The sequence below is a fragment of the Labrus bergylta genome, chromosome 22 (genome assembly GCF_963930695.1).
Source record: "Labrus bergylta chromosome 22, fLabBer1.1, whole genome shotgun sequence".
Lineage (NCBI taxonomy): Eukaryota > Metazoa > Chordata > Actinopteri > Labriformes > Labridae > Labrus > Labrus bergylta.
The window spans coordinates 13,910,810-13,982,898 of NC_089216.1; positions in this window are offsets into that span (position 1 = coordinate 13,910,810).

Genomic DNA, 72,089 nt, shown 5'->3' on the forward strand with positions numbered 1-72,089 from the left:
GTCGGAGGCAGTTTCAACCACCTCTCTAACCCCCCTCATATTGCTCGCTTGCTTTTTCTTCCTCACATCCCACCAGTTTTGAAAGGGAGCAAAATAATGCACTCTATAAATCCCTTCGAGACATCCGCATGGAATAACAAACACCCCAAACAGTCCTCGGCAGCCTCACATTCATCATTTGCATGAAAGTAAAACTGTTAAAAGGCACTAACGCCGAAATCTCACTTAATTCCTTTGTTTTTCTTGTTTCTGACGATTCAGAATTAATACCTCTATTCACACAAGATGTTTCTGGGAAATCCCTTGTAATGCTACTTAAACAAAGCAAACAATTGGAAAGCTCATGCTCTGCACTAAGTAGGCATTAACAAATTGCACAGGAACTGCGACTGTGTTAAGGAAGAACACCAGAGTAAAAAATAGTATAGAAAGTAAAAATGTTAATACTCTAAAGAGCCCATTAAGCCAGGGGATACATGGGAATTAGGGCCAAGATTAGTATCACAAGTAGAGCAGTGGGTCTGCATCAGAACTCAAAGTAATGACCGGCGATTGAGGATCAGATCCATTGCACCAGATGTTGCTCATCTCTCATAACATGTTTGTGTCACTCTCTGCCTAATGCCTTCATTTGATACCCATATATCCGCTGTTCTTCCTTTTTAAAGGCCCTCTGGTGTCTTCCAGATTTAGACCAGCTCTATCACGAAGATCATCTGGACCCTGTGATGGATATCTGTCTACTTTGGTCCTATGTTGACATCTGAGAGGCTGAAATGATGATGTTGAACATGACATTCTTCTTTTGTGAATTGTAATCAATTGAAATCAATAAGAAAAAGAAAGTGTGAGCATTTTAAATGTATTGCCACACTGTATAGCAAAGGTAAGATTGTAAGAAGTGGATATAGCCTCTGACTTGAAAAAGGAGGACAATACATTATATATTTATCCATATATACTGTATATAATAGATTATAAGGCAATATATTCCCTTAAACCAGAAGGCTCTCTTATAACCACTAGAGAGCAACCCAGCTATCTTATTAAAGTAATAATATGCAACATTGTAAACATTAATAGAACTAAATATATTAATGAGTTATGCTTTTTTTTAAAACAATGAAGTCAAACTCCCTCTGAGCTTGTGGTTCTCAAATCTGTGTTCACATGGGACTTCATTCAGCCTTTTTATGTGTCACTCAGAGGTTTAAACATGTTTCTAAACATGTGAGCAATGCCTCTACAATGGGGGGGGGGGGGGGGGAGGGGGAATTTATATAACGCTATAATTTATATAAATTTGTATGACTCCAATGCCAAGCCCTGTGATTGGCTAGCGAACGGTCAAGTGGATATCCCGGCTCTCGCCCAATGATAGCTGGGATCAGCTCCAGCCACCTGCGACCAGAAAAGTGGAATAGATCATGGATGGAACTACAATGCCTGAATAGCGGCTTTAAAAGGTGACATGGCGGCTTCAAACCACTCATTTCTATCACAGGAAACAAAGACACTTCCGATTCTAAAATCCTATTTTGATATCTCACTTGTCCCTTAAAGTACAAACACCTTTGTCCTCAATTCAGGTAAGAAATTTGAATTCTCAAATCCCTCCAACTCCCACTGTTGGCCTACAGAGCTTAAGCCAAGAGGTGCAGAGAATCTGGCTGTCTTGTCCGTGCCCCATTGAGCTCGCCTTTTAACACCGCCATAATTAGTTTTTACCCAGCCTCCGGCCCAGGGTGTCTGGTTTTGTGGGCCGTGTCTCTTAAAAGAATCGAACCTGTCTGGCAAACAGAAACAAACTGCCCCGCACGACTCCACTCGTTTGCACGCCTCCCTACCAGATTGCTTATTGAACAGCGGGTGTGACAGCTCAAGGGGTTGGAGGGGGCACAGAGGAGGCAGGCAGATTCACACCAGACACAATGTTTCAGGACACCTCTAATTTTTTCATCGTTTAAGTTGTCCTGTAATTAATCTGCCTGTACATTTAATTAAAAAGAAAAGTTGAGGGTGTAATTGAATGCAATGGCTGCCTTGTGAGTCGACCCGGAGAACAATGTGAGTGGTAATGCATCGTGGCAGCAGGGATACATCACGTTAGTTAATCTGAGGTTGACCTCAGAGCCACTTGGGGGGGAAAGGGAGACAACAGACTCTTTTCTGTGCAAACCTCCTCAAACTGCACAAACAGACTTGTGATTCAATCTGAAAATGAATCTGTCACATCACAGATGTTCACCAACATTATTTTTCCAAAGCAAAATTAATAGGATTAGCCGTCCCGGAAATGTAAACAAAGTGAAGATAGGACTCGGAAAACTCGGAAAGGCATCACAGACAGTGGGACCCGGGTGTTACACCCATTGTAGACAGTCATGACTCACAGAGTTATTTTCAGAGGATATACTTGATTTCTATTATATTTAAGTGTGAAAATATAAGCCTTTAATAACACAAGAAAATGGCGACATAAGCTTAATCCTTTAATGACACAAAAAAAACATGTTAAAGTCAATTTGAAGTCCTTAAACATGTGTATGCAAACTCCTGTTAATTGTCATTATTTTTCAGTGTTTTGGTCCCAACACATTGCCAGTTAGTTCATTGCATGTAGGATGGTGTGAAGTACTTTCCTATGCACCTGTCTTATGAAAAATTGATATGTAAAGAAAAGTACTAGCAGCATTTGCTAAGAAAGACCTTATAGTTGGTTTAAACATAACTTCCGCCTCTGACAGGGAAAATAGCCAATCACAGTTAAGGATTTTTTGGGTGGCACCTGGGGTGGCCAATCACATTTCTAGGGGGGGGCACATGTCACCCTACTGGCCACCCATCTGGACAGTAGAGGAAAAGCTTAAATGGTTTTTAACTGCATTGTTGATCACTATGTTGAATGTGTACAAAATGAGCAGTGTGCAATTTGTACTTTGTGACCGTGAACATTTAATTTGAGCTGGAATCAAGTGTGATCAGTACTTGATTCATAAGAAATCTTGACCGACTCTTAACCACTGAGCCAAAGATTCCCCTTCATGTCTTGCATATCTTATCGTATCATTTTTTGCTTGGCTCAGATCACAACAGATTGTTTCAAATTGTATCGCATTATATCATGCCAATATTCCTGTACATTATCACATAACCCATAAATATAGATAACATAAACTTCCTTCATTTTAATACAGACCTGAAGCTGTTTTGGTTTGCATCAAATCCAGCCTCACACGATAAGGATGACTCATCACTACAGTAGATCATGCTCTGTCCGAGTTCACAACAGGGAAAATGCAAAATATTACAAAAATATAGCCTCACTCCTTAGTCTGAATTACTCTGTGCCCTCAGACAAAAATTAATAATGAAAGATAGACCAAGCCGCGCACAGTCAGCCCAATTGCTAATGGCATGTCACGCTTGATTCTGGCAGGCAGCCGTCGTCAGCCAAACAACATCTGTGACATGTGTGTGCAGGGGAGGGGAAACAAAGCAATTTCAGAAGTCATTTGAGCCGAGTCAGTGATGGTCCAGTGGCAATGTGTTGTGCTTGTTGTTTGGAAAAAGCACAAAACAGTAAGGCGAGTAAATGAGAGTGAAAGAATGACATGCGGCGAGCTAAACAAAATAACACTGTGTTGGAGACACAAGACTTGGTAGACTGTTATGTCACGCACCAAGGCAAATACACAAAAGCATGCAGCCAGAAGTGCCTCACCAAGTAAAAACAGCTTGGGAAATAAAAACAGAAGTTGACAGCAACAGGTAATAGGTTACTTGTATGCTCTCTATTCAGCATTGATCTTCCATCAATCTGCTGTACAATAGTCCTTTGTATGCAGATGATGGTTCTTAGACCTCTAAGTCTCTAATTCTAAGAAAATCTAATTGGCAAACTTTCTAATTGTTTGGAGTTTTAGCTTTGATCCAAAACTCACTCAGACAGAGTGAGTGTGAATGGAGTAAAGACAAAGCAGAGTTTAAAAAAAAGCAATCACACAATGCAATGTCAAAGCTTAGGGTTAGGGTTAGGTAGGGTAGGGTGCAGGTTTGGGTGTAGGGTTAGGGTTAGGGGTTAACGATCATTTTCTGTTTGAAAGTCCGCGGAAATTATATAAGAAAATATCTTAAGATACTGTAATTCTTCCTATTTCTGCAGCTGGTCTCCATTGCACTACTTAAACGCTGCTTTCTTTTCACTGAGACTCTGCTCAGGGATTTAGCTGTAGTATTTATTATTGGCTACACCATTTTTGTACATTTCCCATGAATCCGTGGATCACGTGCGAACCATCAAGCGTGATCCATTCGTTTAGTCAAGTTGGGACTCTGTATTATGTGAATCTCTGTATGGAGGCGCCATTGAATTGGGAAAACCATACATTGCATTGATGCAAAATGTAATTTTTTACTCAACAACAACAACAAAAAAGGAAACAAAACTGTGACCATAGTTACTATTTATCTGAACATGACACTGGATGGATAAATGAGCCACATGCTGAAGGTTTGTAAGGGCAAAACAACAGACTTTATAGACCAGAAATTGACTTCCACTGTGCAATGGAAGGGAGAACTCTCTGAATTAGCATTTCAAAAAAATTAAATGAAACAATCTTGATCGTTCTAATGAGCAGGCAATTACTGTAACTCCCACATTTCAACATAGAGTCTCAGCCAAAGCTGTGAGTCATTAGGATCTTTTTAAGGCTGAGCACAGAGGTGGGTTGAGGGGTGAGAGGTTGGGAAACACTTTGTTTACTACTTTACTATTTCATTTAGTCATAGACCTCTCAGGTGATTTAAAAAAAAAAAAAACATCATTTGAAATCTGGAACACAAAGTCTAGTGAGACATATTTATTTTAGTATCAATGCCTAAGCATGGATTGGCTCAGACTGGTGTTGGTTTACGTTTCGAAGAGCAGAAGACAAACAATCTAATTGCTTATAGTTTGTCACCCTTGCTCTCTGTTCATCTTGTCGATGTCTCTGTCATCTGTTTGCCTAGCTTATGGGTAGAATCTGTGACCCTTGTGTACACTTATACAGATGTGAATTTGTGTGTGATGTATGCATCACAGGCTCTTATTTCAAGCTGTTCAGTGTTCTTCCTCACGCCCTCCCCTCTGACACCACTCTCTTCTACAGGGGAAATTTAGTATCTTTATTTACTATTGTGTAATCAAGATGGTGGATAGGTTGGGTTTAATTAACCCAACTTGGCGATAAATGTAAATGCCAAACGTCGGCCAGTGCTACAGCATAAAGCTTTTACGAGGTAGAGCCCTTTTCTCTGAGGGGTATAAAGCAGCTCCGTGCTGACCCGTTGATTCTGGAATGGCCTGAGGTTGGTAATGAATCCTGTTACGAGATAGGGAGATTAATGGGAGTGTTTTTTACATAAAGGCAATTTGAATCTCAGTTTAATTTCACAGAAGACATCTTATAACACAGTTTAAATCTCATCAGTCAACACTTGTGTCAGTGGCCACTTACAAACATACTGTATAGTAGGCTTTTATTGGGTACTATGACAGAATGTTTGGATGATTATGATGTTTGATTTCACTGTTATAAATTCAGAGACGACAAACAATACACTGTCTATGAGAGAGAAAGCTCTAAATCACAATTTACATGGAAGTCTCATCTTAGAAAATTTCAAATGAAAACTTTAACATTCATGGGATTGAGTTTGTTAGTTTCATGAATACCTCTGGGTTAAGCCAGCATTAGTTAGAGTAGCTTTATATCAATGAAAAGAGGAGGAGCTTGTCTGGCCCTGTTATGTACCATTGCTTAGGCTTGCTAATTGAAACTTTCTATTTCGGTCACTGAATCTATACAGAACCATATTGGAAAACAGAAAGATATTGCTTTACAATGTTGGGTATGTCTTGGCTATGGTTAATCTGGGAGTTTTTGCAAAGTTCCCAGTTTACCAGTGTATTTGTTATCCAGCCAACCCACTCAAATAGGGTATATATGGGCTGTATTGAGTTTGGGTGGTCGTCAATTGGGCATGACCTCAGAAAGTGGGTTGGTGTTTTAGCCTATATCGGCAACCAGGAATAATATACAAAAAGGAGGGCATAATATTTAGCCAGCAAACATAGGTACTGGATTGGGCACTTTATGGAGACCCGTCAAGGGCCCTCAATCAATCCTTTTTGGCAAACCTTTGTGGGCACGTTTAGTCGAATTTCATCTCCCTCGCAAATCCTCACCAGAATTACTGGTTGGTTAAACAAATTATTTATTTTTACTTATTGACCCTCAATGCCGGTCAAATGTAATGCTCAAATAACAATGCAGCCACTAGCCCTAGCTGTAATGGTAGTCTGGTTGTACCTCCAGTTATTGTGCCTGCTCTTCCAGCTCTACTACCAGGATGTAAACAAGCACATTGAACGGCTAGCATCTCATAGGAGCGGCAATGTTTGGCAGGATTTTGATCTGGAAAAATGATGAGAGATAAAGTTTAATATAGGCTTTTGCTTAAAACTGGCCAGCCAGAGCAATGGGTAATCACATTCAGCACATGCATATGGATGCTAACCTGCAGGGAGGACCTATGGCTTAGAATGTTACCTTTAGACTAGTTGTTTAGTGTGACTTTAAATTTATGTTTAACTGCGGTCGCCTAGGAACATCACTAATTTGAACAAGTAGTTTAATCAAGTTTTTTATTTAATACTATTGTTATTTTTTCTTTTATGGACAATCTTACATTTTTATTCAGCTATGCAGTGGCAGTAGTGCCTGAGTACTAAGGGATTAAACAGGGGCTGCTCGTGTATTATCTCCACCTAATTGCATTTAAGTTCCTCAATAATTTTTGCACTAATTATTTTCCTCCTGCATCCCCTGGGTCCTATAAAGGGTTAGAGGAAGCAATAAAAAGAGTAAAAAGGGTCCAAACCTGAATATTTACATCCTTGTGTGTCTCGTTTTCCCTCTCTCTTGTTCTGTGCTGACATCACTGGGAGAATTCACAAGAATTATTGTAGTTACCTGTCATGGTTAATGCCTGTTTAAGTCTTGTTTCATGAATATCTTGATGCCATCTCGCATTTTAGACTTGTTTCATGGCGTTTTGGAGTATTGCTGGGGTAACTGTCTGCTCGAAACTTCCTTCACAGTTGACTTGGTAACATTTCAACACAGTGGTAGCCACAGCCATAACACAAGCTTCAGTTTATGCTCTCTTCCGCTCTGTCTTTCACTCATACATTCATTCACTCACTCACTCACAAACTCCCTACCCACACACACAAATACATGCAGGGGCTCAGTGTGAAAGGGTTATAATGGCTTGAGCAAAATTGTAGGTTCCCGCTGCTCTCATCATGCAAGCCCTCACACATCCTGACCCCCTGTGAGGAGCTCCGGACCGCCGGTGCCCCTTTGCTTCTAGCCAGACAATACTGAGTGAGCCTGACCATCATCTGAGGAGCTGCCACTCCACAGGTGGGCAGCGGTTACCAGAATGCAGCACAGAGTTAGACATGCGCTTTTGCAAAAAAGCCTAAAATGATGAATAGAAAGTATATATAACGTCATGCTTTTAGTTTATGTAAGAAGAAAAAAAATGATTTTCTTAAACACAAATGCAAATTTTTTTTTTCCTCTATGCACTTTGACATTCACAGATTTTTTAAAAACAAATAATTTAAAAGCATTAGCACTTGTTTCCCCTAATTGAATATCACTTCTACTTCAGTTTTGAAAGTCGAGTGGTTTGGAAAAACAAATACTTGAAATTATGCTGCGAGGGGTTCGAGATGGTCAGCATATCGGGTCCAATTAATTAGTAGAAAGGTGTTATCCATTCCATTTGGCACTCCAGGATCATGTGTATTTACTCATTATGTAAATGGGGCTTCAGAAGCATTTTGAATATGTCTATTTTGGAAAAAGATTAGGGGGGAAAAAAAACTAGCTCTATCTACTCGAAAGTGTGGGTTATTTTAAGAAATGTATATATAATGTAATCATTGCAATCATCACTTCAACCTAAATTATAATTCACCTGTGTTGTATTTGTTGTTTAAAGGTCACATATTATGCATTATGTTTTTGAACATGTTTTTAATTTGTGTCCCTAGCCTGTCAAAAAAAAAAAGAATTATGCGTCTTTCGCACGCTCCACTTTTCATAAAACGTGTGTTCAAACAGGCCATTTGGAGATTTTCCCTTCATGACATCACAAAGGGCAGTAACCCCTCCCTCAGTTGGGTGACACTCCCACAGCTAGGTGTTTGTTCTGCCCTCTGAGTCTGCTTTCTCACTGTAAACAACAGGGCATGGAGTGAGAAAGCTAGAACAAACCATGCCCTTCCAGAGAGGGGGCGTGGTCACACACTGCTCGGTTGCATTTAAAGGCACAGACACAGAAACAGCCTGTTCTGAGCAGGGCTAAATTAGAGCGGTTCGCAGACATGTTTTGGGAAGCTCTGAGACTTATTTAAAGTGGTTGGAAAGGAGGATGATATGTGACCTTTGAGTATTCAACATGAGAGTCCATTATTGCTAAATGGTAATCTTGCTGGATATCACAATCCAAAATCCATAAAACTTCACTAAAAGGTGTGAATGTTTGGTTAAGCTATAACGCTGCTCCACATTTTCTCTCACTGCATTCCTCTCAGCTGCCTCCCTTAAAGCCGCTTAACGACTCTCTGGGCCATTTTCACACCTACACTCACTGCCGTACCTTAAATCAGTTTGGGGAGTTTCAGGCGGTTAACTTACCTGAGGCTATAACAGCTATTTTTACTTGCCAAGCTAGTGCTTGCTACTGTGAGACGGTCTCGTCTCCACTTTTTTTTCTCCCTTTTGCTCCTGACACCTCCCCCGGTGCTGCTGTTTGATCAAGGCTTTGTCCGTCAGATTTATATTGGTTTATACAGATGCAACGGGGAAATGAGTGAGGAACAGGCTTGTGAAAAGGTCGTGAGTCAAATGAGAAATATGAATATCTCTCTCCTATGTTTGCCAGAATGATATTGCGTGGTATTTGGAATGTTTTTTGAATAATTCATGGATGACAGGTGACAGTCAAGTAGACAGTCCACATAACGGCTTCTTCTCAAATGTTAAATTCTTCAAATAGAGGAGCCATATAGAAAAACTGGAAATGTTAATATTTTTAAGATATTAAGATATTAGTTAATATGATACAAATGTGCCACATTTCAACCACACGCATAAAAACAACCACAACAACAGATTGCACAATAAATGTGTGTCTTTATTACACAACACATGATGATTCCACCCACCAGTGGAAATTTATACAGAGTCACTTCTTTGTGAAATGTTTGCTGCCAAATTATTGATGTTACCACAGGCAGAACTAGGCTAATACGTGTACCTGATAAACTAACCAATATGCTAGATAGTTCAGTTCTTTGCTAGCTTATAAAGCTAGTGATTTCGAAAGCTTTTTGAAATGTGTTTTCGAGTTTCTAGTTTTGTTCTAACAATTGTTTGTTATTTTAATCAGTAAAGAGTTTTATTTACGAGGGCACAACCTCTTGCTAACTATCTTGGAACTTGCTAACTGTCAGTTTGTTAGCTTTGTCCCGAAGAGACTAACAAGTTCAAAACATGTGAAAAATGCTAATTTTTGCTATTTTGACGGTTAGTAAACCTCTAGTCCACCTTTGCTTATTTTTTTGTAATCTATTTTTTGGGGGCTTTTGCCTTTATTTGATATAGGACAGCTGAAGACAGACAGGAATTGTAAGGCGAGAGAGTGGAGGATGACATGTTCCATCCAGAATCAGGATCAGGGGTCGACCCGCCAACGAGTGCAACAAAGATTTAAGCCTCTATAGGACTACATGGGGTGCCTTCTCTACCAGCTGATCTAATTCAGATCCCCATGGTCTACGTTTCTCATTTTATTTGTAAGTATTAAGTAAAAAAAAAAAGAATTAACAGACAATGATAACACTTTATCCATGTCAAGGCTACTTCTTTGTAATGTTAGGGCCCAGTAGGGATAAGGCAGCCTTCTGTTTCTTCACCAATATCAAATGTATTTGTCTACATCCTGCAGCAGTTTCAGAATAAATGTAAACCTTTTTTTTTTCCACACAGGAAATTTAATCAAAGAAGTCTCTGCTGGATACTCACACACACACATCTTAGAGCATTTTTAAAAAGAAAAACCTCTGATCTTAGGCAACCTGCTGGCCACAGAAGCAGTTCATGAATCTGGAAGGAGACGTAGACGACATGCTGGGGTGAATGTGTGTTTCTTTGTGGAATCAAGACATTTGTCACTGTTGTGTCCAGCCTCTTCTATAGCCTTTTCCACCCGTTTATCTCCCCTCTTCACCCACGGATTAGATAATCATCTCGAACACCCCCTTCAAGACCTCCTAGACTCCTCTTTCTGAATGCATATCTGGATCCATGCCTCTATTTTCCAAATGAGAAAAGACCACTTCGACTTGCTCGAGGGGGGTCAATCTCATGGGGATCTGATTGGGCCGTAATTGAATTTGAGGGGTCAGATCAAACACGCAGCTCTTCCCCCTTGACAGCTACGATAACCTCCTGAGAAAGGAACTAGAGGAATGCGAAGGCAAATTCTAAAGGGTGCAGGAAAGATTAAATCTAGCAGGTTTTGAGTTGGGGGGGGCATTTACAGTGCATGTTCAGGGTTGTGCTTTGCTTTCACAGGGATCAGATTATGTTAGATGCAATTGATAGAATGCATAATGGAAAGAAAAGTCGAGATCCTAACCGAGAAGCTTCTGGCTTGATGGGAGAGCTGGGTGCTTAATGGTGTCGCAGGGGCGAAGCATGTCAAATCAATTTATCTCCCTTCATTAAAGCAGAAGCCGCCTAAGCCTATTACCAGACATGCCTCCGTACTTGTCTTATCCCCTTTTAGTCAAGGATGTGACCTCACTGTTCACTAAGTGACCATCATTACAGAAGGTTTCAGGAGGGCACCAGGATATACACTATCTCAAATAATCATGGCCGCAGGGTGGAAAATGTCCCTATAATTATGTGCTATTAACCAGCGGTGTTCCTAAGGGGTGGTTGCAGGGTGGCATAGGCCCCAACTGACATCATATTGGCCAACATATAAGCTAATATCTGCCAAGTGCCTGGTCAGAGTTGGGACCTAAATTCAAACATTTTTTTTTTCTTTTCAAATATCTTTATTGATTTTCTGGTATACAAGTATACACTTCTGTTGGTTTTTAAAGCAATGTAACAATTGTCTAGAAGGACAGGGTGAAAGTGCTATCTGGTCTTGCACATCTGTGCAAACTACTTTCACTACATTAATTCCACCCCTGCTTAAGCTGGTGCCTCTCTTGGGCCCCGAGTAAAAAAATTCAAGACACATCCCTGGTCTTTTGAAACCCATCATATTCAGAATATTCGAGTTTCACATCATCAATTATCAATTCTAGCCGGTTCATACCTCTTGTGTCCTTGTTTCAGAATGCATCAGTGAATAACCAGATTTTTTTTTTTTTATCAAATGGAGTTTGTTTAAAGGTATGTGAGCAATCAGGCTTTCTAATTAAAGATCCATCCATTAGAAAAATAAAATGTTTAAATGACTTATTGCTATCAGCGGGCCTTTGAGAAACAGAATGTGGAGTTAATTTAGTTGGAGCTGGGGTATATTCATCAGCTCTGTGGTTTAAAAAAGAAGGGGAAAAAGGAAAGCGGGAACTGCTCCGGCTCTCATATTGAATGGCTTACGAATGGTACCATTGTCTCTCAAAAAGCCTTCCCTCCTGCATTAATGGACACGTGCAAGTTTAAAAGCATTTCAATCAATGAGCCTGAGTCTTCTAATGGGGGCTTCTTTCAGGAAGGGGAGCTGGAATATACGTTTTCATTACAGGGGCCAGATTGCGGCGTTCACTCAGCGCACTCACCCGTGTATTAAAATGAGAGGTGTGCTGCGTGATTACCGGAGAGAGTAAAAAGCTTCAGAGAGATAGAAGATTGTTAAGATGGATATATGGGCTGTTTTTTCTCCCAACGTCCTCCCTTCTCTGATTTACCACTTAAAAGAAAAGGCAAGAAATGGAGAGAGGAAGTTGATGTTGATGTTTATGGCCTCCGTTGCTGATAATGTGCTGATGATGTCAATAAAGACAACAGTCAAGTTAAACCAATAAGGATGTAATGATTCTAAAATGCAGACCACAGTAATGCATCACCTTGTTTTCAATTCCAACATGATAAAACAACAGACTATAAACTGAGCGCAGGAGGAGCATTTCTCTTCATTCCACAACACATCACTCCTGGGTTATTACTTATGGTTTGTTCATGCTAAGAAGTGGCACAGCTAAATCATAATGTAGTTCTTCCTGACATGGTTGGCTCTAAAAGCTAAGTCACTTCCCATTGGTTCTTGTAACTTGTCAGATAGCAAGATATGTAAGACGTCTGATTTGGCTAACTGTCAGTTAGCTAGTTTTTTATAATGCTGGAGTTGGCTGACTGTTAGTAAGCTATTTTTCTTTTAAAATAATTTCCTTTATACGACAAAGGAATTAATCAGGATCAACAGGCCTAGGATTTAAAAAACATAATAATTCATAAAACGTTGAGCACTTTATTATCTACATTTGAAACTATTTTAAATACCTTTTTGCCAATTTACAGTAGTGCAAGTTTACTTTTGAAAGTTTGCCAAAGTCAATATCACTGAAATTCACTAGGATTTAGGGTACACCTGAAAGCCAATTTGCCAAATGAACAACATTTTTGACCGGGCCTTTGGTACTGTGTTTGTCCAACAGAGTACATGGGGAAAAAAACACCATAAAACATCCACATCAACTATTGTAGGACATAAGGAACACCTAGCTAGCTGATTTGAAGCTAAATTCAAAAGGAAACTGGACTTGGTTTGTGGTCTTCTCCTCTCCTCTGAAATGCTGTTTTAGTTCTCAACTGAAGAACTAACTGAAAAGCCTTTCCGAGGAGAGGTGAAACGTCTTCAAGACCCTAACCAAGTCCAGTTTCCTTTTGGATTCTGAATGGCCATGACCTGGATGAATATGAGCCTACAGAGAGATCTTGCTAGCTGAACCATACTTTGGGAACAAATATTAAGCGAAGGTCCAGGGGTCCAAACACAGTCAGATTTATTAACAACAGTAAACTCAAAGTCAAAAAACAGCTGATCCGGCTTTGGGAGAATTCTGGAGTAAACGTGAAATGGTCTATTTCCCTTATATGTCATTTTCCCCATTATATAATTTGTTTTAAGCTACTCTGCTATGTTTATGAATAAGGTTTGGGATTGCTGCATACTTCATCCAAATATGACAGCATTGAAAAGGTTATTTAATTGAATAACTGGGCAATTCATGACCAGCATTGGTTCAAACAGGATTAGTGGTTACAACTAGTTATTGTTAAAGCTTACTTCCACTACTTTCCTGTTGAAGGCAGCTTTTCAAGTACGGCGTCTGGATTCAGTAAGAGAAGCAACTGGAGCTAAAAGCAGTGCACCATTGGGGATCACAAAAAGTAATGGCAGCCATTAAATTATTTTACGAGAATAGAGCAGGTGTTGTTTAATTACTGGGGCTTTAAGATGGTGTGAGAGCAGAGCGTGAACATAGTATAAATACTTCTTGAGAACAGCAAAAAGGCACAAGAGTGACAGCAGAAATTTTGCTTCTCATAGTCTCACTTTGAGTCGGTGTGTGGTTTCAAAGGGTGTGCTGAGTGACTTGTTGATTTCTCATCAACTTTCCTCCACTTTACCATTTGTAGAAAAAATGGGTTGTAAAATGATGACCTCTTTTTCAAATCTTTATGATATGAAAGTATCTCCATTGAAGGTTTAATTACAAGTGGACGAAGTTTCAATTTCCCAACTTCCGGTACACATAATTAATCAGACTAATTTGTGACACATTTAATAAACTTGATCTTGCCGTTGGTAATGAATTGCACTTGGGCAGAAATCTAATTACTCTTCCCTATTGTGGTGTGCAAATACGGAAATAATTTAATTATGTCTTTGGACCTGTTGCCAAGCCTTTTGTTGCACACTTCTGCAGGTTGCTATGCAAATTAAGCCAATGTAAGAAAGATGCTGTCGTAATATTGGTAGAATAGGAGTATTTTTCAAGCAATTTGTTAATTAATGGGGGGGGGGGGGTACTTCTTAAGCTGCTCCAGGGGGGAATGTGAATGTTTTGTGAATAAGGGAATAATCCTTGATTTATTTCCTCCACAAACATTTGCTATTAAGTGATTTGGTATAACAACCGCTGTCCAATGGCCCCATGCTATTCCAAAAGCCACCTTTATTAAACCCACTGAATTTGGTCCATTCAAAACCTTCTTTGGGCTGGTTTAACTCCTCATATTTGTGACATATTATATAAGTAATTTCTTCCCTAACAGTTTTGATATCTCCTACAAGCTCACTTTAGTATTTGAAGCATCCTATTCTAGTAAATCCTTGATATAAGGATGGTGGGAAATTGTACAGGTTGAGATCTAGAACCATGTAGAAAATACTCCAATGGATTTTATTCATATCCACATTAGTATCTGAGAATTTGCAGTCCTGATATTCACCTTGTTTCCGCTGTGATTGGGAGCCAGTGATTTTTGACAACAGCTTCCGTTTTGAATGATGATGAGTGACACAATCCACCACCCAAGGAACAACAAGAAACCTTTCACACATTCTCTTGCAGTTACTTCGATGCTTATTTGCACTGAATTATTAGTGTACAAGTGTGGTTGCTGGAGTATGCTCATGTAATTTACACTTTACAAATGATATACATTGAAGCAGCTATAATTATCATGAATTATTATGCAGCCTATTAGAAATGGAATCTAAGTACACAACTTAACAACATGCTGGAGAGGCCTTTTTAGTCTCTTTTTTAATGCCAACTATCCAACCTGGTTCCCAACCTTTTCTTTAATGTTCCCAGCTCTTTCAACCAATTATATAAAATGTTTTGCCAACTATAACAATGATTAATTACTTAAAGTTAACCTTTCAAACTTTTCATGTGTATAACTTTAAACTATTTTAAAAACGAATTCAGAATATAGCTTGTCGATAATGGAGGTGCAGCCAAGCAGGAAGACTGGTTATATTTTCTCACACATTCATTCAGTTTTCTTCATTCAACTTAGCCACTCCCTCTCTACTACTTCCTCTTCATCCCTGCTATGGTAATCAGCTTATTTTGGGTGTTTACTCCATTTTTCGAAAGCATCTCCAATATGTATCCTAGTTTTACCACGGTTCTGGTCGTGGAGCTTTTTAGAAAAATGCCAAAGCTTTTTAGGTCGGGAGGAATCAGTTATATCTGAACCAGTTCGCTTGCCCGCTTCCATCGCTGAAACACTCCTTGCTTTGCTGTTTGCCTTGCAAACCGAGGGGTGTCCAAAACTGCTGTATGATGATTAAAACTTCTCTGCTCTAAACAAAAACAGACCATTCCCAAGTGGAATCCAAAAACTTAGAAAGAGGACATACTGGCTGCTTCATTTGTTGATAGAGAAGCCAGCACTTCATCATAGCTCCTGAATGTCTGATGATATGGTAAGGTCATTTTATGAATTCATTCACTAGATATCTTACAGATTGCTCCTGTAAGCTTGCAATTTTTTGTCCTTTTAACTTTAGGTATGTTTAACCTTTTATCCCATACATATTTCTGCCATTTATGCATGTATTGTCCTTAACTAGATCGATATAAAGTATGAGAAAAAAAGAATTCCACATTGCCATCTGCAACCAATTGGTAAATCAGAGACATTTGCTCAAAAACAACAAGGTATTAAAGTCCTTGAAGAATTGCAATTTTCCTGCAAGTTTAAAACTGAACTTTTATCCTTTTTAGAATGTTTCCTTTTTTACTTTTGCAAGAATAACAGGCCCTTTACTCCGTATTCAAAGCCTGCCTTAACACAGTGGGTATGTAATCATAATGAATTTAATCTACTATGTGTTACCCACATGCACACATTAGCATATTTTATCCTAATGTGCATATTGTGGATTTGCCAACTGAGCGTTCTGTCATTAGTCATTGTGTAAAAAGGACATTTGATATGTGGACCATTGAATGTCTCTGCAGGCTTTGTGGCCAGGGTAAACCTGCTGGATCTGTAAACCTGTAAAGCTTCACATGAAATAACAGCAATTAGAAAGGCTTTTTGAGACTGACTTTAGCAGCATGTGGGACATTTAATGTACAGTTGATAACCCTACCTTTTGCAGTACATAATTTCATCATACATGCTTTGCAGTGCCGTGTCCCATTACCTGCCTTTTACTCTGACAGTGAGACAAGATTTCTTTGAATGTGTCCATTTTCAAATGCCATGTTCTTGGAAATCAGTGGTTAGCGAATTTCAGTGTTCTATATTCACTGCCAAACACATTTAGACTCAAAACAGGGTTTGTGAATAAAAACCAGTTCATATGATTTAAAAGAAAAAGAAAAATCCGGCCGACCAATAAGCTATCTTTAAAATGCAAGCACAGTACCATCCACTAAAGCATACTGTTGTTGCTGCACACTCTCTATTTTAAGTGCCTCATCTCAAATTTGCCACTCTTCATTAAAAAGAACTATAGGCTGTAATTTCCCCTGTATTTCCAAAGTTAGTATAGAACAAGAGATGCACAAAACTAAGAATATATCCAAGAATAACCAATATCTGAAAGTGTTTTTTTTTTTAGTGATAAAAGCGCAGAAGATCTCTAAACATCATTCTTTGAACGACTAACAATACAGAGAAGTGTGGTTCATGGCAAAAGTTGTGCATTTCCGACCAGTTTTTCGTTTTCCACATTGTCCACTGAACATACTGTTCTGTCACATACTGTACTTTTAACATCAAGTTTAATGCATTTGACAGCAGAAGGGGAATTAATCTAACAGGAATCTTATTCTATGGATTTATACATATAGAGGAGATTAGCAGAAGCAAGTCGTTTTATGCTTATCTGCTGCAGTGTGTGTTTGAGAGTGTGTGTGTATGTGTGTGTGTTTTAAGTCTATGTGAGAGACTGTCTGCTGCATATGGCATGTTATGTGTGAGTATGTGTGTGTGTGTGTGTGTGTGTGTGTGTGTGTGTGTGTGTGTGATTGTGCTACTGTAAAACCTCCCAGAGTGTCACATAGAGCTCAGTAGGGGTTGTATTATGTCTCACCAGCTCACCAGCACCCCCTACTGCCACGCCACTGCAGCCTAGTGACACTCCAATTTCACAGCTCTTCAGGCCTATGTGGATTCATGTTTCATGTGTGTTTGTGTATGTGTATGTGGTCCAAGTCTGAGACCCTGAGGTGGTGCAGACATGGTCGCCGGTCTGGTTCTCACATGTAAACTGTTTTCAATTCAAGCCTTCAAGCTCCGCCCGTCTCCTCGTTTCTCTCTCTCTCTCTCTCTCTCTCTCTCTCTCCATTATCTTTCTTCTTCTGGTGTAAAATTAAATGCACTGCGCCTGAGCATTTTCCTGCATTTACCCAAGATGCTGACAAACACACTCCTGCACATCACTTGGTGCATTTTGGCACATTGATTGAGTTGCTGAAGTCAATAATGTCCTGAGCTGTAAGTCACGTGATTGCCGGTGTTTTTCTGTGTGTGTGTGTGTGTGTGTGTGTGTGTGTGTGTGTGTGTTTGTGTGTGTGTGTTATGGCTAATGAGGGAGGGCCGGTGCACTGCCCAGGGGGCCCTTCCTGGAGCGCTACTCCAGCTCAGACAGCGGGATGATTAATGGAATGTAAATGTTGATGGATTATTGAACAGGGAAATGATAAAGTTGGCCTGAGCTCCCATTAAGAAAAAAAAACCTTAAAAAAAAAAAAACAGGCAGGGCACTTGGAGTTGAAAGGAAGTGTGTGTGTGTGTATGTGTGTGTGTGTGTGTGTGTGTGTGTGTGTGTGTGTGTGTGTGTGTGTGTGTGTGTGTGTGTGGTTTGTGAGTCCGAGAGTGCATGAGAGTGTTTATAAGGCCAAACCTAATAGCCTGAGGTTTAAAAGCCACGACCCTTTAACCTGCTTTTAAATAGCTTAACAGGCAAATGAAAGCAGCGCTGGTAGCACCCAAATGCAGAGTGAAATCAATGGGAATTCAAACTGGGTCATCAATACTCTTAGAAAATAAAAATTAAACCAATGTGATGTCATTAAATCAACAATCGCATAATCGCATTAAATTACAATGTTTATAAATCTCTCTCTTCTCCGTTTTCAGTTGTAATTCACTTATAGACTCGTATCAAGTGTCAAAAACGGAGTGAGTGGGAAAACCTCTGCTCTTTGTCTTATTCAATAGCGCCACATTAAATCAGCTCAAGTAATTAATTTCCAGCAGAAGGGAGGCACTCAACGACTCAATACTAAATGAGGAAAAATTATATGTCGGATAACACGCGGCTTTATGAATAGCAAGATGCTCTAGCTAATAAAGTGTGAAACAAACTCAGGCAAGATCAGAGCATATCTACAATGTTAATCCGTTTCTATAAGAGTTTCATCTCTGTAACAGATATGGGTTTACAGATGTATGTCCAGGTGGCATGCCCTCCCCCCCCCCCCCCCTCCCCCCTCCCCCCCCGAATTATGATTGGACAACCAACAATCCTTAACTATATGATTGATGTCTGTTCAGTAATGGCAAGACTCAAACCAAATCTTCTTCAAGAGCCTTGTCCAACAGGCTGCATCCGCTTTTGTTGCATTTCTTGAGTTTGTACTTTTTGGATTTTTTGGACCTTTGAAATTAGATTTGTGTTGAGTTATATATTAATTGGAAAACAAACACACTGAAATGTAACAACTGTATAATAGTTTTGCATGAGCAGTCAGCATAGAGACAAATTCCTTCTTTTAGTGTGAAGTAACAATGTTATAGATACTTCTTTATTATACTTAAAGGAGCAATATGTAACTCTGACACCTAATGTATGAAATTGGTACTGCATTCCTATTTCAAAACACTGTAGGTAAGGTTGCCCTTGTCACAGGAATTGAAGCTTCAGTGTTTAGCCAGCTCTGCATCGTATTTGAAACCTTCCTGCATTCTAACCTCTCTCCATTTTTCAAAAGCATCTCCAATATTTATCCTTGTTTTATCATGTTTCTGCGTGGAGCTTATTAGAGAAATGACGAGGCTTTTAAGGTCAGGTAGAATCTGTTTTATCTGAACCAGTTCCATTGTTGCAACAACTGTTGGTTTGCCGTTTGCCTGGTAAACCGAGGGGTGTCCAAAACGGCTGTGAGGGGGTGCCTTAAATCACATAACGTCAAAACAAAAACAAACCATTCCACACTGGAATCGAAACTTAAGAGGAGGACATACTGGCTGCTGCATTGTTGTCAGATCTGATAGACTGGACCATTAAGATGAGTTTCTTCATCACATTTGTGTACATTATGTAATTTTTGACAACTTCTCTGTTAGCACCTTAAATTTAAACAAAAATATTTGCACTCTCTTCTCCTTATATTTCAAAAACAGACTTGTTACTTTAGCATTGAAGGAATCTCAGAAGATGTACATTTTCATTTTTAATTCTGGAAAGCTGCATTTCCATGAAGGAAGATTTTTGCAGCTGTAAAAGGATGAAAACTTTGTAAAAGACATTTAAGAAATGAAACAACAGATGGGACCATTCTTTTGGCTCCTTGACTTTTTAACTTTACATAAATCAGTACTACGACTAATAATACTACTGTTGTTCTTTCTTGAGTGAATGTTCATACTTTTGCCACTCTGCTGTTGGATTTATCAACAATAATCTAAAAAAATAAAAATAGACAGGCGCGGAGGATGTAGATTGACATGTTTTTTTAAGAATATGTTTCGATCATAAATCTCACTTTGCATCAAGATTCCAGGCTGAATGATATCACTTTGACACCTAAAGAGTCGATACATTCCAAATGTACAAACATGCCACAGAAAGAAAGAAATAAACAGAGAAAGATCTTACAACTTGTTCCCTTGATTTTTGAGTCTCACACCACAATATCTCCAACATCTTATCTCCTCTTGGATGCTTAAAGTTCAGCCCCCGCGGATTTGAATCAACAGACAAACTTCAGGGGAAGAAAGAGGATTAGTCGATTGTTGCCTTAGCCACACTTGAGCTGAATACAAGAAGCCCTGCTTATACCGGGCTGTTTTTACTAGACCTCCCCTATAGGAACACACACCCCATACCAGACAAAGCTCCTCTAAAGGCCACTTGCATAGCTCTTCAGTGAAGAATGACCTTTTTTTTTTTTTTTTTTTTTTTTTACTGAAACCAAGTCACAGCGACTGAACAGTGCCATAACAGAGAAAATCCAAATATGCAAGTAATTTACAGTAAACCATTTATCTATATCATTATGGAAACAGTTTCTGCCTTTTACACCTTTAAAAAAATAAAAGTTTCTTTCTAGTGTTGTTATTGTTCTGTCAGAAGTATTTTGGTCAACCATTTAAAAAAACTGTTTGACCAAAGACAGTGTCATACAGAAGCAAAAAGATGATTTCTAAATTTGGAAATACAAAGAATTAAATATCTGCTCTGTCTCAGTGGGCAATATAATCGCCAATTCATTACAAATGTTATCTCAAGGCACTATACAAAAGAGCAGGTAAACTGGACTTGAGGTTGTGTAGAGCTTTTCTAGTCTTCTGACTGCTCAAAGCGCCGTCGGTGTGATACTGCATGTCCCACCGGCCCATTCACCCATAACCCTTTTTCACCGCAGGTCACACTCACCCATTCACACCCTTTCACACACTGATGGTAGTGATCGCTATGTAGTATCATCCATCAGAAGTAACTAATCCCATTCATACACCACCACAGAAGCAGTGGGAGCAATTCAGGGTTAAGTGTCTTGCCCAAGGACAAATCGAACATGTGGCTGCAGGAGGATCAAACCCCCAACCTTCCGGCCACATGACAGATGTGTCCTTGGGGAAGACACTTAACCCCCAAGTTGCTCCTGCTGCTTTGTCAACGGAGTGTAAATGTGTATGAAAGGGATTAGTTAATACTGATAAGAGCAAGAGTTCAAAAACCAAAATAAAGTACTTTGAATTGGACTAAATTGTACCTTTTTACATTGTAGTGTTAAATGGTAAATGGACTTGAGCTTGTATAGCACTTTTCTAGTCTTTTGTCAACTTAAAGTGCTTTTGCACCGCATGTCACATCTACCCATTCACACCCTGATGGCAGAGGTTGCTATGTAAAGTGACAATGACAAGTAACTAATCCCAGTCATACGCATCCATACGCCGCCGACAAAGCAGGGGTTGGAAACTTGGGGTTCAGTGCCCAAGGACACATTGCTGCTGCAGGAGTGTTACACAAAGCAATGTAATAAGCCACACTTGCTGAAAGCAGACAGCGGTAAATAATTATGATGTCGAATACAGTATATCAATGCAACTGTTGGCCCAAGCACAAATGAAGACACAGAAAGGTAGCTTCACATTTTTTTTCCCCCTCCTGATAAGATCTTGCACATTCATGCAGGGCCACCCTCAGAACATGTGCCAGGCTGTGGCAGATGCTGCAGTCTCAGCCTGCCTGCATGTTGACAGGTTGGGCCTCTCCAAGCTAACAAGCCAGTTGTGGGAAAAAAAAAAAAGTGCAGTTATGGCGAGAAGGCCTCCCCGGTATTGTGCCATTACCCAGCTCCCTGCAGGGTTGAGGGAGATCATAATTTTCACATAACAAATCGTAGATTATTATTTTGCCGACAGTTTCCTCAAGTGGAAAATTAGCTTCCTCCAAGCGGGCGGCTTTCCGCCCCCATTCACTGGCGACAATTTGCCACGCAAAGAAAAACAGCGTAAATGAAACTAATCGCAGGAAAAGAGCTCCCTACCTTCTGTTGGCAGAAGCCATCAAGCAGCACTGAGATGGGCTTCCTTTTGAGAAGGAAAAAGACGGGAGGCCATACAAAGAGAGGCAACTAATTGTTGTTTGTGGCATGATTTATCAGTATTTTTGTCCAATTCATTTGGATACACCAATGATTACATTCATTACAGGGATGTCTTTTGTTACGCTTGGATTTAGCAGCTGGTGTTGCATATAATTATTTGGCCATTCTGGTGTTGGTCACAAACAGTATTTTTCATCAAATGTGTTGCAAATGTATCACCAAATACAGCACCAGTACATGGAAAACAAATTTTCTTCAGCAACTATTCCCACGAGGGTAATGTCCAGCCTTGAATATATTCTGTGTTCCTGTGTCAAAATGCTCAATCATTTTCCTTAAAACCAAAAATTAACCTTGAGCTCCCATTGAGTTGACGGTAAGTGATCGATGGATTGTCCCGGCCATTCATTAGACGAATCATTTCCTTTTTACTAAGAGATGGATGGCGTGAGGGATGTGTCAGAGGTGTGTGGGACGTATTGGAGCAGAACATGACAGGTCAGACAGTTTGCTGATATCTGAATGTCAGGAGACCACGGCTTGTGGGGCATGTGACCTAAAACAGGGTCATTTGATCAATGACCACTCTCTAGACATTACCTACAAGTGGAATCTTTGAATAGAATAGCACTAATCATTAGCACTGTTAAACTTGCAGAAAAAGATGGCTTAAAGCTGGCAAAAAAACTAAACTTGAGGAAGTATTTACTTTTGAATTCTTGTTAGTCTTGTTAGCCCTCTATGCTACCAACTTTGGTCCTGTTTCTAAATTAGAAATTTGAGTCACTACATGTGAAAAAAACTCTCTTAGCGACCAAACTACAAGCTGAAATAATCGAGTTTTGTTGAAGATTTATTCCAGGCCTGATTGATTCCTTAGGTGACAGCAGGCAATAAGCAGTATGCCTTTGCCTAACAAAATATGTGGTTGACATTATAACACAATCACAGTTTGGTTTAGAGAGCACATCACTTGGTTGAGCCATAATAAAATAGTAAAAGAGCTTCTTTGCAGAGGTTTGATAGCAAAAACTGCCAGACAAAGTAGTTCTAGCCTTACAAAACCAAAGACTTTATAAAACATGAACGAGGTCTCAGTGATGTCACCCATTGGTTTCTGAAGTGAAGTTTTGAACCCCAACAGTAGTGGTCGCCATATGGAAATACGATCTAAAACCAACTTTCAACCTAGCAACAGGCAAAGAGATGGGCCTCCCCCACCTTTCAGTCAGGTCAGCTATGCCCCAAATTATTAATAACTCTTAGCCTTTATATCGTCAGCACAGATGAGTTATTTAAAATGTACCACATAATAGTGTGAACCTATAAAGACATCAGCTTTTCAGACTATAACCATTATTTTAAAGGAGACTGTAAATATGTTATATTTTTCATATAAAAGAGCAATTGTGTTATTGGGACTTCTGGGGCTTTTGCAGCCATGGCCTCAAGTGCACATTCTAGTAACGGCTTCCCTTTTTCAAAACCTGAGGTTGCAGCTTGATTAGACCACGAACTGGTAGGCAGAACTCTATAAGGTCAAACATGTAGCAAGATCAACACTTAGTTTTAGTTCTGTGCCAAAACTGCTCTGAGGCTTTTCTCAACCTGGCAATGTGTCATACTTGTGCCTTTGTTGGTGGCAACTCTTCTGCCAAAAACTGGCTGCACACTGCTTTCCATGATTGCCATACTTAATTGGATAGGTCAGCCAATCTCCTAAGGTCTTGTCCTTTCCGCCAACGCTGTGTCACCCAAAAACTTGTTATCATCAAAGAATATTAAGTCATGGCCATGCCTCTCACTGATTGTTGACCTATCCCAACTACTCTGTTGCTTTTTCAAGATATGTAGGATTTTAAGATCTTTGCAAAACCAAATATATTTTCTCTAAATCAATAAACAACTACTTACCAAAGTCTGTTTTTCCAGTGAATGTAGACTTAAACTTTGTTGTACCTAAAAACCTAAAGCATTAACTCCATATCTGAGTTAACTCTAGCCAAGGTATGATTTTTGTTTTCATTACTCACAATGAGTATATGATAACCTGCCCTCTATTTAATCCATAGATCCATTTTCCCTTGGTGCAGTTCACAACAAATTCAATTGTACATGGTGATTGCTTTCATTGATTCCTACATTCCCTTTGTCCCACAAGTCCAACATGTATTCACCGCTTCACCTTATTCCTCTTCACGCACCTTGCTGCTCTCTAATAATGTGACCCTTTTGCGAGGGAACAAGAGGGTTGCCCGCGCGTCCCATTGGGGATTTGACCAATTTGAGATACTCACAGTGGCAGGGCTAACATATCATTATGCGTTAACTCTCTGGACGAGCCACATACTAATTAATTGAATCATAGCGATACATGGGTAGAGCCACGGGCTACAGATGGAAGCGAATTAGGCCTCGTGGAGAAGAATGGTAAGAAACGCATGAACACGGATGGAGGAGGAGATGAGAGTACGGGGAACAACCTCATGGGGATTGTGGCTTAAGGCAACCTCTTTTCTAGGCAACAGATCCACAGTGCATGTAATTAGACAGGGAGGGGTGGGGGTCTTGGCAGCGTTTTTCATTTAATATATTGCCGATATGTCTCGCTGTCCATGATGTATGTGGAGGTGGGGGGCTCCAGTAAAAAAACGAGCGCTCCTACTAAATTAAGATTTATTTAAGCGTGTAGATAGGATAGAATCAAAGGGTGGACTATGCTAGTGCCATGGGACCGGAAAAAAACGTGGAATGTATTAATGTCTTGGTTCATGGGCATAACTTCATCTTTTATGATGATAGACTCTGCCTGTTAGCTCTGCTGGCTGACTCAAGTGTCATGCCTGTATCGTCTACCTTGGTGTGGTTGACAACAGGAAGCTCAGGAAGGGTTGGGGTGGGGGGGGTGTTGAGGGATGAAATGGTCGAGCTAGTTTGATAAACGATCGGTTTGTTTTGGTAAGATTATTTCATTCTTCTAGCAAATTGGATGGCATGCATGATATTAGGATGAATGCCGTTTGAGTCTCCCACCATAACAATGATGCCCTATGATGTATGTTTGCACTGGATAGAGCACGAGGATAGGAAGGCAACAAAAAAAAAATGTGGGTGCGGTTGAAAGGAGATGATACTGTACCTCATTACTGATGAGAAGCAGAGAGAGAGAGAGGATAAAAAAGGGCACATATAGGATTCTACACTGCCGCAATGAAAGAAAGATGTGAAAACATTCACAGTTCTGATAAGAGCTTGAGCTATATGCACACACTCACGCACCCCCCCCCCCCCCCCCCCGAGCCTTGACGCTCTCGTCTCAATGCGGCGTTCCAGTTGGTATTCAGTTCATGAGGTAGAACAGGGTGGAAGACGCTCCACTCCTCTCTCCTCCTGCTCCCCTTTTCTCTCTCTCTCTCTCCCTTTTCTCTTTCTTTTCGCCTCTTCGTCATCGTATGCCGATGATAGATGGAAATCTCACACTGCTGTAAAATTGAACATTGCGTCCAGCAGACCGTTCATAACGCTGTCCCTTCCCTGCTTCTATCGTTGACATCATACAGCGCCGTCTACCGCTGACAGGCTGGGCTTTAATGGAATAGTTCCCGATGCTCAAGTGTTGACAATAGCGCTGGAGATGGGGTGGTTAAACCATGGATGAAAACTATGTTGCACAATCTGGCCTATACATCAATCAACTGCTAAAATAATCCAAATGTTGACATTTACAGTTGATTCAGGCAAGGTTACTTCTGGGGATTACAATTTTGAATAATCAGGTAAATAAAGTCTTCATATTATTGGCCTTGATGGCTTGAGTTTTCATCTTTTGCCTATCTGAAAGCCGAATATATCCCCACAAAGGATAAAGCAGAAAAACTCTCCCCATCTCAGCAGTTGCCAGCCTTTCTCTCTGCCTTCTCCTCTCCTCTCCTCTCCCTTCTCTTCTTTATCTTTCTCCGGGTGATGTCTCCAGTTCAAAGCGCACACTGCACACGGACGGCGGACTTAATCTGCCGAGCATGCTACAAAGGCGACCTTGAGGGGAGGTTTGATTGAGGTGTTCAAAAAAACCTACGGCTGGAAAAAAAAAAAAAAAGAGGATTGATAGAATCAAGCAAGTGAGATTACTTCACATTCTGTACCACACCCACCCCGCTGACCTGGGGATAGTGTTGCAAATGAAGCCCCGGCACAAGTTTTGAGAGGGGGGCAGCGAGGGAATGTGAATGACAGAGAGGGAAAGGGAGGGGAAGGTTGCGAGACGAGGAGAGGGACGAAGGACAGGAGGGAGCAGAGAGACTTTTATACTTTCTAACTTCTGTCAGATCTGCATGATCAAAAGTGAAGAATCACGCAGACAGTGGATGTTGATGCCAGACTCTTCCTTTCTGTGTACAGTTTTGCACTGTACACGTTTTGATTAGCTACACTAATCTGCAAGCTTCTGTAGAACACGTGCTCAGAAAATTCTGAATGTCTGCAATGAATTTGAGCAAAAGATGTTAGGATTTTGCGGAGGAGCTCAACTGAAAATGTTAGCGTATTTGTTTGCTAATAGCGTCCTCTCTTCAAGGGGGCAAAATTGCGTCTGCCTATCGATTCCTCCTTGTCTGGCTTTGTAGCTATGCTAAGTGGAACACAGTTTATTTGATACATACTCCTTTTGTTGTTACATAAATGCTCCTTTGTGTGTATTTCCTCTTTTCATCTCCACCCGCTCTTTAAAAAAAAAAAAAAAAAAACAGGGGGAGTCAGGACGCTCTACAGTCTCAGTCGCATTCATCAGTTACGAGAGCCTCGCAATTATTCCCCCTCTTCAGTCAGAAAAGTCAACCTGCCTGCACCGGTGCGCAGATGAATGAGTGTTGTCTCCTCCGCCGGATTATTAGCCTGGAGATGTGTGTACACCGACGTCTCTGATGCCTCCGTCTCCCTCCCCCTACTATTCAATATGTTCCTCTCTTGTGTTCCTCGTCAGGAAAACAAAATGCTGCCGTGGCGGGGGAGAAGGAGGGAGAAGGAGGGAGACGGCGGCAGAGTGCAAACCTTGATGAGAGGCTTGATGATGACAAGCGTGAATGATCTGATATAGTAGCCCCCTGGAAAGCTTCATTGCCAGCTTGCCGATGAGATGACAGAAAAAGTAGTTCACCACTTTTCACCCCGAGGTTGAAAAAAAAGTAGAAAAGCAGGAGAATGTAGGAAAGGAAATCTTCTGCATAGTCGTTTATTTCTATCTGGCATATCTTTGGTTTTGTTAGAGGAATTCAAATGACATGGGTGCCCATTTGATATGACTCAAGCACTTAATGCTGCCATACATCATCCGGTGGCATTATAAGGAAATATCTTCCTGTTATCCATCCACAGCGATCTGTCAATACCATCTTACTGTCCATAATTGAATGGTTAGGTGGGGTGCTTCACCTCGTCCAATTCCCATTAGCAGTCTTTTACTCTTTGTTCATGCTCCCTAGACCGTTAAGCGGTCAGCCAGGAGAAAGTCCAAGCCGGGGGCCCCATTAATTTTGGTTACCGCCTTGTCTTATAGCCTCAGAATGTCCGTGACCGGCAATAAAGAGGGCCGGAGACCCATTATTTAAGGAGGAAAGGTGAAAAGGAAAGTGGAGCAAATGGGACGGGGGCTTAGCTCAGCTGTATGGACACAGTCGCACATCGGAGAGCAGCTGTCATCAGGGGGAAAGATACGATTCAGTTGGGAAGGATGTATTAGAAACCGGGAGAGGGTATCTGTCGGAGGGACAAAAAAGGGAAAGTTAATATAGCAAATGTTACAGCGAATAAGGAACGGGGGAAGTAGGGGGCTGCCGGGGGCTGCCGGGAATCTAAATAGAACCTCTTATCTGTCTTATTTACGGCTCTTCAGCGGACGAGGATGGGTAGCAGAAATGTGACACTTTTGACGACGACTCTGAGCAACATTGTCAAGGGGAATTTACATGGCCGTGCTGAGTTGCGCGCAATTCCAAGAGCAAGTTGTACCTGAAGGCGGTGCAAGACCTTGCAGATGATTTTGAGATGTACGGCCCGATGTGCTTCACACTATCCGTCACGCTCCACTCTCTTTCCCTTCGTTCTCTACCCCCGTCAGCAAGAGCACTATATCTCTCCCTTCCTTTTATCCGCTACTCAGGAGATGAATCACAGCAACAATCATTCCACATGGGCTTAAATGACACCGAAACACCAAACTGACAGACACAGACTCCGACATAGATCCCTGCCTTCTTCCGCTTCTGCACAAGCCCATACCGTCTTCCCTCCTTCCTCTTCACCTCCCCCTTCATCATTCCTTGGAAATGTGCGGCAAGTCCAAATCCGATTGTCACATCAGTTTCTGCCGGTCAAGGGCGGAAAAAAAGAAACAGGGGAAGAAAAAGCAAAGAGAATGATGATTTCTCTCTCCTCAAGTCTGGGGCCCGTCGTATGCAATCTACTCCAACATTCCACCTCATCAGCTTCTCTATTTAACAATTTTGTGCACCGAGGATGTAAAAAAAAAAAAAAGGAAAAAAAAGGGGGTGCTGTAGATGGCTTAGAATACGGTGGCAGGTGCCTATTCAAACACTGAGGATAAATGGCTAAGAGAGCGAGGCCTAGGTGCACTTCAAAGCACATGACCATTAATTGTCATTCAATTTTCATATTTTGCCAATCTGTTTGTGCCACATTGCTCATTCCTCACACTAAACGCTTGTGACACGGCGCCCACAGCTACAAGAGAAAAAGGGGAATGTAAAGATATGCAGAGATATGCATGCGGGGACCTTGTCTGCAAGGGATCACAAAGGCAGCGACGGAGTAAATGGAAACGCACAAAAGGGAAGGAAGGCATGACTCATCTGACGTCTGCCACGGAATGTCTCACTTTTGCAACCTGAGGATCATATTTGATTGCGTCTCCGAGTGTCTTGAGGGACTTTCACGAGACACGCTCGGCACTGGGTCAGTGATCAGAGGAAGAGTCTGGCTATGTGATCTAGCATGGTGACTACGAGCGTGTCAGAGAGAAACAGGTCAGGAGAAGGAGAGATGCAAAACTGTTGTGTCTTTGTCAGGATATCACATGAGCTGGAATTATTGCAGAAGTGAGCAGCGAGGCAATGGTTCGGCTCGGAAGTGTTTTTTTTATTCATACTTGACACAATATGCACTGATTTCAGTGACATTTCTTGCAAATGACCCATTGGTATATTTCCTAGTATTATTTAAAGCCACAGAGTCTGCCTGTGCCTTAACCTTGGTTTTAATGGATTTGGGTCCTACTTTCTAAATTCTCACATTGTACCATATTGTTTTTACATTTCTCCAATGGAACCAGCAAATTACTTAATGAAAGGAAACAAATGTAGTGGATAAGTGCGGGATTAAAAATAGATTTGGTTCTAATCTAGTCACTGTCCGCATCTACAAAACATTACTAAAGTTAGAGGGTTTTTGTTTTTACTCGAGTGATTCAGTGTTTATGGAATCAGAGTGGTTAAAGCATGAGGGAGGGAACAGATGATTCAAAATGGACCACTGAGTGGGTGAACTTGTTACACACCCACAAAAACACTGATTTGATTCGCATGTAATCTGGCCATCAGTATGCTTGACCAAAATGATCTCCCACAGAGTCTGTCAGTGCCTTTTGTGGATTTGGGTCCTACCTTCTAAATTGTCAATTTGGTACCATATCACCTTCCTTTGTACACTCTAGAAAAACAGACACCCCATACTCAAATATTCATTTTAAGTGATTCAGAACAAGAAAACAATAATACGCTAATGACCTGACGGACTGAACCATTAACGAAAGAACCCAAATGCCCGACTCCAAAAACACTTGGACCCTAACCCAAAGTCTGTTTAATCAGAAGAAAGGTTGGTAAACAGGAAGGCAAAAACACAAGCAAAGGTATCCAAATATTGGGCAAAAAGGCAGGTCAAAAATACAGAAACAGGCTGGATTACTAATCAAGCAAAATACACATGGAACGCTGTCACAAGGGAACAAGACGAACTGGCACAGAAGGAGGGGAACATGGAGACTAAATACTCAATGACATGAAACATGAGAATAACTAAAAAAAAGGAACTTTACTATCCTGGAGACGTGACATGACCATGTCTTGCAGTTCACAACACCTAAAAAAAAGGGAAAAAATGTAGTGGATTGTTTGCATTAATAGAAATAGATTTGGAACCCTGTCTTCATATGTCAAACATTCCGGACGTGAGAGTTTTTTTTGTTTTTTTTTACAGCGGTTATTCTGGAATTCTAATACCAATGGACCACTCAGGATTTGGTATACTTCTACAATAAACCCCATTTGACTCCCATTTCTTAAATTTGGTCATCATTAACCTGCTGGTAGTTTTCATTCCTCATTGGGTGGCTCTGTCTTGACCCTGCAATTTTATGGATTTGGGTCCTACCCTTTAAATTCCCCCTTGAAACCTTCAGTTTTTCTGCTCTGTACTGTCATACAGAGCAGGCATTGCATAACCAATTATTCAATATCAGTGATACAGAACAAAAACTCTATGAAGGGAAATTAAAATGTAACGTATAACTTTTAGAAAGAAAAACTAATGTTCATGACTACTGGTGCTAAATAAAAATACATTTAGTTCCAATCTCGCTGTCTCCAGTTGCAAAACATTCTCAAAAAATGAGAAGGTTTTTTCTAATGCAGGAGGGAAGGAATAGATGATTCAAAAATGGACCACTGAGTAGGTTTTTTGCTTCATTTTTAGGCGAGAGTGTGTTTGTTTCCTGGTTCATTAGGATGAATGAGCAGCTCGCAGTTGCTCCTCCGGGTGAAAGGCCTCTCGTTAGCGTTCGAGACTGAGGCGCCGCTGAGGCAGTGGGTGTCGACCGGCACGCTGTTCCAGGCGGATGATGCAGCGCTGTGTGAGCAACATCCAAGACACGGGCTGAAGGATGAGATCTGAGCCAAATAAAACTGATTTAATGCAGAAAAAATATTCTCAGTTAGGATTTATTTATTTGTGTTGATGACTGAGGGATCATTTCTGTTATTTCAGAAGCAATGTGAATTCTGGATTTACTGATTTATAACAAGTGGTAAAAACATCCTCTTATAGACATTGCTGAAACAAATGCAAAGCCACTTTGTTCAAATCTGTGAAGTGTCAAATTACACAGAACAGATCTCGGCAATGTTGCCGCCCCAATATTCGCCTTGTTCCTAATGAGCACTTGTAGACATTGTTGCTGTCATTTTCCGAATGCAAATTACCAGCTTTCCGACTCCAAGGTGCGCAATTCTGCTCTAACTGTCATCTTGAAAGGCAGGACAGGATGTACATTCTCTGGCTCAGGTTTAGTCATTTGAGTTCACTGCAATTTATTTGTGTATGACAGGGAGACTTGCTGGTAGCAAATAAGTTTACAGCCTTTGTCAACGGAAAACAAGACCACAAAGTTTATAATAACTTTGTGACAGCTGCAAGAGGTTGTACTCTCAAATATCATCGTGTCAACCCAGGAAAGGATGAGGGGATAATGGTATGTCAGTTTACATTCAGAGCCTTCTAAAGGGGGAAGTAAAGTGAATCAGTACTAGTGTTATGATGATACAAAAACATTGAATTTGACATTGATACTGAGTTTAGTATCACAGTACTCGGTATGAAACAATGCATGAAGCTAAAAAAAAAATACTGGTTCAATAACCGATATCTAATATATGAGGAACAGGATGTCCACAAGGGTAAGTCATGTTTTGGTCCAAAACTTGTTTTTTGCTCCATCTCTTATGCTGGACAGATCGCTTTTCAGGTCCCTTCCTCCTTTCTTAGCCATTGCATTGTGGTGTTGTTGGATTTTCTTGCTCCGTCTGATCATGTTCTACTCCATGTTCTCATCGAGGGAGGTCGGCCATGAGCTACCTGATGGAGCTCATCCCTTAAGATGTCGGGTTTTTTATAAGGTAAAGAAATGTTGCTGTGTTGAGCACAAAACTCTTTGCCAAACACTTTGTCTGGCGTTTGCATAAAAACTTAAAGGAGATCTATTCTGCTGATCCATCTTTAAATACATACATATGCTATGATGTTGGATGTCCATACTAAACCTCGACAACGTTTTCTTAAACACAAGATACACAGTTGTTGGCGTGATCCCCAGACCTGGTTTCCTGCTGCTCTGGACGTGATGCTACGAGAACTTTGCGAGACTTGGCCTGTCGACATATTTGAGCCTAGCATGGAGCTAAATTGTAGGACACGCCCACCCCGGCAGCTCTACCTGGGACACGCCCATCCCGGAAGCTCAGCCAAATGTCCCTGCAACTGCAAACAGAGTCAGCCAATCGGAGGAAAGTGGGCCCATGGGAAAGGGGAGTCTTAAAAATTAACAGTTTCAGGCAGAGGCACAAATGAGGGATTTTACTGACGCCAGTATCAGATGAATAAGGAGGATTTTGAACGACACATCTCGCAATGCTACTCAAAATGCGTCCCAGACTGACATCATTAATGGTGAAAGTGAGTACAATAGATCTCCTTTAAATAATAGTATCATATTTTTTTTAGATTACAAGTGAATTGTTGAAAGTAATGCAAATCTTAAACAAAAGCATTTACATTAAATTAATCACAGTCTTTGCATTGTATGTAATTTTACCATTACCCTGACGCTTTACACAAAGACTTTTATTTTGACTAATTACAACTATCTTGCTATAAAACCTAAACCAATCATTTCTGAATCCACAAACATTTCCACACACACAAATAATCATAAAGAAATACATACAAATGTAGAATTTACTCACTCTATTGCACTCTTGCTCCTGTTTTATGTCAATTTTTGCCAAAGTGTGTGACACTGCCACTATGCACGGGTACCTAAGTGAATTAATATCATCTGTCACAGCTACCTGCATGCTCCCTTTGGTCCCACCCACCCGAGGAAGTGTAGCATCTCCCCAGGCAAACCCATTCCCTTCTTTCCACTCTTCAACTTCATCTGTCACAGATACCGTAGCTTCACCAACCTCCCTTCTGCCGTGTGCCACCACCTGCTGCACACACACACACACACACACACACACACACACACACACACACACACACACACACACATGGGCTGTCTGAATGGCAAACTCACGCCTTTTTAAATCTGTCACAGTTCTAAACACACACACACACACACACCTTTCTGGCTATCTGAGTGACAAGCGTGGCAATATCAAACCACATTCCTCATGGCTGCCATCAAGGAGGAGGAGGAAAAATAACTTTGGTGAACGAGCACAACACAAATACAAAGAGAGAGATTAATCAGCAAGAGAAAGCAGGTTAGGAAGAGAAATGAATATCATAAACCCTCGACAAGTTCATAAATCTGAAGATGGTGAGCAGGTAGCAACCAAGTCGCCAGTCACATTTCTTTCATGAGTGACATAAACAAACTCTTGTTAAAAACAAGACGAGGAAGTCTGTTACAGGTGTATTTCCAGTTTTAAATGTAATTATTTTTCTGCTTTTTATTATGATGGTTCTTAGATTCTATAAATAGAAAATAACATCATCGACATATAGAAACACTGAGGGTTGATTTGTATGTATTGCAATTGCAGTAAAATATACATGCAGCTGTGGATCAGCGGTGGAGTCTGTCGTCATGCAGTGTGAAGGTCGGGGGTTCGATCCCCAGCCTCAGCAGCAACATGTCCAAGCTCAAGTCCATTTAGCCCATAGATGGATGGATGGATGCTAGAAAAGCCATTTACCATTTACATTAGACATAGTGCAGTTGTGATGATAATAAATTAATTGTGTAACAGATGGGCAAACTTATAGGACGTAGACAGTTTTGACAGTATTTACTTCAAAGACAGCGTGCAAAAAGTTCATGACAGATGATTGAATGCTATTTACGTGACTAAATGTGTCCATGAATTAAACAAAAAAAAAAAATCATCTTATTAACACTCACAGTCAGTGTCACAGGGTTATTGCACATAGTTCTGACACTCATCAGAGTGACAGCCTGTGGGAAGAAACTGTTTTTATGTCGGGTTGCTTTGGCGTACAGTGCTCTGCAACCCCAACAGGTGGGGGGGACACAGTTTGTGTGCAGGGTGTGAGGAGTCTGCAGTGAGGCTACCTGCCTGTGTAAAAATACAATATACAGGCATGTTGAAAGTAATACAGCCACCATGATCACTTAGCAATACAAAACATGCTTCCTGTTATTGAAAATTTATTTTATTTTTGATAAAAAAAACATGTTTTATTTCTTTAATACCACCCTTTCATTAAAGTATATGAATCTATATATACTGCCACAACAACCACAAGAATTCAAGGAACACGCTTTGACCTTTTGTTACCATAACATGTAGCTTTTAAAAAAAATTCTGTATGACTAATGATCGCTGAATAAATAAAACCATCCATGTTTTTTTTTTGTTTTGGCTGTACCATTTTGGTTCCAAATAAACATCTAAATTACATCTGTTTTGTCTTTCTCTTAGTTCTACCTGTAAACACACTGCAAAAAAAAAAAAAACGCCCATGGTACCTTTCACTGATAGTGGGAAATAATGATGAATAATAACAAGTGTCCAAATGCCAATCAAACCTTTATTTTTTTTTTTACTTTGCATTCACAAGGTAAACTGAGAAATCTACAGGCACGTATCCTGCCTTGAACTGCCCCCCTCCCCCCCTGCTGGCTCGACTGTCATTCAAAACATGCATAAATGGCACTCTCTCTGCTGGCAGCTGCAGGCTAAGGGGACATCCCTGTACATCCAAAATATATTTGTATTGTTTAAATTTGAATGAAACATATAAATAGTGCATAATAAAAGTCATTAAACATGATTCATGAACCTTAGAATAGTGATTCCTTTGCTACACAGTTCGAGGGATTCACCTCTTATTGTTATTGGGGTTTACAATAACAGTCATAGTAATAGATCCCATAAGAGACACAACAAAGCATATTCTTTACCCAGTAGTAAAAGTGAAAAGTCTCCCATTATGGATATACTTTAAGTAGAGGTACTCTAAAAATATCCTGAAGTACAGTAGTTGAAACAACAAACTATACTGTGTCAGACTCCTGGGACATCCACTGTTGTATGCAAAGTGTGAAGAGTATCATTGGGAATGATGAACAGGTGGTTCATTGTGGAGTGTGTTTCAGTTTAATATAATGCCTGAGTTTTTTTCCCTCCGCGCTCTGCTACGTGTCACAGCCCGGCTCTCTGGGGTGTCCCTTCCACTCGTTATTGTTTGTGCATACCTCCCCAATTTTCTCTGTGAATTCAATATCTCTTGTCACAGCTGGGAAGCAGCAGCATGCATATATAGGCTACAGCTAATGGGCTGCGGGAAATACAGTGCAGCATGCCGGCAACATAAGTGGTGGTGGTGGTGGTGGTGGTGGGGGGGAATGCCAGACGGGATTTTTTCTTAAAACTTTTTGTTTTTGCGGTAAAAAATTACTATGGAAATGTATGTGCGTGAAACAGCAACTTCTTGTTTTCTCTTCCACAGCGGGTCTCTGTTGTAATACAAATCTAGGCTGTTTTTTGCATTAGTTTGCTATTCTTAGCCGTCGCTAATGTTTGACAGTCAGTATTTGTATTTCATTTAGTTGACACAAGTCGGATTTTGAAAATGACTTTGAAGTGATTATTCAGTTTGCTGCTGCTGCTGCTGTGTTTGCAGCTGGCTGCTTTTCAACAGTCACATATTTAAATAGAGTCGTTATTTAACAAATCCAAGTCTGCGGAGGTTAATGGACTGAGATGAATAACAGTGTTAGCAGGTAAATTAATTAAAGGAGGGTGAGGGTGAACCCTCCTCCACCCAAACAGAAGTACATGTTTGATAAATGCTGGCAGGAATTACTATAGTTGGGTGTACGTCAATGCCTTTATTTTTGGCTTATCATGACAAAAAGGTCTATTGGAAGATCAAAGAGAAAAATTAAGATTATACTCAATGGGGAATTTGGGGATTCCAGTAAATTCATTTGTAACTCGAATAATCCAAGAGGTTTCCAAATGAACCAAAAACACACTAGTTAAACAGCTTCCCCCCCCCCCCCCCCCCCGGAATTAACCAAGTTATTTTATGAAAATGTTCTTTAGTTGGATTCAAGGGTAAACTTAAGTTATCAATCTTAAAATCTCCCTATCCTAGTAAGGGTCTTTGACAGCGGGACCCTAACCCTTCCCTTATTGGATTGGTTTAGGATTCAGGTCCATTACAGGGTTTACAGAATTAGACAGAAATGTCCTCACACATGCATTCACAGCTATACAACCAAGGAAAAAGCTCATACAAAAGGGCAACTTGAGTAAAATGTGGGAGTGCTGATGGCCTAGCGGTTAGGTTGCGGGTTCAAGTCCGACCTGCGGCTTCTGTACTGGTTGTCATTGCCCAAGCGCTCTCCCGATGTCCTACTCTATCCAATCTCCAATGTTTGGTGATATATAAGGCTGTTGGTGAGCCCTGATTGGCTCAGTCACACAAATTATGGAGAGCCCTGTCTCATCAAAAAAGAATATTCATGGTCACTCATATGTCAAAGAGGAGAGAGCTGTTAAAATGTATTTTTGCATCTTTGCAAACATGAAATGTCCATGAAATAAGCGACTCCATTATTGCACAGCTTTTAATTGGTACCATACATCTTCTCTTCTTCTGTCTTTCTCACATTCACTTACGGTAAACATGCAGTTCAGGCTGCTGCTCACTGGATTCCATTTAGCTTTGATCTCCATCAAATATATTGTTGCCAGACGTTGTTGTCATTTCGAACCCGTGGCTATGTAATCCATCAATAAGGGGGTTCGGTGTCAGAGCCGTTTGAAGATATGACTCTCTTTGTTCCTCTGAGGCAACACCTTTGACAGGCGCCAACAAGTTGGGAGATAAGACTTGAAACAAAGCGCTCGGCAGGAACATTAGAGCTTGTTTCAGGGGGGACTGACACCTGTGCTTCAGATGAACTGTTGGGTATCGCTCAGCGGAACGACACAGCTTTATATCAGCGGCTTGTGACCTTTCTGAATGCCAAGGCGGAGGACCTGGTCGAATCAGAGAGACAGAGATGGCCTTGTGTTACGTAAAGTGTAAAGTGATGAAGGACAGGAAGACCTAACGCCTTTGGGTGAAGTTGTTGGCATTTGCTGGAAGCTACATGGGAAAATTGTAACAAGACAATATATAAGTCCCTTTATATCTGTCTTAATATCAGTAAACAAGTATTTCTGGCACAAGTTTATTTGAGAGTCTAGGGACGTTCAGAGGAATGTTTTGGTTCAGAGTCCATCCTCCTTAATTTCTTCTTCTGTGGTTTTGTGTAACTTCCCTTTGCCACCTCCCTTATCCCCATTTGTACATTTACCCTAGGGGTAAGGAGAACACGTTCATGTATATTTTCACATTTTTTTTAATTTCACAAATTTAAAATAATTGATCCTAACTTGTCAATTTATTTATTTCAATGAGCTGGCTTTGAAAGTTTTTTTTTTTTTTTTTTTTTAAGAGTGATTGCTGCTACATAAAGTCATAGCAAGCTAAGCTAATAGGCGTTTTGTGTGTGTGTGTGTAGTGTATATATTATTGGGTTTGTGTGTCAGAGCTGGAGTTGGCAGCAGAATTAGCTTTTCCAGAATAATAGGTGGTCAACCATGAAGAGATTGGTGTTCACCAAAGTCCGTCGATTAGATTAATAAAATACATCCTGTCGTTGCCGTTTCAAACAGCGTATATTCTGTTAACCCTCTTTAAATTCCGCTCTTCTACAGTATGGTAAGCCTTGTCAGTATCCCTTTTCATACCTTCCTTTTTAAACCACCTCTGGTTTATCGTCGCTTCCCCCCCCTTCTGTTTTTCCATCTGTTTGGGTTTCCCTGTCCCCCGCCAACCTTGGTATCACTCATTTTCCTCCCCAGATCCTCCTTGTCTTCCTCCCAAAGTTCCCCTATTTCTGACATCATTCTACACTCGACTCGCTCATCTCGTCTCTCGGAACTTTTTTCGTCCCACGTTCCCCAGCTCGCCGATTTCATCTCTTTCCTCTTCGTTCTATTCTCTGCCCTCCCCTCCCTTCTCTTGTTCCATATCCACCACACCTCTCCCTCCTCTTTCCGTCTTAACACGGACCAGTCTTTTGTCATCCTCTCTCGTTCTGTGTGTGCGTGAACTTGTGTGTGTGTGTGTGTGGAGGCTCATTGCCATGCCTAGGAGCAGGTGCGAGGTCCAGGGAGAGGGGTTTGGATAGACGAAACGCACTCCCTGACAGAACAGGAACAGGATCGGTTTGAGGAGAATTAACCCAGCAGGCCTCTCTCTCCCTTACCTCCTCTCCTCCTCTGTCTGTCTGTCTCTCACTTTCACTCTCTCTCCATCTGTTAGGACAAAGCTTCCAGACTGTGACACACACACACACACACACACACACACACACAGATGTAAGTGAAAAGACAGTGGTGGTGGTGGTGATTCAAAATGAGACAAGATTCTAGCTCTTTTGTCACTCGTTGCTCACATTTGCCTTCATCTTTTCTCACTTTTTTCCTGGCAAGACATGAACCCAAACACAAAACATACATGTGAGACAAAAAAAAAACATGGGATTCAACTCCTATGAAGATCAGTTTTCCAGAGACTATATTGTATATTTTCCCTCCCCCTGAAAGGAAAATCAGAAAGTTGAGTCGATACAAAGTCGATAAATAAATCGACTTTTAGTCTCGCTTTACATTTCCATCACCTGATGCCGCGTCACCCGCAGTGAGAGGGTTAACCACAGGGCTCTGTATCATGTGTTATTAATTTGTCTAGCTGTCAGTGGGAACACACATATGTCTGTATTCATTTTCTTGCCCTCTCAGGCTCCATTAGAGGGTCAGGTTATTGCGTTTTGATTGTATTTATTCCCTCCTGCCTTTCATTTCCTGCGATCTGCACCCCAGCAATATTACCTGGGAATGCACACTTCCTCTCCGCTGTTGTCAGAATTTGACTGATTGATCTCGAAATAAATATATAAAAGTGAGTTTATTGCTCTGCTATGATGAAATGCTGTAACTATACAGGTGATGAAAGATCGGGTCTAGAAACGTGGGCCTGTCTTTTCATACTGTATATCACATTCAGTGATGTTTGCTATTATTAATGTGGATGCTACGTGCAGCACATGTTGTAGCCAATGAAAGATACAACATATGGCATTAGAGCAAGGGTCTGACATTCGACAACAGAAATCATGTATCTTTTCATCCTTTTTTTTATTATACTAATTAAATCACGCTAGTTGTAGGCGATATGACCTGCGATACATAACCGTTTTTTGTTGTTGTTGCATATTAGGAAAGCAGTATTTTCTTGTAGTATTCAAGTAACAAATGGGATTGCATATTCACGCACTCAGACCACCGTCCCCCACCCTAAAAGAAGCCTGTGATATAATACTAGAAACTATTCTGTACATGAGACCAGCAGAGAGGGATATTTTTTCAAATAAGTCACTTTTTGCTCTGTGTTCAGTACGTTAAAGCTTCTACCTGAGTCTGTTTTGTCTTTCTGCAGAGTTGTGTTGAGCTGCTGCTAAACACACCACATTGCCTCATATAGCTCTTTCACTACAAAAGCATTTCAACATCTAAATAACAGGTGACTTTTATTGTGAAGGATTTTTCAGAAATACACCGTTCATCATCACATTCGCGGAGTTTTAGTGGAGCTGCGATAAGAGGAGATTAGAAACCAAACAGTTGGGAGTTACAGGGTTTACTCACCACTAATTTGACCACACCTTTAGCAGGTAGACTCTTTGTAATGGAGATGCAAATCCATGCTGAGGCTCCGGGTTGGAATCTGATGTCATGTCACTCCCCACACTCTCTCCCTAACTTTTTCTGCCTCTATCCGCTGTCCCATCTCTAAAATAAAGGCCTAAAAAAGCCGGAAAAATAAAACCCAATGAGGTGGTGTCAGGTAGATTTAATCACCAGAGCCAAGCTAGTTACTTCTGCAGCGCTTGTGTTCGGCTTATCTAAGCCAATCTCTTGTTGCTGTACATGTAATGAACAGACATGACATTGAAAGCAATTCTTCTCGTCTAAGAGTCAGGAGAAAGTGAGAAAAACAGTAAGTAATCACATTTAATAATATTTCTAACTTTTTTAATTGAGGGGCAGTTTTAAAAACTCATTATTCTGTTTGTATACGGTACTTTTGTTTGCATGTGGGTTTGAGCTCAACTGAGAAATGGGGGGGGGGGGATTTCTTGCCTTCCATTAGCGTTTGTTAACTGAACTGCAAATGTAAGAAAAATGAATTGCTTCCAGTAGACTCCAAATGCACATTCAAAAATAATGAGACCTCACTTGAACCCTTTCCCAAAACATTCCTTGCGAGCGTCTCTGTCGTTAACTAAAAACTTGATCGTAAAAAAATGTAAAAAAGTGGATTTTTTAGAATTACAGCCTAGATTTGCAACAACATGTGTATGAAGTCCCTGTTTATTGTGACTATTTAACACTGCAGCTCTCTCACACTGGCTGTGGCTTCTTTTAAACCTTCTAGATGTTTGCCGACAGTGCAAGAGGCAGAGTGGAGGTGGAAAGGAGGAAGTCGGAGATGCAATTAACAACAGCTCTCAATATAATCCTGTCTCCAACTGATGCCTTTGGATAGAAGCCAGATAAGAAGGGACAGGAGCGGAATCAGCAGGGGGAGGGAGGGGGATCGGAGGGACTGTGTCACACCGCGTGGGGATGAATGTAGAAGCCTGTAAATAACAGCAGAGTGTACGAGTTAAATAGGCAGCGATAAGAGCGGAAAAATATGTTTGTGCTCTGTGCTTTCACCGCTGCGTACGGTCATGCAGGATCCTTGTTTGCAAAGGTTGTTGCAGAGGCAGTGACAAGGTGCGATAGCAAAGGAAATTGCTGCGACGTTGTTGTGTTTATAATGACAGCATGAAGAAGCGCAGGAGTTGTGTTGTGCCCTGTTGATTCTCTACATGTGCTGATCACCATATGTCCGGGGTTTTTAAAAAGCTTTTCCTGACCGAAAAAAAAGAAGGGGAAAGATACTGTGACAGTAATGCCTGCTGACTTTGATTGACATGGTAGGCTTTATTCATCGGCATAAATCCAAAGCCGTTGGAAGGAATACATACTGTAAACAGCAGTAAATAAACACTCAAAAGACGTATCATTGCACCCATAGCTTCATCTCTCTACATTACTCCCTGGCAAGTAAGATTATCCGCCTCGACTCCCGCTCAACACAAACCGCACTGACAAGCGATGACTGTTGCCATGAGGATCCCAGGATTCTGGTGTACAGACAAGATCAGGGAAGGGGGGTGGGGGGGGAGCGAAATTGTTGATTTGATTGCACTCTTGCTAGTGGCATGCCAGGAAAGAGCATGCAATCATTTGTAATTTACTTAATTTACAGATGCCAGTTCAGAGCGTGCAATTGAGAATAGCGCCATTCCGTTGAAAGGATGGGGTCATTAAATGTGGAGTGTGCTTGTGCCTTGTGTACGCTGGTGGGAAGTTGTTTTGTCAAGTCGCATGTGGCTTGGCTGCAGAGCTCCGTACATGTACTTCTTCAACCTCTTTGTTTGTGATGTAAATGAGACAGCCCCCTTTCGCTGCATCTCCTGAAAACAGGCTCAGTTGTTGCAGATGAAGGGAGGATGAGTCAATTTTCATCCATGATGCATCTGCGGGAGTGCGTGCACGCCTCCAATGCCTAATTGTAACTGTGATGTCAGGAAGACAATTGATGACTCTATTCTTAGGTTGAACAGACATGAATAGCCGTAAAACCCACAGAGGAGACCATTCAAATATTTCACAAACATGTTTCTGCACATGGGAGACCCGTAATAAAGACTACTCAGAGAGCAGAATCCAGCAGAACGTGTGTTGTTCTATGTTGATTTTTATCATTGTGTTTCCGTGTATTTGTTTTATGAAAGCCTCTCTGGTTGTCTGCGGAATTGATTAACTTGTGAGTTCATCAATAATGAACAGCTTTAGCAGCCTTGCCAAAAGCTGGCGTATTTGCTAGTGACTCATTCAAAATGAGAGACGCATTAGGACCAAAGAGAGTGTAAAAAAAAAAAAAGAATGGCATGGTCAACCTGATGTCACAATTTTGGCGTCTTGTTAAAGCCTCCATCTTTTATCTGTCACCTTGTTGGTGATCAGATTTGGGCGAGAGGGAGATTCTTGATCTGCGAGACTTTTCAAAGCTATAAAGGTTATACCTATGGCTAATTCATTAGCTGGAACATGGGCAAGTTAGCCATCTTGTTTTCCATGGAATGAAACCAATTTGTGTTGGTAAGTGACCGGAGGTGTGTAGATAAAGAAGCAAAGCTTATGGGATGCATTAATCTTGCTACTTCCAGAATCTTTTGTGAGTGTGAGCGGTAGGTGATGAACAACACAAGGTTACTTAAATTAAGCATTCTTTCTCATCACTACAGCTCTGTGGGTTTCAGTCAAAGCATTGGCTCTACGAATAAAAATGTAAAACTGCCTGCCAAGATGAGCACAGACACTTATACCTGCCAGTAAATGATTAATAATGTCATATAGGGCTGTCACTCTTTGTTCGACATTCGAACATTCATTCAAACCTACTGACTGTAATTAGCCATTCAAATTCCAAATGTAGAGTCTATCAGTGCATCAGTGTTTTTTAATAAATGTAACTATTTGTTGAAAAGAGCCAAGATTTTTTCCAGGTTCATTGTAACTGTCAAAAAAATCAGCTGCAGACTTATATAACATTTTGTGTTGACATGTTTCTTTTCAGCCTGCTATAGATGTTCAACCTCAGAGTATAATAAGAGATAACAGATAAAGAAGAAGATTGCAGTGAAACGAGGCGAATGAAAAAAAGAACCCAAGCAATCTGACAGACACAGAATCAGAAGAAGAAAAAAAAAAATCCACATTTTTTGGACAGTTATCTCAAAGTTTCCAGAGCTCGGAGAGCTATCAGAGAGATTTAATTTAATTAAACAATGGTCCAGCCGTGTCCAAGGTCAGATTGTGCTGGCTCAGACAGTACTGCAAAGGCATTAGAGCTGAGGTGAGGACCTCACACACACACAAAAAGCCTTTGACAATTTCTATGAATGATAGAAAATTTGATTTTAACACCACATGAGGATGGTAAGCCATTGGCACTAATTGCAGTCATTACACAGGTTCAAACCGGCACAATCATGTCTGCTCGGACGAATGCAGTTTGACATATCAAAGCCTAGCAGGTAACCACTTGTGAGGCAAAGTGATGAAGCTTTAGACTGTATTTGAAATTATAAAGTGTTGAAGTCACAATTATTCTGTATCCTCTGTTATTTTGTTTATGTATAAACTAAAGCACATTTTCATGACAACTGCCCAGCATAATGATATAGACAGAGTGTATTTTGTATTAGATGCACTTAAAGGTATAATATCTAATATATAACCAACAAAATGTCTAGAATTGTCTGTACAGACAGGTTAACATTTGCTGATTAGTTGAACAAGCATCAGGGAAAAGGGTGCAAGGAAAGAAAGTAAAAATGTTCCTAAATTTAATGAAACTCAGGAAAACCATAATATGGACATGGTAAATGGTAAATGGTAAATGGACTTGAGCTTATATTGCGCTTTTCTGGTCTTCTGACTACACAAAGCGTCTTTACACTGCATGTCACACCTACAAATTCACACACTGATGGCAGAGGCTGCTATGCAAAGTAACCATCAAAATTAACTTACCAGTCGTTAGTGTGCGCCCCATGTATGGAGGCTTCGGTACTCCAAGTGGGCGGCCCAGGTTCGAATCCAATTGTCCTACCCTACTGTCTCTTACTGATTTCCAACTCTATCCACTGTCCTATCTCTCCATTAAAGGCACAAAAAAGCCCAAAAATAAATCTTTAAAAAAGAAAAAAAAAGAATTAACTTACCTAATTCATACACAGTGACATGCTGCTGATGAATCAATGAGTGTCTTCCCCAAGGACACATCGAACATGTTGCTGCAGGAGCTGGGGTTCGAACCCCCAACCTTCCAGTTGAGAGCCATTTCAGTTTGAGTGTAACATTTGATCGTCATTGAAGGCCAGAGTATTACAAATTGATTTAACCAACTAGTAATTCTGGTGCATATCCTCTAATCATGACGCCGTTTGGTGCATGTCTACATTTTCTGTGTCTCTCAACCTGTTTCATATAATAAAAGCATAAAGCCCGACGTAAAAAAAAAAGAGAAAGGGAGTACAGTTTGGAAACATTGCCATAATGAACAAGTACAGTTATCAGTCCATCTAAAGTAATGCAAACACCAGTGGAGTGTCATCCTTCTCTTTGACAACTTTAGGCCTTGGTCTTACAATGAATGTCACTTTGTCTTTGCTGCAGAGGAACACCAGTTTGTTTGGAGAGCTGCAAAGTGCTTATATGTCAGGGAAATGTTGATATAGGTTTGTGCATTGGTGCAAACAAATAGCACATTCTACCATCTCAAAAACATCTCCAGACTCCATCTATCACTGCACAATCTCTCATACACGCCTCCATCAATTCTCATCTTGATTATTGCAATGGAGTCCTGTCCGGGGGAACCTAGCAAAGCCATGGACTGGCTCCAGTATTTGCAGAACCCAGCTGCCAGGGTTCTCACCAGCACAAAGCCCTGGCAGCACGTCACCCCCCCCCCCCCCACCTTCATCCACCTTCACTGGCTCCCGGTCATCTCCCGCATCACATACAAAATCCTCCTTCTGGAAATTCAGTAGAAGAATACAAAACCAAACAAGCAAGATCAAACCAGGAATCCAATTAATTTTTATTTTGAAAATTGGAAATCATACCCACACTTGCTCGTTAATGGCTGAGGATGGAGTTCAAAACCGTTGTCTCAACTTTTCCTAATCGTGTGTGCGTTATCAGAAGGCTGCAAACACAGAACTGTAGCTTTCAATTAAAATGTCCAAATCGTTAGAGATGAAACTAGCAAGCCTGCTTTTCTGCATTCATGATAATTATAATGGTTGCATGTTTAGAAGGATGCCAATCAAACTAAGACTAGAGAATAATTCAATAGACTGATAAGCTTCAGGCACAGTTTGTTGCTAACCCTGCTATATAGGATTTGGCTAAACAAGGCAGCCTTAGCAGTATACCAATAATTGTATTGATTTTGTTTCTAAAAGTTGAAACTAAGCTCAACAGGCACAGGAAGCATTTGAGACAGTGTGAACAACCTTATTCGTGGTCTCCATTTGTAAGTCAATCAATTCCCTCTCCTCGCGGTATGGGAAGAGGAGTCGTCTGTGATCTCTCTCTGGGAAAACGATCCTCTCCCTTAAATGGCGCGAAGTCCGAGCAAGCAAGCCTCACTCAAACACACATGCTCCTCCAACTCCCTCGATCCCACCTCCTTCCATTTCACCTCTTAACTTTGAACCCAGATCAATATCTCTAAGTCTAACACAATCAATCGCTTTGGTGTTGCCTTGATGCATACAGCCCAAAATATACAAAGAGGCAAAGAGAGGGGTTAGGTGGCCATTTTTATACTTCCTGGAAGGGCAGGATGTGATCAATTCTTAAAACAAAGTAGCCGTACAGTTTACATGATGTATTGATTCATTTGTTTCCTTCACGCTCTTGGTTTTCATGCGTGATATTCTCTTTTGTTGTTCCACTTACTTTCTCTCTCCCCCCCCCCTTTCCTTCCTTTCTTCCTTTCTTCCTTCAGTCACTCCTGCACATCTGATTGGTTCGAGGGATCATCTAGGCTTCAGCATGGATGGATGCATGGGTCAATATCTAAAGAGGATTGGAGCTCAAATTAGAGGCTGGACTACCTGAGAACGCAGCCAAGGGAGAAGACGCTGGAGGCCAAGCAAAGCAAAAATGCTCTCAGGCAGCAGCAATTTGCAACTTGTGATTTTTGCCTGGCAGACAAATTACAGTCATGCATTGATTCTGTTTATTTTTCTACCTTTACCCTCCAATTTCTTTCTCACCCTCTTGCCCTCCCGTTCTTTTTATAGCAACGTCTTTTCATTTTTGCCTGTTCATCTTCAGCTGTAGAACATGCGCCTGACATGAATATGTGCAGAATTACTCTGCAGAGTTTTCAAAATGACATCCTACTTCATCTCCCCACTGATCCACATAACACACATATTGTAACGCTGTCATCAACAGTGAGACAATGGATGCTCCCGTTTCGCATTCAGAGGTCTATTTTGAGATTAGAAGGCAATTTAAGACCATCTGTTCTTCTTTACAAAACTGTAGGAACAGTGAAACGTGTCGCATTAAGTGTGATTGATAACTTTCTTTAATTGGTGCGCAATTAAAAGTGGGGGAGGAAATGCAACAGGATGTCATTTGATCATTGGGATATTTATTACTGAATCTTATCTGCAAAGGAATAATAAAGACTTGCATTTGTAATTTATGCGTTGTTACATTTATTGAAGTCTTTACATGTTAGTGAAGTGTTTTGAAAGGCAGTGGTCACATCATGTTACTGCATGTCTGTAAATCCTCATGTACTATCAAACTTACTGACCACACATTTTCCTGTCTTGTACTGTAGGTTACTCTGGCTGGTTTGTGGGGGCGGCCTGCTGCTTTGGACCCAACACAGTTTTGGCAGATGGCCTTTTATTCACAAGTTTGGTTTTGCCCAAGATTTTCTGCTTCTTAAAAAGACGTTTTATCTTGTCACTGTAACTTTGCCAAATGTTGCTTAGTGCTCATGATTGATTATGGTTGGGTCTCTGTAGATAATATAGCAATGAGTAAGGTCTCTAACCTGCTTTATGTAAAAGTACCTGAGACACCATTTGGTATGAATTGAAGGTTTGGAATACATACAAAAAAAAAAAATACAGCTTTGTATCACAGTTCAACTGACACCTTAACCATTTTGGCTACAACATATTCTAACTTGCAGAAAGTGGTGTAGTCAGTGTCGCATAAGTTAACATCAATAATTTGTGGCAGGCCAAAAATGAAAAGGACAAATATGAAACTCTTAACACTTATCGTTTACAATTGGTACTGCAGTCCAAATTCAGAATACTGTAGAGAGATGTCTCCCCCTGCCCTCTCCTCCCTAGACCAGATTTGCAAACAGGTTGCCATGTCATGGACACTGAAGCTTGAGTGTTTAGCCAACTCTTCATTGGACTTGGAACCTATCTGTGTTCTAACCTCTCTTCATTTTTCAAATGTTTCTCCAATATTTCTCCAAGTTTCATCACGTTTCTGGTTGTGGAGCGGGTACAATCAGTTCTATCTGAACCAGACAAACCAAAGGGCGTCCAAAATGGACATTTGGGGGTGCCTTAAAACCACCTACTTCTCTAGTTAAAAAAACCCCAAACCATTCTGCACTGGAATTGAGACTTAGAAGGAGGACATACTGGCTGCTGCACGTAGACGAAGAAGCCAGCACTTCCACATACAATAGCATGTTTCCTTAATTTCTGAGGATATTGGATAATTTCATGATTCAATTTAGTCTTACGCAATGGACCTTTAAGATGCTAGCTTTGTTGTTGGACTTGGATTAAGTGTCCCAGAGTTCATATATTTCTGTTTTCATTTGTAATTATTGGATACACAAAATAAAATGAGAATCTGTTAAATTCTACACCCACTTTTGCATCGTTTCATCGGAGAGTCCTACTTTTTTTGGGTGGATATTATCTAGTCTGAACTGGCACACAATGAATTTATTCTATTTCAAAGCTACAATGTTGTTTTAATGAGAATAACTCTTTAAACAAATTCCTGGAAATTGCTCTGCAATAACTTCCAACTCCTGTTGACCCATGTGACTCTGAGAAGACATATATTAATAATGCAATTGAAATGGAAATACCACATAAATCAAGGAAAGTGCTTGATTATATAATTAATCATGCATAGCTAAGCACAAACCACTAAAATAGAATTGATTACGATGCTAAGTGTTGATAATTGATTCATATAAATGGACACAGATAATTATCGCAAACCCAATTAGAGGCGAGACAAACAAGTAATCTCATGGAGGAGCAGCACTTTCTGTCTCATTTGAAGGAGTCCAAATTATTCACGGGTATTGTTATTACTCTGGTGGCTTCATCACCAGAGGGATGAAGAGTTTAGAGACAGGTTTCAAGAAAAAAAATGTAGGGGCAGGGCAGCGCTTGTTCAGACATGGCTGTCGTGATTTTTGATCAAATGGCCTTTGTGTTTCTCCTCTTTACTTTGCTAAGCCCGGGGCGCTCTGGGAATATGCAACAGTGGCAGGTGAATCAGCGCCTGCATTTGTTTACTTCACAGAAGCGGGAAGGAGAGCTTGACGGACTGCTCAGCATGCAGACCACAGGCTTCGGAGAAACATTTATTTATTCTGTCCAGGAGGAGGCCCAATCCCAGGAGGAGGCCCCGCTCCTCCAAGTGTTGTAAGATGTGCACATTTTGTGTGAGTGTTGGCGAAGTTAAACACTTGATATGCATGCTAGATTACACAGTTCATAGACGAGCTACTCACTCCATACAAACACAATTCCTTGATTATTTTTCCGTACATGACTCTCTCAAGGGTGCTATTAGGAAATGTATGACAAGCAGAGAAAGTGACCTATTCGATCTTTCATGCATCCGCTATGATTTGGAAGTTAACGTCCTGCTTTCACTTTAAAAGTCTAAATTACGTGTTTTAATTAATGAATAAAGGGATTCTTTCCCTGCCCTCCAAAGACATTTAAAAGCAACCAAGTGATTGAAGTTATTAAAATAAAACCGAGCACAGGAGGACATCATAAATGTGTTGGAATTAATATTACCACTGCCATGCAGTTCACTGTCCCAGTGGGCAACACGCTCGCTGTGCAGACACATGAGCAACGCGCTAATTGCTCCTATTTTCATTGAAGGTTTGCCAAATTTGTTAAAAGAAACTCGAAACACCTCAAGTTAATCTGTTACTTTGATAAGACCGCAGTTCCAGAAGAATCGAAAATCCTTTCCCCCTCGGGATGGAGTTCAGGCTACTTAGCCATCACTTAACCTCAGGTAACTATCTTCCCATCAAAACCAAAAAGGAAAATTGGAGATGGGTGAAAATGATCAAGGGCAAAAGGGTCCTTCCAAGCAGATAAATAATGTACTCAGGCGATGGTTTGAATTCACGGCACGCAGCCCGCGGATACAATCGTATCACTTTTTATTCTGACTGCTGGAGGAAGTTCGTATCACGTTCTGCAATCTCAAATAAATGTGATTAGATTGCCTTTCAATGGCTGCGAGCGGTGGAGGTCAGAGGTCTTGGGTAGTTTGGTGAGGTGGGGTTTTCAGTTTGTAGAGGTCAGACAAGTCTCGCTATCAGAGGATTCCCCCCCCCTCGGTAAATGATTTAACTGTTAAGGTTAAACTCGAGGGCATCTATGGAGTGTCTCTAGAACTCAGATAGAGAAGTCCATCAGACGAGGCGGGGGTCATGATACACTTAAGTCATCTCATGATTGGTGCTGAGGATCAACAAAAACGACCTGCCTTCAAATGATATTGGAATGAAGGACAGCCCCATTTACACCATGAGATTCAAGATCCAAAAATGTATGCACAGAGGTCTTGCTAAAATGTACACATGACGCATTCAAAGTTTTACAAAGCAGTTCACTTTAGAAATGAAGAAGTAGCTACCAGTAGTGTAACAGACTTGTGCTGGGCCCTGGTTCCAAATATTCAATATATTGTATAACCACAAAATAGTTCATCAGATATGCACTCTTTCATCAGAAAAAAATATCCCAGCTTTAATAGTTGAGCATATTTACAGTAGAGAACATGTCAGTGAACTATGAGGGCAAAAAAACAAAAGTCAAATAATCGTTCATGAATCGTAATCGAGGTATATGTTCAATTAATCTTGATATTTATTTGAGGTCATAACGCCCAGCCCTATACTATTCTATACTACGATGCTACAATACATCAACAGTTTATCAGCTAATTTGAGCTTCACATAAGTCCTTTACAGATTGTGATTCTGCTACAGCGCTCTACTTAATCAGTGTATCTGCAAAGGTGTAATATTGATGGTATCTATACTAATAGATATAATAGTATATCCCTTAATGTTAGTTAATAAATACCAAGCTGTTACAATTATTATTATATTACTTTTAGGCCATTAAGGTTAGTTTGATCATTTTCTCCTCAGCTATACGTATTTGTAAAGGGGTTGTCTTGTTGTGACACTTTGAATGAAGATCTCCGAGACTTGTTGTCCTTTCAGCGAGCCTGCCATCTGCCTGCACTGTACATATTATCCGTCAGTGGTGTCTGGTGATGAGGGCATACTAAATGTGACATTTGCGATCGCAGATGAGCTTGCAAATCAAGACTTTACTGCCATCACCAACCGGGGGGAGGCACATATTCATTTATTTATACTCCTAGATTGCTGCCATCAATCAGAGCATTATAAATCTCAGCTCTCATCAATAGGCAATCTGCTAATGCATGCGGCCGATCAATTCCTGACAAGCACAACCAACATGCAAAGCAACTCGTCTCTTTCTTGAACACATACACACTCTCTCTCTCTCTCTCTCTAATATGCACAAACAAGCAAATTAATACCGTAGTGCAAAAAAAGGACCAATACGGTGTCACATTACTTGACTTGTGGGGAAAGCGGGCTTAAGGGAAAGGTGCATTAAAGGGGCCCTGTTGCGTAGTAATGGTTTTATTTGTAGTTCTGCAAACCAATAAAGACACAAGCAATATCCTTAGTGGCAAATGCAAGTACTGATAGAGCAGAATAACTGCAAATCAGACAAATCTAATGTGTCCCCATGAGGTTGCTGTCGTTTCTTGCAGCCTTAAATAATTGATTTTGCAGCCCTATACTCATATTGTTTTGAAAAAAACCGAATACAAATTTGTGTTTAAAGCAGAAGACGCCCTTTTTCTTTACTTCTATATGTCACAAATACAAAAATAAAAAATAAAACTGGCTAATGTCCCAATGCAGGCTCAGTGAGCTGAACAAACAGGGAGACCACAAAGTTTTAAAGTTATTTAAACAATCAGTTATTGGAAACTAAGGCAAACCACCCCATAAAATGAATATGCAGCAGCCAGCGGGATTTGTAGACAGTCATGACTCAGAAAGACATTTACATAGGATACACTTGATTTCTGCTATATTTATGTGTTGCACACGCCTCCTTTAAATAACATTCACATGGATATACTGTTTTTACAAGAACAGACTAGCTTAGCCGCTAACAATCGCGTGGTACCGCACATGAACCCTTCCTTTTCTCATGTTTGGCAGGGCTGAGTAATAGCAGAGGAATAGAGTTTGTGAGATCTCTTCTTAAAGGGATTTTCCAGGAAATAACAACAATGGTGACAAAAGACACACTCTGAGAATGTCAGCATATAGTGTGAAGTCAGGGATAAGGAGTTTTACCAAGAATTACAGTGCATGGCCTTGACCGCCTTCATCGTAAAGAGCACTTAAAACAACAAAAATATACTCACAATTCTATCTGAAAAGGGAACATTCCATTCACATCAAAATCAATACTAAAGGTGTCATCTTCCAATGCTATTGTAAGTGTGTCTCTTAAGCGAAAGGAAATATTTTTCTGTAGAAAGTAGAGCCTCGTGTTCTTGATTTTAAGTGTGCCCTTTTTGTCCTACATCATAAAGAAAACGAGAGATAACACTTGATGTGATAGTTTTGGAACACAATCAACAGAAAGTAAGTCAACTTTTCAGGTTATCAAAAGCCACGAATCAAAATCCCTGTCCTACAATGTGTTATGGCCACGAGACCACAGTGATGAACATCTAGCAGCCCTGAGTCAACTGATGCACATCTGTAATAAGAAAAACCGAAATGGTGTTTACAAGAAAAACACATTTAGTTTATCCTGCAGACAAGATAACACCGCCAAGGCAAATGCAAACACAAACAGAGCAAAGCTGTCGGCACATGCAGACACAGGGACGTATCCACAGACACACAGAGATTAAAACAGCAGAGCCCATCCCATTAACAACCCGCCTACCAAACAGGGAAGCCAAACACAGGCTGTGTTTGCAAGGCACACGGTGACAGATATACCGTCGTTTGCCGTGGCGGTGCCCTTGACTGCCCCTGCCCTTTCTCCTCCGCAACACAAAGGCAATTATCACCTTGTCTCTCCTGAGAAAGGACCCCGCTCATTCAGCCTCGGCATTACAACTCGGGGCAGATTAATCGTCATAACAACAGGCACAGGCGGCTCCCAGCACCTCCTGCTGGACGATAGCTAAGGAGACGGCCTCATGTTGGGTTATTAATGCTGATATTAGTGAAGGCAGGAGTGGGATCAACATGACATTTCTGGTGGAGGATGGAGCGCAGACCCTTGCTCTGCAGGGGGGGGGGGGGGGTGTCACTTTAGCCAAGAGTATGCTAATTACGAGACTTAATCAATGGGCTTTGTTACCTAACATTTTTTGGATGTTGGCCAACGGGGCATGTAACAAGGATCCTCGTGCAGGGTTTTGGAGTGCCATCCCCAGTGCTTTGATCCATTGCACGCGTCGGGGTATGTTTGTGCACGTGTGTTTGTCCATGGGAGTGTGTCGATGAGTTGTAATACCCTCACAGGTGGCTAGTGGTTAGCGGTTGACAGATTGGAGCTTTGACAATCGCATGCATTCAGGCGAATGGACACAACATGTTGTTGGGGAGGTGATACACAGTTCATGTGGAGAGAGGGGAAATCCATGCGGCTGAGGTAGGGACGAGCATTGACAAGCAACAACACATACGAGTAGTAGTGTTCAGGCGGAAGAACACATCAGTGGTGTGAAAAAGTAGCGCTTAGACAAAGTGTTTTGAGATGAGAGATGAGATGAGATTCAACTTTATTGTCATTACACATATACAAGTATAGAGTAACGAAATGAGGTTTGGCATCTCACCAGAAGTGCAAATAAGCAGAAAGTGCAATAGTCTGTGCTATGTACAGTAATTGAGTGCAAGAGTCTGTGCTATGTACAGTAATTGCAAAATTTACAGATGTAGACAAAGAAAGTGAATTATGAGGTAAATCTGGATGGCTGGATTAATGGGATGCAATAAATATAAATAAATGCTATAAATAAGTAATGCTACAAAATAAGTGTGTTGTTAGGATTATAATATACAGATTAAGATGCAGTGAGCATGCTATACTAATAATATACAGATTAAGATGCAGTGAGCATGCTATACTAATAATATACAGATTAAGATGCAGTGAGCATGTTATACAAGTTTACAGATAATTTAAAGAATATGAACATACTATAATACAATAATAATACAGATGGATGAGAGATGTGAGAGAGATGTGAGAGAGAGAGACAGAATACAGAGTTCGGGGTGTGAGGTGATATGGAGGGGAAAGGGGGGTCAGCAGGGTGCGGAGAGAGAGAGGGAGAGAGAGAGAGAGACAGAGTTCAGAGTTCGGGGGGGTAGAGTTCAGTAGAGAAACAGCTCTGGGGAAAAAGCTGTTCCTCAGTCTGCAGGTTCTGGTCCGGAGGCTTCTGAAGCGCCTGCCGGAGGGCAGGAGGGTAAACAGTCTGTGGGCAGGGTGGGAGGAGTCTTTAAGGATGCCATGAGCTCGCCGCAGACAGCGTGTTCTTTGGACATCCTCAATGGCAGGAAGTGGACACCTTGTGATGCGCTGGGCGGTTTTTACCACCCGCTGTAGCGCCTTACGGTCTGCGACAGAGCAGTTTCCGTACCAGTTATGTAAAATGTCTACATGTACTATACAAATGCATCTTCATTAATCTGGAGGTCTTTTTTTAATTAGCTATATTACATGGTACAAATGGCCCCCATCTGCAGCTGTGTAGAGTCTAGTTTGCATGTCAGAACTCTGGTCGGTTTCTCAGTACAGGGGCCATGCTAACTGGGATTTCCCATGGCTCAGCTGGTAGAGGGTTGTCTCTAAACCGGAAGGTTGGGGGTTAGCTCTTGCAGCCACATGTCCGATGTGTCCTTGGGCAAGACACTTAACCCCAAGCTGCTCCTCCTGCTTTGTTGATGGAGTGTAAATGTGTATGAATGGGATTAGTTACTTCTGATGATCACTTTACATAGCAGCGTCTACTATCAGTGTGCAAATGAGTGTGAATGGGAACAGAAGGTGTGACCTGCGGTGTAAAACTATTTGAGTAGACTAGAAAAGCTCTATACAAGCTCAATTCCTATTACCATTTACCATTCCTATGGCTGATACACTAACTAATAAGAAGTACCCCATACAACCCCACTCATTCAAATAAGTCCAAATTATTCTTTGATCAACTGAAGCATATATTTTGACATCCATGCTAACACTACAGCAGGTAACTCGTCACAATGGTGCTAACTTTTGCTTTATTTTACTAAACACAAATATGGCCAAGGCTTTGTATCATGATTTTATATGTTCATGAAACAAAACCAATACAATGTGATTGTATTGCCAACTGAACATTTTTGAAGGGTTAACAATTTACTGTGACGGGTGGGAATGGTCGAGAAAATTTAATGATAATCCATAATAACATTTAGGAAGTAAACCATTAAAACTGAGTTTACCATTGATACATTCTGCTTAACCCAATATATGGTAAATGCATTTTGATTTCATTTCAGCAGATATTCGGTCATTAAACACAATAAAACATTTGGACCCAATGGTAGCGCTAGATAAGAAGTTGAAGGATGGCAAAATCTTACAATTTGCCTTGAGAAAGGGTTGAATGAATGTTGGTAGTTGGTGTTGTCGTCTGAGCACCCTTATAAAACCCATATCATTTACTGAAAAAAAAAAAAACACACCATTGTTCCTTGGTGAAACACGATCTCAACTTCAAGTTAGATGTTTGCACCAGTCACTTTTCCACAACTTTTCTACTAGGCGTGTTTCTTCCGCCCCAATGGCACTCTGAGGCAAGACTCTCATCTCCACAAATCAAAAGTAATGAAATGCAAGTGTCAAGCCCATAGTCAGCTCCATGAATCAGAAATAAAGTATTAATACAAGAGTAATTAACTTGCTAATTGGAGCTTTTGCTGGTGTTCGAGTTTCCTGTGCAACATCCCCTCCCTTGTACCAATCCCCTCTGTTAGTATAAAATTAGCATAGCTTCAAAGAAAAGCAGCATGCCCTTTCTGGCTCTTGTGTTCTTACTTTATGTCTCCTGTAACTACAAATGCACTTAGTTCTTTAACTCCTTCAAATGTGTCTATTTTATGAACCATATTAATGTTGTTTACTTGAACAAGCACTTGGAAAATGCAAATCAGAGTTCTTACAGTCAGCCGCGAGACATGTGTCAACCTCTGCCGAGATTCTTCTAAATAATATCACAGCACAGGGCCAGCAAAGACCTGCCACTACTGTTTGACATTTTCTGGAGGGGGATGCAGGTTTTCTGTGCTTCACAGACTCGTGTTTGACAGAATGTAAACCAGCCAACCGAATCGGGCCACATGGGCTCCATTGGAAAGGTCAAGAACTCCTCAAAGCAAACGCCCAATCCGAGCGGAGATACAGCTGTCATGATTGGAGGAAATGGAGGCATGGAACGGTGTAGCCATGGGGCAACACTGCCTAGAATGGTGCAATTACAGCACCAACACAGTGGACTGTTTAAAGCTAATTCAACCCTCTGGACAACACGGGGCAAAACTGCTAACCTTTGGTAGTACAACATAAAGAAGAATTCACTCTGTGACAAGTGAACTTTGAGTAATAGTCTTCAGAGGTGTTTGTTTACAATATATATGGGGTACATTTCTGACATTTGGTACACAATTTTTCTCGACATCATGGTATAACGTGATAGTAAACAATACCACCTTAACCTATGACGTTTGATGGCTGAGATCATTAATTTGTGTTTGAATAAGTTGTTTTTTTCAATCAGTCTGTTCTGATTGGTTTGGTGAATACACAGAAAAGCCCTTCCTTCAATCCATCCGTCTTCGCGTGCCACCTTAACAGAACAACACAATTAAGGGTCACTTTTCATTAGGCCTTGCCCAAGAGGGGACATGAAGCCACACACAGTTTGGCTATTAGCGACTCCTCTGAAGAAACATGTCCCCGCGCTGTCAGTAATAATCCATGGTCATAAAGGTTTTGATTCTTTCTGCCACAGTTGCTTTTGGTTTCTCTACCTGCGTCATAATAACAAGTCTCCGGCATCACAGCAGTCTAGCTAGATTAATAATCAATGGACTTAAACTTGGGCCTATTGTGACACAAGCAGTATGTCGGCAAGAAAATAAATCACTTTTTACCTCAAAGACCTCAAACTGGCTGTAACCTTCACAGTAGTAAGTTTTGTCAGAGGCCAACCTGCATATTACCAACAGGCTAAAGTTAAACGTTCAACTTGCAATCTTCTTGATTTACTTTGCCATTTACATCTGCAATAACAATCTCTGGTTTCAACTTGAGACATTCCATTTAGTGATATGAAAACTCTCATTTGGTTGGGCTGAACTTGATAAGCACTTAAATCACAACAGGAATATAATAATGACATAGCAGTTATCAATCGTATTCTACCCATTATATGATTGTGTTATAACTTGAAGTGAAGAGTGACGTCAGTTTCCCTCTGGGTTTGTTGTTCTTAGCTCTGTGTTAACACTGACAGTACGGCGCCTCCTTCAGCTTGTTTATGTTTCACTCAGAGGCTCGAACATGTTTCATACTTGTTTTTTTTCAGGTGAACCCCACCCTCACCTGTGTACTAAGGGATGCTGTTTGTAGCAGGCATATACGTACAGTGCAAAAACTTTTTGGGTCTAAAATACTTAAATGAAACAAGAACAGAATCATGTTTGGGCTGCAGATTTAGAATAGAGATCAGTCCTGCAAACAGCTGCAGTCGGTTGGCACACTAATGGGCAGGGGAGGAGGGGGGAAAGGGGAGGCGGTGCACTGAGGCAGTATTGTTTGGAAATGAGAGGCTGGTGCTAAAGTGCACCATCTAATGGATCAAAGGTTGCATATTAGCCTATAGCTTTAATGTTATTTAAAAATGTTTTTCAGACATTTAAAGTTAATGCTGCAATATTTAGATTTAGATCTGACTGGCTTAACTCTTTTATTAATTTAAATTCTTAAAATCCTTTAGCCCGTAAAAATGTTTTTGCGTTTTTCATTTGTGTTTTTAGCATTTCTACTCTACAACCGATCCCCTTAATCTTTTAACAAACATCAACAAGATCACAGAGTTGTTCAGCTACTGATATGTTTTACTCATGTCTTGTGAAAGGAACAAGCTAGCCAGCTGAATCTCAACCAATTGGTTTAACTTGCTAACATTTTGGATAAGAATTAGTACAAGAGGCTGCTTGGTTGAGCTCAAGATTAAGATCCTAAATCAACTTCTAAATAAGATATTGTGCAGCTCAGGCCATTGTTTTTCTACAATACCTGAAACATTTCATTAGTCTTTAACATTTTAGGTCAAATTATCAGATATGTTATTTTTAATGTTAGTAAAATGAAGGCAAGGAAAGGCAATTTGAGTTATACAGCATATTTCAAGAACAAGGCAATTCAAAGTGCTTCACACGTGACATCAAAAGAATCACGACAAAGGGCAGGAAACACATGAAAAGTGGACGTGTCAAAATCATTAAAATAAAACCTTAAAGATCAACAATAAAATGCTGCTGAACAATCACAAATGCATCGCAAAATGCAGAATGTTGAAATTCAAAGTGACATAAATAATAACTCATTTCATGAACGGATTTGTATAAATACAACACTGTGTATATGATGAATTTAAATACACCATTTTCCAATGAAGTAACCAGGAGTACCTTGCTGACAAGGCATATTGCATCTATTTAGCCTAATTCATGAGCCCAAATGTGACACAGTGATAAATTTGGCACCATTATGTCACTTCTGGGGCTCAAAAGCCATATCCAGCCTGCAGAAGCTTAAGTTTCCTGGCTTCCTCTTCCTTCTCCCAGGGGCCAAATTTGCAAAAGCGGGTCATCCCAGACCTCATCTCCTCCCCTTGGTAGCGTAGTCTTATTCATCTATCATAAAGCCTCCCAGAGGATTTCCCTGATGATGTAAATTCGGGGTTCTCAAACAGCTAGAGTTTAGGAAAAAATGCATCTTGCAGAAAGCTACACCTCTTTGCACGTGTTTGTCCCAGCCCCAACCCCACCCCTCCTGCCAGCTTTTCCTTATCTGTCTGCTGTTTTATCTGCTCGCCAAGGTCAGACGGGCTTGAGGCGATCAGTCCTGATAAAGACAGGATGTGGAGATGGAGGGGGGGGAAGAAGACAGGATGGTGCGACAGGGCCTGGTCAAGCGGGTCAGATCCAGCTGTTGACGGTCATATCTAAACTGTCCTATAGACAGCACTGTGATTTTTTTTTATTTCTTGCAGATCCAAGCTTCACCTCCCTGATTCACTGAATATCCAAGAAGGAGATTTGTTTGTAGTCTACTGTGTACCAGTGCAATCCATTTATCAGGCGTGAGTATGATTTGCTGATTTGCCGTGGTTTATCTAATTTCATTTTCAAGTCTTTTCAAGTCTTCGATTCAAGTTGTCAAAGTCGGGAGGCGATTGAGTTGAAGACTGCTGATAGAGGAGGAAGAACTGGAGATCTTATAACACCTGCACATTCCCACACGAGGCTCTTGGGAGAAATAGCTACACCACAGGGACTTACTCATCCCTTTTTTTATGGGCACTCATATGCAAAATAAAAATCTAACGTGTGAGTTATTTGCTGAAATAATAGCCACACTTGACTTAAGTTAAGCCTCAGAAAATGCCAAAGCAAAGACAACGAAGGGGTGAGGCTTCATTGAAAACCCCACTAACACAAACAAGCAAACACATATTTCTCTTTCTCCCTCCACTAAGGGATTGGGATATCTATTAAATAATTCAAATGGCTGTCCTAGGATGCCAATCAGAAATACTACAGCCATAAAAGCCATGTCTATACTTGGTGCAGAGTGGAGGCCCCTGCAGCAAATGAAGGCATCATTCTTGTTATTCTCCGGAGGATGCGGCAGCGCCAGTATTTCTCCTTCTTCTGCTTGTCGTGGATTTATTTCTTTATTTATTCTCCCGGAGCAAGGAGGGATGTTTGGGTTTTGAAGCAGGACATATCTGCAGGGGGAAAAGCGACTGTCAGCCTACTTTATCCCCATTTGAATAGTGCCTCTCTGCTTGCTCCAAGGTGAAACACTCACTGTTAGAAACTGGGTTAGGAGGAAAAACATCCAAGGCCGCCTTGCAACAATACTAGAGGTGTAAGCATTCAGTGCCCCTCCCCCAGCCCTCTTTATTTGGCTGGAGTAAGTTATCCGTGCTATTAAAGGATAAATTATTGATCGGCGATCTGGGCTGTGTTGTGGTATGACTGCTTGTTAGTGTTTCTGTGTGGGATTTTAAACTGTTATGGGTGAATCAGTTCCTAGAAGCTGTGTCAGATTGAATACAACATTTAAAAAAACAGGTATGTTCTCTGTTGGATTACAGCTACAACTGATTTTTTTTTTTTCTCTTTTCAAGTTTGAATTCTTTCTTCTAGCTTTCTCCTACTTCTGCTAACCTTTGGCAAAACCTTTGAGATTCACGTTTTCACTTCAAGTAGAATTAACAATGTGGAAGTGTATGTAGGACAGTCAATATATAAAGATAGGAATACATCTTTACGGGTACAATAATGTCGTAATCATAAGTGTTGAATTCAGAGAGGCCTTTTATGTATATGAGGCTCAAAAGGTTGCGTGAACTCAAAGGAAAACAAAATAATCCTGCATCCAATATTTGGAATTGAGCATCAGTGACCAAATTTGGCTAGCTAGCTTGAGCTGATAAGGAAGTAATAATGCTAAAGTATTTCCCAATCAACCAATTCAGACCTCTAATAATGGGGAGATTTTCATAGTTCACTGACAAATGATGTACATTTCCCTGCTGACCAAACCAACCATTCTCTTTTGGTGGTTCAGATCAAGCGAAAAAAATAAATAATAAATCCAATAGGCTTTAAGGAAAACTGTTTCCCTACTTTAACAGATAACAGGCACTCTGACTCTCTGCGGTGGAAAAAAAACTTCCCAAAACCCTGGAGCCCATCTCCAAGCTGTGCTAATGGGCAATTTAACCACCACTCTCCTTGGCCTCCCACTGCACATTTCAAATGGCTCCACCACCAAACCTGCTAACACTTACCCATTTGGTTACCTTGGGATGATGTCACTCTGTATCTGGGGAGGTTGTGCACAGCTACAATGTGTGTTTGTGTACATGTGAGTGTGATGGGAGACAGCCAAGGTCATTACTCATTGATAAGGCCCCAGTGGAGTGCTCGTGTTATCTCCTCTGCCTGGGGACTCCCCGGAGCAACCTCTACAATTAGCCATCTTCCCTTTGGTATTTATCCTTGTGACAACCACCCCAACCCAAGCACTGCTGCTGAGGCGGTCTGGGAATAAGCAAACACCAGGCAGCCCTCCAACACTGTTAAAGGTGGGTGTTTATGAAAGCCTTGGACATGAGTCAGCCCCATACTGTCGCAAATATCAATCAAAACATAGCTGTTCCTTTTGGATATTGATCAGATTACATGTTCTGACTGATAAATAGATATAGTGACACACAGTAACTTTATTATGCAATTCACATAAAGATCTGCTTTACTTTTATAATACTGACTGCAGTAAGCTTAGTAGTGGTCTCGACAGATGGCTGTTCACCAATGAGTCTGGTTCTGCCCAACATTTCTACCTGTTTAAAGGAAGAATGTGCAAAATATTACACATAAATGAAGTATATCTCCAATGTAAATGTCTCTCTGAGTCATGGCTGGCTGTGTTGTTGGGTTTCCTCGCATTCCTCACACTTCCTTTAAGTGTCAATTAAGCGTTTTTAGATCACTGTCATTGTTGTGTTAGCAGGCTAATGTTAGACCATAGCTAACATTAGCCTGCTAACACAACAATGCAGGCCACAGGCAATTGCAGCTCGAGCCAAGGACAAATTTGTCCGCCACTTGCACTTAATCGTGTTTAATTATGGTGCGTTCCAATTTAGAGGGGGTTTGGTGGTGTACGGCTGGGGATGAGCGGAGGCTACTAAAACCAAAAAGCCGTTTGTTTTGGTTTCATGCTGGTGCTCAAAGGCAACATCTACCGGATAAAACAGTCGCACATTCTTCCTTTGAGGAATTGTTGTCCTTTAAACTGTTGTCAGATGCTTGCTTATTAGTGAGTCAATGTTAGGTCCCTTTATAATATTGTAAAAAAAAAAAAGAGTTAAGGCTAAGTTTGGTAATATAAACTATCATTGAATCATTATTTTTGTGATTTGACATAATGTAAATGAAAATTGATTGATTTATAGTGCTACCTGTAAGTGTGGTAGAAGTTGACATTTAATGGCTTCATTAAAACTATCTATATTTCATTAACTTATTTAAATATATGTAACATGTTGTATTTTGGTATAAGTTATTTCCCTTTCAGTACAGTAGAGACAACTCCTATTTTGCAGAAGATGGACATGTTGCCTCTATCATGTTATCGATCATAGACCTAAGGTTACAATCTGTAACATTTGGACAAATTCCATGTATTTTGTACCATGTGAAGTGTTTGAAAAGATTTCTCCAGTTACAGTTTCCTTTGTCAGTGCAAAAAGACAGTGTGTAACTTTGGAATTGCAGAGCTTCACTGATATCAACGACCCAGTAGGACAGAGCTCATCCTCACTATGTGAAAATTGCCGAAATACTGTCAGGGTAATCTAAGAACATTTCCTGCTCTTCCGAGAATGTTTGAAAATCTGTGTGGGAGTTCAATGCAGGGAGGTAGTGTGACTATTTCAACAAGAGTCCTCAGGTATTTGCTTCCTTCCTGCAGTGCAAAGTATATGCTTTAAAAGTAGAAACACTTTTGATACAAACAGCCAAAAACATGACCCAAACGGAGGTGGTTTTTCTACAGACTATTCTGTACTTTACTGGCAAGTAAAGGTAAAGAGGCAATACAAATGTCGGTAATTGGATTTGAAAGTTTTTATCTTTCATTCAGAGGTCAGGAACGTGAAAAATATTCTTATATTTATGTAAATAGAACCAATAAATTATGTGTTGAAGGGCTCCGTCTAGACAATATTGATGGAATCTTGGAGAGTCAAGATATGGCCTTGCCATTTTTTTCCTTTTAACAAGTTTGACCTCAGATCAAGGCGTTATAATTTAAATGGTGTGCCATCATTCCTCAAATCACCAAAAAAGTGTGACTCACTGAGTAAGCATTTATCCATTCAGGCTTAATAATTATTACTCCCTTAGATGTAAGCACTGTTATATGCTAAAGCACCAGGCTATAGCCTTAGCCTATTCTCTTTGAGTTGAACACTACAAGTTACCCTTTTATTCAAATGTCCTCCAATCATTTTTCCTTTCATTTATAATGGAGATTTAAAAATTCTAAAATATTCCACAGCTGGAAATATATTTAAATAAAAAATTACTTCCGAAGCCTATTACATAAAAGAAACACCTGTTTGATTATTGATTTGTTTTTACAAATAACGTAATCCCAAAACATATTCCCCCACTTTATTTAAATGTGTAGTTTATAAAACAAAAAAACAATTTCTATACACATCTAAGTTACTTTGAATTTTTTCGATATCCCGTGTAACCATTGCAGGACATATCACCTCTGTGCTGCTCAGAATTGCAGCCGTTAAAGTGTACTTTGTGTGTAGGTGTCGGTGGTCTTGGTCTCACTCACTTGATGTGCTTCCTTAATCAGAGTAAAATGTCTCCTTTCTTTATTATTTCCAGGCACGCGCTGAGCCAATTAGCTAATCATTATGGCGAGGCAGGTGGTGCACTAATACAAGATAATAACACACCTTGGGCATTCAGAGCCAACGTACTGCTCAGGGCCTTTCAGCAACATTGCACTGTTCTTTGCAAGCCTAATTGGGCTATGGAACATGGGGGGGGGGAGCTGTTAAACCAGTAACTTTTGTGCCTGCTTTTAAATGAAATAATGAGAAGGACATTGGCACTTCGAAAAAAAGGACATCTTACTGTTTTTAAAATGAAAATCAACCAGGAATAAAACTGTTCTTTCCACCCATGAAATTTTAAATTCCCTCACGGGAACAGAATATCTGAATCTGCTGTGAGGTGAAAGTCTATCGATGAAATGTGTGATTGAACTTGTTTTTTCTTTAAAACAAATCCAGATTACAGAAGGTATGTGCAACTTTTTGATCCAGTAGATGTCACCATTGAGCTCCAGCATGAAACCAAAACAAACTGCTGTTGGGTGACACCTCTGCCATACTGAAGCCTCCGCTGCCCTCCAGCGACACACCTCCAGCCTCCATCTTCTTGCGTCCGCACTAAGAAGTTAAGCGCAAATGGTGTTTTGGAGGTGCAATCGCCTGTGGCCTGCATGGTTGTGTTAGTGGGCTAATGTAAGCACCCTTAACTTGTAGCTTCACATTTAATATGTATTTTGGTTTTTAAGGTTTATTTGTGCGCCCCTTATGCCTCTATAGACAGGACAGTGGACAGAGTCAGAAACCGGTGAAAGGCGCAATAGGCTGGACCCGAAATCCAAGCCACCGCCCGGAGGACCACAGCCAATGCACACCAACCACCACTGCCCATGGCGCCCCAACATAGTCCTTCACTAAAACAGCTTTTGTACACAAGGAGAGGAGCCGGCCGTCCCATGGCTCTGACAACAACTCACAAAAAAAAATCATGAACAAATACATCTTTTAATTAATTGCTTGATTTATGTGCAATTGTTTCTTAAAAACGAATACATTAAAGGCTTAAATCCTTCTCCCTTCCAAAACCAAATTATCGTTGTACCAAGGTCGACTCATATTTCAAGGTTACTGCCGTGATGAACACTTCCTGAAATGTTGTGTATCTCTTCTATCACCGCAATGTTACCTGCACAGCACATGTTTTCCCGTGTCCCATTTCCAAACTGTCAGTACATAAATACATTTCATGAATCCATGATGAGTGTAGAAGGAACACTGCCTGACACAATATTCACCTGGAAATGAAATCGAGTCCTGATTGAGAATGGAGAAATTCGACTTAAGGTATCTATATTTTAAATAAAGTGTGCATTATTTTCTGAGTCTAATTGTTGCAGCATGAGCAAGTCTCGCTTACTAATCCGACAGCTGATTTAATCGACTTTTTAAGTGAAATCGGATAATTTTTCCTGTTATTCCTGCAGACATTAAGTTCCTTCTAAAAGATAAAAAAATAAAACATGACACTTAAAACTGAGCTATCAAAACCAAGATGGCGATACTTATCTTAAAATAACATGACAAGTGAGATATCCACGGACGAGCAGTCACTTGCTGTTGGCAAAGTGCTTGTGTTGCTGCGAATGTGCTTTACTGTGAAAACAAACTGACAATCAAGAGTGTCAAAAGTAGTTTACTTCCATTACAGTCCCCCCTGATCCCAAGTCACACATCTGGTATTTGTGGAAACAACACTCAACATACCCTCCAACCGAACTGTGGCGTCTTTCTTTCATTACGCCCGCCTCTCCGAAGGGCAGGATGCTGTGTTTCTTTCGCCCTCATCTTTGACTGACACGGCAGTTATGAGCGGTGATGGCTGCCAGGGCTCCGAGGGAGCGTCTAAATGAACTGACACTGGCAGTGTGAAGACACCTCGCGCTAAATCCACTGACAACATTATTATACTAAGGACTTTATATAGGATGATGAAGCCCGGAGAATCAATATGATTGATGCCGCGGCAACCCCGGGACATAATTCCTCACGTTTTTTTATTTAAGTCGCTCGCTCAGAGGGGGTTTATTGTGGCTGCTGCGAGACGGAGAGGTGAGACTGAATTATGCTTGTCAGTTAAGCATTTTCAGTTTTGCTTTACACACAGGAAATTAGAACTGAACTGGAAGTAAAACCTGGTCGGACATCTTGCCTGACACCACTTTGTAGTGATTTAGGGAAATGTCAGTTGTGTGTAGCCTAAGTCAGAGCCAAGGCAATATTTGGAAGTTGCACTTGTACTGTTCCAGAGTTGGAGTATTTTAAATCCAGTCCGTTATCTTGGCTTTCTGGTGGTTCGGATTTCTCCAAGACTTAGCCCCAAGCATCATCGTAAAAGTCCTTTGTCTCGACTAAGTGTGCCTTTGTTTCTGCCACTCACGCCTACACTGCTATCCTCCTCACGGAAAAATAAAGTGTCACACTCAGTATTCTACCAAACAGGCCTCTAGCAACTCAAACTAGCACCTCATTAATCATGAAAGGGGGAAGTTGAAGTGAGTCTTCCTGAAGCTAAAAACCTTGCATAAACTAGCTAGCTAGTCCAACTTCCATGGAACTCTGCTCTGAACTCCAACCATTTGAAGACATTTAAAATCATCATTACCTTTTTAATTACAAGGTCGTGTAAATATTTTGAATTAAATTAATAGGACACTTGAAAAAACTGAATAAAGCATTTCAGTGAAAAGTTCAACCTCTTGAACTTTTCACTGAAATGCAATTTTTAAATTCTCTTGCAGCACATCAATTTATTCACAGGTTTTCTGTATTTGGTACTTTGAAATTAAAAGTGAGTAAATAGTTATTTTGTCTTTCTTCCCAGTTGTTTGTTTACTCTCTCCAGAATGACACAAATGGCTTCCATTTAGAGGCCCCAATTAGAAGGACCGCAATGTACAAACTGCTTTAATTGAGCCAATTATCACTGCTAAATCTATTATCATTGCTAGCTCCTGCATGGGGACATTGACCTTGGTTGGTTATTTTTTCTGGCATGCTGCTCGAGCCAACCCTGATTTTAGAAAAAAATATGTGAAACAACCACAGTAGCATTGGAACAATGGCAAATGTCTTTCTAACATGTTGCTGTCTTTCCAAAAGCACAGTGGTTAGGTTTGCAAAAGGGATGGTGATATGCGTTAACATTAGCACTCAGACTTGTATCAACATTTTGTGAAATAGTATAGGTTACAAAAGAGATATTTCAGTCTCACATCAGGTCGAACTCTGTGGCCTTTTGGGTAATAGTCCTGCATTTGTTTGACCGATCCATTACCCCCAAAGCAGACTTTATCACTCGCTATATTACTACACCTGAATATCTAAAGCGGGGGTAATCAACTACATTTGTTCAAGGGTCAGCTTTTTTTCTTGACAGACACTGTGGGGGGCCCGACTTTAAAATACGCTCACACATAAGCCTGCAAGCCCAATATGAAGATGATGGCATCAGAGGGGAAATGTAATTTTTTCAGATCGTTTAAAATCTGAAGGCCGAATGCTTTTGGGGGGCCGGATGTGGATGCCTGCAGGACGCCAGTTTATGTTCACTGATCTAAATAGATCCTGATTGGCTGTCAATTGGCTTGTTTGCCTGGCATGTGATTCACCATATGATGCATCATTAAGAGGTGTTGATCTTTTCACATATGACGTATGACCACACTAACTTAGACTTTTTTTGCTTTGCTTTGCTTTTTTTGCACTATACAATCTCAATTCCATATACCATTACTTTCAGGTCCTACCATGTTAGCTTGCGTGAGGAACAAGGCAGGTCCCATGAAACAATGAGTCCCAGCCAATCAAAAAGAAAACACACTAATTGGTAGAACCTTTGCACACTAACGCAACCTGCCCTTAATTTCTTTCACTTGAAAAACTCCATGCTGGTGCAAATCCCATATTTTCGAATGATGAAATAATAATCACACAATAGTTTATGTTAATGTCAATCTAGGAAGTTAAAATTCCTAATTAATACTAAATTCCTTTTGCTGCAATGTTTCTCCACTCTATAGTCAAACATCTGTGTACAAATGCAGCAGCGCTACACAACAGTGCCCACGGTTTGCCTGCCATATGTGCTGCCCAACTGTTGCTGCTTTGTACGAAATCTACAGTCGGAGGTAATGAAACATGCAGCTTTTGTAAATGAAGAGAAAAAGCAAAATACACATATACAAAACGTTTCAACTCGGTTGTTTTTTTCATCTTTTTCTTTTTTTTTGTTTTATCAGTGTTACCTGTCGTGTTTTCATTGGTTTGTTTGTGTAAACAGGAAATATGATTTTTTATTCTAAGAATGAAGGCCGCAATAATCAATCAATACTTTTTGGGTTTTAAAAAAAAAAAAAAACAACCTGATAAGTCACCTTAAGGCTTAAGAAAAATAACACACTTTTTATGGTTGCTGTGGTTGTAATAGTAGGCCAGAGATTTAATGCGCGTTAGCCTCAGCGACACTTGCAATATGCAGTATATACATATATTTATTCAGATTTTTAAGCTAGAAGGAAAGCAGATGGGTAGGGATAGGGAGGGGGGAAGGAAAGAAATAGGGGAAATATATATTTTAAGGTTTATTAGGCCAGTGTGCAATTGCAAGCTGCTTGCTCAGGGAAATCGGTGCCCCCAGGCTATATCCCATCCCCACGGCTGCTCGCAGGGAGATATTGGAAGAAAGAAAAGGAGGATGTTTGCGTGTAAGCAGGGGTGGGAGGGATGGGGATGGGGATTTGGGGGCTGTGAGGGTGGAAATGAGGAAGGAGCAGCTAATACTTGAGTCTGCATTTAATAGGATATCTTGTGCATGTGTGTTAATGAGTTTACTTAGGAGCAAATCATAGCTGTGCTTTCCTGAATGCAGGAAGCCGTGCCACGAAATCCATCAGCCCACTCAGTAATTTAGATGAGGAATCAGGAAATGCTTGAGTCGTTCAGGTGTGTCAATGGAACACATCCAAGAATAGTTTCATGATGCATGCTTACAAGAAAAGGAATGAGTCCTTTATTTATCGTTTTCCCTGACTACTCACTGAAATTCCCCCGTCTCTATTCCATTGTCTCAGATTATTTGATGTCAACTATGACAGGCTTGCTAAAATCAATCCTGATCATATAAGTCCTGTTTACATGTCCTCTTGTTTCCATCTGAATCTGCTGGTTAAAAAAAAAAGGGATTTCACAGTTTTTCTCCCGTTTCCTGTAAAGCACCTCATCTTGTCCTCCTGGCAAACTGACCACCTGTTCCACTCAACCCCACTTAATATTACCCCATATGCTTAGCTGCAGCTATCGGACAGCATAATCATATAGCTCATGAAAACCCTGTGAATTACCGGTATTTCTCAAAACTAGTTAATCATTTCAATTTGCAGCGCTTGCTTTTCTAAAGCTGTTTTCAGCGGAGCCCCTGAAGTCCCAAAAAGAAGAAAAATCAAATTATCTGAACTCAATGTCTTGTTCCAACATCTTACTTGTGCGCAAAAGTTAATATCTTGTGTGCACAACACAATATCTTGTGCTCACAATTTGTTTTATGTTTTTACTTTTTGGGACTTCAGGGTACACTACCCTGAAGTCCCAAAAAGTAAAAACATAAAAAAAATGTACTGGAAATCTCAAGACCACTTTTTGAAGGCCTCGTCTTGGAATGAAAAGCATTTTTACTCTGCCTTATCTCTGTCTTGATATTGATGGTCTTGGTCTTGCCTCAATCCCACCCTGCCTTGGACTTGGTCATGACTCTGTCTCTCACATATACATTCCTGAAAATTTCTAGACTATTTCAGGCCGACTGCTTTTTAAATCCTCCTGACTCCTGACTGGTTCACACATGCACCACACAGAGGTAGGCTATCACTGTCGGGCAGAAATGTCAATCAACAAAAAAATGTAGAAAATATTGGGACATTTTTTGTTCCCTTAGAAGTATTTTTTTTATTCTTTTTATTAATAAAGACAGCTGACTCCTAACCTGACATTACCATTCCATCGTTGGTACCACAAATTCCCATTTTACAACAGGCAGGTTCTTCAGCATACAGGACTGGTTCGCAAACACACAAGAGACCACGATGCATTTAAGGGGCTGCAAATGTATCATTACATGTTTTCTATTAAACAAAATGTAAATGTCATGGCTTGACTTTCATGAGGTCACAAGCCAAACGTGTTTGAGCATGTTCTGGATTTAGTAACCAGGTGTCCAGAAGCTTATTGATGGACAGTAGAACTTAGTTTATTAGGTTTATAAAAACAGGCAATGAGTTTGATCAATCCATACAATAAATGAGGATGTAAAATCTGTCCATGTGATGGTGAAATAAGACTGTTAAGAAGCCATGTGAAAGTTCCACCACACAGACAGAAGGTAGGCTATATTAAGGCACAAACAAAGCTTGGGGAGCTTTGCAATGAGTGCAGAGTAAACTAAATCTTTCCACCTTTATGAGAAGGCTTTGCTAGCGCTCAGAGACGCTTCAGCTGAGTCACATCATTGGAAATTCAAAGACAAACCACCAAAAAGAGTGCTAAACAAGTAGACATTGTGACCCGTTGTTTCCCCAAATGAATTTTGATATAAAAGAGGTCTCATACAATAAAGAACACGTGTCATGTGGCCAGTTCCCTCTTTGTATATGTCATATAAAGGATAATATTACTTTGTCCTAGCAGTTATTGCTATGTGTGGTCCTTGGAGGTTTTGCTTACCTGCAAAAAGTACCTTCAAAGCATTCTGTACAGGTGTTCACCCTCCTTCTTTATTCAGGATTGCTCATGCTTGTCCAAGCCACACACTTTATTGAACATTCGATATAGCCTACTTGTCTTGAAAAACATATGGTAAACCAAGCATTGGTTCAAACAAAGTCATTTTGTGAGCAGTGAACTAAAGGACATGGCTGACATTGAAACAAAACTCTTACCCTTATTTGCTTTCTTGCCAAAAGTTGGATGTAAGGATCAATATCATTTTCATATTCATCCTGAAATACTAATTTAAAGTCAAATGACAGACTCTTAGTTTAGCATAAACACTCAAAAAACAGTACGAGACAGCTAGCTTGGCTCTGTACACTGTAATGAGCATTCCCTTAGAGCCCGATCACACAGAGATGCATCACTAGAAAAGCAAAACTATTGCTTTTCCAATGGTCTAGCGCAGGGGTTCCCAAACTTTTCAGCCTGCGACCCCCAATATAACGGTGCTAAAAACTGGGGATTCCAATTGTCCCTGGACTTCCTTAAAACAATTGACATTGCACACAGCTACGCACACTATTAGGCCTCTCCAAACACTGGCATTAGAACACCACAGAATAGCCCAAACTCCATCATATTTTTTGGTATATATTTTCATATTAATGGGTGAAATATGCAATTTTAAACCATTTTCCATTTTTAAATGTTTTTGGTAGGACTCTCCGGACCCCCCTAACAGTGTCTCACAACCCCTCAGAGGGTCCCGACCCTTACTTTGGGAACCACTTGTCTAGCGTGCATGTCAGGCGCTCTTCTCTGCTGCTGCGTGCTGCTTTTTTTAACCCTCAAGATGAGTGCATTTCCCCTACTCTTGTAGGGACAAATCAACGGCTCCATGTTTGCGCTAATCCAATTTTTTCCCACTTATTATATTTGGTCACCCGTATGCACACGCAGCCCTGCTTCACATTGCGCTTACAGCTGTTTACCCTTCAGATGTGCTCAGGCATTTTTGGAGCGACTGGGCCTAGGGCGACATGTCTCTATGTGATCGAGCCCTAAAGGTAAAATCTTTATTCCTTATGATGAGATATATCTGCCATTAACCTATAGTCAGAGCCTTATAAGAGAGTCTTTCAGCTGGTTAAACATCATTAAAAAGTCATGTTATGTTCCTTAATATAAGCAATAGTGATCTCAAATACTAGCTTACAGTGTCTAAGGTTAGTAGTTGTAATGTTAGTTTACAATCCCAAACTAGGTATTGCTTTAAGAGGCAACATAAGTAATGGACGGGGATGTGTAAACATCGATCTTCAACATTCTTTAATCAGAAATATAGGATGTGGCAGTGTGCAAGCCCACTAAAATCAAGCCTCTAAGACACACATATTATTCAACCATTCCATTTTTCTTTCACAGGGATATTAGAAGTTTGGGATTTACTGTGTGTAATAATATTTTTTTGTCCATCTATGGAGAAATAAGGAGGCTTTCTCTGCCATGATTGTCCTCTAGTAGAGAGACAATCATGACTGTGATACAATGTCAAAACAAAATATGAATCGCTTACCCATGCAGCTACGAAGGGAAAAGGGCTTGACAGCATCAGCACATTCTTGCTCTGTGCTGCTATCTCATATCAGGCACTCATCTGATGATTCCGATATTGTTGGGTTTCTTTATGAAATAAACACATTGTGGAGAGGAGAGATGGCCTGAGCTGAGATTTCAGGAGCAGGCAAAGATTTGATCACACACTTAAGGAAAAGGATAAAAAAGGCAAACCAGATTGGATGGGCACAACAAAATAATTGGACTTGTGTTGGTAACCAGGGTGGACACGGACCCATTTATCTCCCTGTCTAAAGCAAAGGAGCAGAAACCTCTAGCCCAGAAAGGTCACAGTGAAGAATGCTGATTGTGGAACCATGCAAAGCATTACTAATGTAACCAACTCTTGTCAAGACTTTCTCCCATTTACTTTGACTGTGGGGATTTCCACTTATCAAAAAAATCAGCTTGCTTTAAAAGATGGTCACTGTCTAGGGACATTTTACAAGTAAGCTACCAAGAATTCATATAAATGGAGTTTTTCCAAACAGTTACATTGAGCTTGGTGGGAAAGAAAAAGAAACAGAAGTATCAAGACCAGTCAACAGACTGGCTAGTGGCAAGGAAAGGCTGTGACACACGGGGGTGTTTTGAGCTAAATGTCTCAACCTTTAGTTTACCATTTGACATGTATTTAGCCCTCAGGAGACTACAGCAACTATTTCTGGGGTTTTATTATTATATAAAAAAAAATAGAAGGCACTGTCCTTTTGGGTTTAAGTGTATGTCATTGTTGTATTGTTCATGTACATCCATAGAATTGAAGCACAGGAATCCTTAAAGCCTTTGTGTTGATGTGGTTTGTTCTCTGCCTGTTGTTTCAGAGACCTTGGTGAAAT